Consider the following 63843-nt stretch of genomic DNA (forward strand, 5'->3'; position numbering starts at 1 on the left):
ATTAATCATATGGCGTCCAAGAGGCCACGATTTTCATGAGCTTAGTACAGGCCAGAATTGTAAAAGGAAAGAAACATGGAAACCAGCGAAAAACCATTTATTTACCATTGAATTTATCAACATCAAAGCTGATTATGTGTGTGTGTGTGTATATATATATATATATATATATAGTAGTGCTTTGGACGACATAATAGAAGATATCAGAAAACAGGATGGAACCAGGCCACCTAATTTGGGGCCACAATGTAAAAGGAAAAAAAAATTTAAAAACATAACTACATGTATCTTTTTAATAATATTATATTTCAAAATATGATTTTTTTTTTAAAGAACAAATACTTAAAAAAATAATATAATTAAGGAAAAAATATGACATAACCAAATGTGTAAAAGAAAACAAAATTCAAGATTTTTTTTTTCTATTTGAACTAATATTAATATTTTAACAAAATTTTTTTATGTAATTACTAAAGAAAAACTGCTTATAAATTAATTTAAAATTAATCATTACATGGATGATATTACGAAGAATATATAATAAGTTAATCTTAAAGCTAATCGCTTTAAAAAAAATCTCAACCGTTAAGGGAGTATTTATTTTACATTTAAGCTAAGATCATTTATCCTAGGATTATTTCCACAAGAACAAGTTTAACTTCAAGTTTTTTATGAACTCAGAAACCAACTACTTTAACAAGGTCTTAGTTGTCATAAGAGTATCTAATTTATATTTGAACCATTATCATTTTACAAAGTGAATAGACACCAGGTGGCTTTCATCAGTAGGGTAATCTATCAATGTCTCACACCTGCCAATGGTTAATCTAGCGATATCACACTGATTCACTCTAATTGTCACAATTTGTTCTAATGTATTGTTTACTGATTTTATCTTTTTTACCTTCTTACATTCTTTCAGAATTTACAGGTTTTATAATAAAAGTATATAAAAATGAAACAGAAAAGCAAAGATAAAATCAAAATTCTAGATATGAATTATATAACCAATTAATGGAACTTTTAAGAAACTCTAATGGCCAATATTAATTAAAACTATTTTCACCAAAAGCATTTATTAAAACTAATACTAAAAATTAAGTATTCAATACATTTTATCTTGGTTTATGACAACTTTATTATTAAGAAAACCACATGAAAATTATTGATTGTGTTTATTACATATTTAAGCTATTAATTAAATTCATTCCATTTTTAGAAAAGCAATAGCTATTTATAACTTGAATTAGGAGCCTATATAGTAATAATCGATTAGATGGGATTCTATTTGATATTTAAGCATGGGAGGAAAATTTCTATTTTTATTAAATCTAAGATTGTTAAGAGTAATTTAATATGGAAGAAAATTAAAAATTGAGAAGGGTGGGGGAGCCATGGTCCCCTCCAGCCTAAGCATCAGTCAGTCAATATTAGAATATCGATGTTATAGCTATTAATTTTGAAAAGTTTACTCTTTCCACCATGAATAACCAAATTAGCAGGTTAAAAAACCTTTCATATGGTTTCCTGAACAAAATTGAATGGGATTAAATTGTACTATTCATGATTAGATTATTTATAAAAGTCTAGTCCAATCCAATTTAATCCCTTTCAACAAACAAGTCCTTCATATTCAATAATAGATATTATTATGGTTAGACTTTGGAAGGGAATTAATATTATTGAAAACAATGTCACATCATTTTAATATTTTTATTTTTTAAATAAAACCAAAAAAAGAGAAAAAAACAACTTATAAAATATGTATGTGAGATTATATATTAATTATTATTGGTGGATGTTGATTCAACTTTTTTAAATTGACTGAAATTTTTTATCCTATGTGGCAATTAATATGGCATCTCCTTTTTATATGTCACTGGTAAAATTTTTACCATGTTAAATTTATATAACTTTTCTAAAAATTTGCGGCTATTTGTATAAAGACGAAGGTTTTCAAAAGCTTTGGTTTTTCTTTGCATCAGCAAATTAAAAATATACATATATCCATACCATATTAAAACTCTATAATATATACCTTTCATATGTATATATATGTATATACGTTTTTTTTTTTTTTTTTAAAGATTACATATTTCCTTTAATATTTCTAACACATCAAAATTTTATATATGTACATGACAGACATACAACTTTGCTTTGGTTTATATTATATATAAACATATCATGGTTTTGATGTGATTATAGGCACTTTTTTCTTGATCGTATGTGGCATTTGCCAATATCTTGGTCATCTGACCAAGGAGCATCACGTTGGCTTTGAAGCAGCTGCATCGTACTCTTGTTCGTCTTCTTACTTGCTTCATAAGGAAAGCGAATGAATGACCGAAACTGAAACTCATCTGTTTTCATCGGCTTTGCCTTGCTCATGCCAAACAACTAAAGTAATATCTCCACAACCCTCCTTTGTGAAACTGCGAAAGTCCTACTTTTCCGATCCCTTTGAATCTCCATTCCCAAAAAAAGAAAAACATTCAGGAGTACCATTTCTATTTTAAAAGTACTTGACCATTGAAAATATGTTATTTTGGTTCTTGACTTGGATATAAGATAGTAGTTTTCGCTCCTTATACCTTTTATTTATTTATTTAATTTTTTCTCATCATCCAATATTATTAACTATTGTGAAAACATTTAATATTTTTATCCATTAATTTTCAAAATTTTAATATAAAAAATAATAAAATTAAATATTTTTAATTAAAATTTAACATATAAATCAATAATTATTATAAATAATGACAGATAATAAAATTTTATACAGTTCATATAATAATAAATTTTAAAATTTAATTACTGATTAAATATAAATTTAATAATATATTAAATTTTATTTAAATAAAATAATCATAGAATAACAAAAATAGATGATTATAAATAAAATTTTAAAAGTTGAAAAAGAAAATTCTCATGCTAAAATCAAGTCAAAACCTAATTGTGTATATATATATATATATGTATATATATATGAGCATATATTTTAATTGATAATTTACGCTGTCACATGGTAGCGTGTGTCCGTGCCATCCCACGGACCCACCAGTTCGTTTTCATGAGCTGGGCCGCATAGATGGGAGAAATAGATAGATATGGCCGACAGCTGAACGGGCTAACCAGCTTGCTATTGGTCCAATTTCTCTTAAAAGTCACACATTCACATTAATAATTCTGGTCAACGCAAATCAAGTTTGTTTTTCTTGTTGCATGATACGATTCTTGAAGTCAATTGCTTACGGCTACACACCAAGGAAAACATTATTAGCCACAATTTATTATCATAACATTAATACTTCCACAGTAAATATCAAAATAATATTAAATAGAACAGTTACACTTTCCTCTTTTTCTCAATACATCTGAGGTATAGAGAATATGACCGTTTAGGTATATATCTAATTTATCTGTCTAACTTTTCTTTTTTTTCTTTTTTTTTTTTACTTTTATTTTCAAAAAAAAAAAACTTTCTACTTTTAATACGTCTGAAAACAAAATGAATCACCGTTCAACTTATTTTGCCATTTTTTGCCGTATAAAACAGCCTATTTTGCTCCATTTCTTTCCCGCACCATCTTAAGTCCAACGTACCTGTGCCCAACCCAAAAGTGCACAACAAAGGATTATATATAATTAGAAACCAACAATATCTGCCAAGAAAAACAAAATTAAACATAAAAAGCTCCCAAAAAAAAAAAAAAATTACCTTCCTAACATCATAACCGTAGCCTGAGGGTTAGTCCCCGGTGACCTATTGAAGATGGATCCATCTACAACACGAAGAGCGTCAATCCCAATAACCCGCAAATCACCATCCACAACCTTTCCCACCAAGCATCCTCCATGATAATGCCAAATGGTTTCTAATGTGCTTCTACAAAAAGCTTCCACAGATTTATCATCTCCCGGGTTCTTGGGATATGGAGTTCCCAAGAACACAAAACCTTCTCCATTATTAGCCTTAAACTGTTCCATGGTTTTGGTGTTCAATAAATCACCTATCTTCCTCACTCCTTTAACACAACGAGCAAGGTCTATGGGATTATCAAAGTAGTTGAATCGGACATTTGGGCTGATTGTAGCATTAGATGAGGATTTCAGCCAGAGGGAACCAGAAGAAATTGGCCCTGGGATTTTCTCGCCGACGCCTGCAACACTTATGTTGGTCGAAGAAGATGGTACTTTATATGAGAGGTTTTCTATGTAAAAATCGCTTGTAATTCCTACTACCTGTAGGTTGGATTGGTCCAGTGGAAATGGGGCGATAATGTAGACCCTGTTAGTAGGATTGTCGGCCATAAACTTACCGACGTAAGGATTTGGTAGAACGACCGGTATTTGCAGTGAAGAAAGGTGAGAAACTGGGCCAACTCCACTGAGAAGAAGAAGTTGAGGGCTTCCTATTGCTCCTGCACTCACTATCACCTCTCCTTTATCTCTTAACATTGCCCGGTGATGCAACCCCTTAGAATCCGTATATATGACTCCGGTTGCCCCCAAACCTACATTGTAGTGCAGCTTTAAAATTATTCATCAATGGAAGGAAAAAAACCGAAAAAAACAAAAAAAAAATTCTTTCTAGATCCTGACAATTTTTTTTTTTTCTCTAGAATCATCCTATTACCATAAATAGCACTGACAATAAAAGGTGAACAATTACTAGGAATAGGCAGATCCTAGTCGTACAAAAAAATTTGTCCTCTACTTGTGTGTGTGTATATAGAAGGAAAAGCTACATATAAATTTTAGATATCTCTGCTTACGTACGTGATGCAATATTGGAAGAGATAATGATTCTCTCCACTGTGGCATGAACTGCAATTCTCAGGTTTTTAAGTTCTCCTCTGTTAAGAAGCTCAACTGCTCCATGTCTCCTTCCTTCATCATCGAAGATGGAACCGCTAGCTTTGGTTCCTATCTTGTGATCCAAGCTAAACCCATTATCCGGAACAACTCCAGCTTCCAGGAGAGCTTGTTTGCTAATGGATTGCCAAGTTGACAAATTGGTCTGGAAAACAATTGCATCTTCGACCCAGTTATAAGCGTTCCGAACCAAACTCCTGTCCCAAGGAATCCCTGATTTCAGATAGAATACTTCATCGGCTCTGGTGTACAAACCGGCATTGATCATGCTGGTACCGCCCAAGATCCTGCCTCTTGCATTCGCAACGCCGTCTTCCGAAGTGAATCTCTGAGCAGGTGTGTCTCCGTCGTCTGTCTGCCGGAGAGTAGTGCCGAATCCCTCTGCTTTCAACACTTCAGGGTGTGCAGCAGGGACGCTGCCCCTTTCAAGGACAAGCACTGAGTAGTTTGATGATAGAGTTGATGCCAAAGAGCAGCCTGCTGTGCCTCCTCCTACTATTATGTAGTCGTATTTTTCCTCTGCTGGGAGATCAGTTGCATTGTGTACAGATTTCATGTAACTAAAATCTGCAGAGAAAAGAATGCAAAAAGGTCATGCAATTAAGAATTATAAATTAACATGCATTTAAGTGCTCGTATATTGCAAAAAGGTCACGCAATTAAGAATTATAAATTAACGTGCAATTAAGTGCTCGTATAATGTATATATGGTCTTTTTAATGCAAAAGAACTTAAAGATGAAATTTGGCATTTTTTTTTTTTTGAAAAAAAAAAAACTCGAAATAGATGTTGTATATGTACCATTAGCAGATGAAGTGGGCAATGCAAGAACCACTAGCACTTGAGGATGGAAAAAAGAAAAGAGCAGAAGCAGAGCTAGAGGAGCCATGGATTACTAGTTATTGGCAGGAAGAGTTTATTTGATTCCTTTGAAATTTATAGTGGTTTCAATGCTTTCTTTAGGTTTTTTTTTTTTTTTTTCCGTATTTCTTAATGTTTTTCCTTTTTGTTAATCGTTTTTGTAGCAAGCGACTTGAAATAGAATATTGTAACCTTATAACATACTTACTATCTTTTATGTAACTTATAAGGTGCTTACTACAAATGTACATTGAACACATATATAAATTATATATATAGATACATGTATAGATGACGTAAGAAGGCATGGCTTTAACTTTTTTGTAACCGCCTAAACAGATCGAATAGAATTTCATTTTTCTTTTCTATTATTGAGGGCAATAAAATGATTATGCTCGTGAGAAAAGAATTAATAGTTTTGCATTATTATAATTAAATACATCAATCAATATATATTTATATATATATACACACCTATATATCTGTATATAGTAATGATTTTATGAACTACCTAATTTACTTTATTATTAATAATTTAAGGTATGATTGACAAATAACATATGATAATATTAATTTAAAAGTTTTATTTTTTATTTTTTATTTTTATATTTTTATTATAAAAACCTAATAAAAAAATGAACTTTTAATCATACTCTATTAAATTGTCATTGATATGTAAATAATATTAAGTTTTTCTTTTAAAAAAACTTAAAACTTTTCTACATTTTCTTTTTTATTTCCATTTAGTACCGTGCTACATGTAGAATGGCACCCAACCTTACTGTCAAAAAAAAAAAAAAAAAAAAAAGAAAGTTGTCACCTTAGTGCTGCATAAGAAAAGAGAAAGAAAAAAAGAAGAAGTTAATTTGTGTTACTCAATTGCAAAAGTAATCAATTTAAATGCAAATTGTAGAGAATTCATTCTAATTGTTTTGGGTAAAATAATATCCATGTGAGAGGTTAGGTTCAAGGCCTCAAGTTATTACCCCAAATTAATATCTTTACTTCTAAAATAAATTTGTAGATTTGAAAATTGAATCAAAATCTTAATATTGACCGCAGGTTCAAATGTAAGCCAAAAAGAGTATATGAGATTCGATATCCTTCTTGTGTGCAGAATGTAACAAAGTTGCTAATTATGCCAAATCATGACTTTGACGAAATGATAAAGAATACTCGGCATTCTTTTGAGCCGTACGTGGTCCGCATACTTAATTAAAATTGAATATATTGAATTTGGAAATTTAGGGGGAAAAAAAACCTTGCATTTGTATTTTGCTCACACATACATAGTATTACTTTGGCAGTTTATTCATCCAAACACATACGGAATCGTCATCGTTCAAAAATAGTAAGATATATTTTTGAACTTTTTTTAATTTATTCGCAATGCCTAAACCAAATTAAATAAATATCTAACATAGGCTAGCCAATAATATTATCCATTTTATTGAGAAAAAAAAAAAAAAAACCAACTTTAAGCACTCTGTAAATTAAATGGGAAAGAGGGCGTATAAAGTCAAAATAGTACGAATAAAAATTCATAAAGTTTAAACAATAACTAACGGCCCGGCATCGTGATGGTCGTCTGAGCGTTGGTCCCTCTATTTGTGGCTTTTTCACACACAAAAAAAATAAGCGGCTTGAAATAGAATATTGAATGCTTAACATGTACCTAAAACATTTACTGCAACCACGTCAATTGCAACCACGTCAATGAATTTTTGGGTCACTACCTAATCAAGCTCCTTCTTTTTTGGTAATACCCCAATCAGGTTACTTGTTTAGGCAAGCCACCCAAAAGCCAAGTAGCTAATGGAATAGCCTAATGTAATGCCCATGAGTCTCATACGTAACATTGTTTTAAAATTAATTGCATTTTGATATATATCTTCAATTGTTAAAGTTTTAGATTTTCAGGCTTTTCAATTTGTAGCAATTTATGCCTATTGGATTTCTAATTAATAGGGCTTAATAACTATCTTATACAATTGATATTAAAATATATCAATTATAAAATATTAAAATTTAAAATTTTAAAACTAATTTTACAAATCTATATTTTTAATATTTTCTAATTAAAATTTAATACAGTTAAAAATTCAAACAGTTTTAGATTGATGGTCCGTACTAAATATTTAAAAATATATATATATATATATATACAAAAAGAAAGATATTAAAAATACCTTTAATATTTGTCAGTTTGAATATTAATTAATATATTTTAATTCTAATTATATAAGATGACAACTAAACAAGGTCCAATTGCAATAAATTAACCACTAAAGGTAGTAGTTTAGCTAAAAAAGCTACACAACCATCTTACTTGTAGGTCTTAGAGTTATGGTTGGACTATTATTAAGAATATTATTGCATTGCAAGGTCACATAATGCATGGTGCTTGAAAAAAAAAATACAACAAATTGAAAAATCAATAGTTTAAACTATTGAATTGAAAAATTTTAAAAGTTGAATGTAATTTGCTATAATAAGGATTTGTTATTTGTACTGTTCCATAATATATACGCCTAATTATTTACATATGTATTATTCAAAAGATAGATAGAAAAAAAATAATTTATGCTTATATCCTTTAAAAGATATGTATGTAAATATTTTAGGCACCAATGAATAAGTGCTTTTATAGCAAAATTCCATTATTGAGGTTTTTTTTTTTTTTTTTTGGTACCACTAATGTATTTTATCTATAAAGGAAAATGAAAATCTAACACACAGCTTAGCCAAAGCTATTTGAAACATACACATTGGATGACATAGTTTGACGATTTTGGCCATGTTATTCGATGGTTCCACCTTTACGATGTGCAAAATTTAGTATCCTGCAAATGCCAGTTTGCAACCGTACATGAAGCATACGTTGAATTTAATTGATCAACTCCTTTATTTTCTTCTTTTAATTGGCTGTTGGCATATAAATTGCATATTTAGAATATATAGACGTGTGAACAAGGTCATATTATCAGCCCAATTAATTAAAATAAGAGTTAAATACACTTTGCCTCCTAAATTATTACCCTTTTCTTTACATATATTTTACCTTTTAAATTATGAAAAATAAATTTTAAAAACTCAAGCTATTAATTTTTTGTTACTTTAGTTTAATTATACCATTTTAATAGCTAAATTTTATAAAATTAATCGTGCATAATTAATGTAATTCTATTGGAAAACAATTTTAGTTAAATTTATTTCATTTTTAATTAATATTTATGGCCTAATTTTGTCAAATTAATTTGAAAAATTAAAAGAATTGGATTAAAATGATAAAACTAAAATAGTTCACGATAATGTGACACTTTTTAAAATTTAAGTGGTAAAAGTGCAAAAAAATATAGTAGTTCAGAATCCAAAATGCATTCAACCCTTATATTTATCATGCTGCTCCCACCAAGGATCCTTCCTCTCACATTTTTCACATCATCTTCTGATATGAACCTGTGAGCAGGTATCTTACCATCGTCTTCTTACATGAGATTAGCTTATCACCCGTTTGCATTTAAGGCGGTTGGGTATGCAGCAGTATATAACACTGCCCCTTTCAACCAGGACAGAGTAAGCCAGCCGTATGTTCAAATGTAAGCCAAACAGAGTACAGTGGAATGCAACAGAACAGAAAGTTGCTAACTAAGCCAAGTCATTGCTTTTGACCATATGACATGAACATTGGCCGTAATTTTGAGCAGAGTGCATGTGGTCGCAAACTTAATTATAAAGGAATATTTTAATTTTGAAATGAAGAAAAAAAAAACTTGCATGTGCAATTTTATATTTTGCAAACACATACGTAGTATTACTTTAGTAGTTTATTCATCCAAACACATACTGAATAGTCGTCGTTCAAGAATAGTATGACACATTTTTGAACTTTTATTTAATTTATTTGTGATGCCTAAACCAAATTAAATAAATATCAAACATTGGCTTCTCGATTTTGCTCTTCAACTTCTTTCCTGAAGCATCTTAAGTCCAACGTACCTTCAGCAAATAAAGAAGCAAAACCAAATTAAATTAGATACCAATATTTCATTAAATATATAAATAACAAATATTCTACTCCAGGCACTCGGAAAATTACATGGAAGAAGGGGGTATATAAAGTCAAAATCGCGCGCGAATAAAAATTCACAAAAGTCTGAATAATAACTTACCGGCCCAACATCATGATTGTGGCCTGAGGGTTGGTCCCTGGTGACCTATTAAAGATGGATCCGTCTACAACGCGAAGTCCGTTGATCCCCATCACTCGCAAATCACCATTCACTACCTTCCCCACCAAGCAGCCTCCATGGTAATGCCAAAATGTGGTGACACTCGCTCTACAAAACTTGTCCATTGCCGACTCATCAGACTGGTTCTCTGGCAACCTTGGTCCTAAAAACATGAAACTTTCTCTGCCTTGCAAATCTCTAGTCTTAAATGGTTTCAGGGCTTTGGTCTTCAATACATCACCAACCTTCCTCACCCCCTTAACACAACGAGCAAGGTCAATAGGATTATCAAAGTAATTGAATCTGACAATTGGACTGACTCTCACTTCAGAAGACGAAGCCAATCTGAGTGAACCGCTCGACAGGGGTCCTTGTATTTTGACTACAATGGTTGCCAAACTGGCATTTAACGGAGATATTGCGTTTGGGAAAAGGCCAAAAGGTATAGGAAAAGAAAATGGCAGAGTATAGGACAATGTCTCTATGTAATTGAATTCACTGGTAATTCCTACAACCTGTGCAAGTGATGGGTCTAATGCAAATGGGACTACAATGTTGATGTTATTGCGAGGATTATCAGCCATAAACTTCCCCACATAAGGATTGTGGTGAACAACTGGGATTTGAAGTGAAGACAGGTCAGGAACAGGACCAACTCCACTGAGAAGAAGAAGTTGAGGGCTACCAATTGTCCCTGCACTCAATATCACCTCTCCTTTGTTTCTTACAAATGCATGATGAGTCCTCCCTTTTGAATCACTGTATTTGACTCCTTTGGCAGTCAAGCCTGCATTTGAGTGCAGCATTATTATCAGTTAATTGAAGAAAAACAGGACAAATTTCCATAGAGAAATGTACAACTCACTCGAATCTTTGGAAGGAAACTTATTAGAGATGATGATTCTCTCTACTGTGGCCTCAACTGCAACTTGCAGGTTTTTGAGTTCTCCTCTGTTGAGCAGCTCCACAGCTCCGTGTCTCCTTCCTTTGTCGTCGAAGGTTGAACCGGTAGCTTTGGTTCCTACTATGTGGTTCAAGTTAAATCCATTGTCAGGAACAACACCAGCTTCCAATAAAGCTTGTTTTGCAATGGATTGCCAAGCCGACAAATTGTATTGGAACACAATAGTCTCTTCCACCCACTTGTATGCCTTTAGAACAAGATCCTTGTCCCATGGAATGCCTGATTCTCGATAGAATTCATCTTCGGCTCTGGAGTAGATACCAATATTGATCATGCTGCTCCCACCAAGAATTCTCCCTCTGGCATTTGCAACTCCATCTTCTGATCTGAATCGTTGAGCAGGTGTTTTACCGTTGTCTTCTTGAATGAGGTTATATAATGTCCCATTTGTGCTCAAGACTTGTGGGTATGCGGCAGGAACATTGCCCCTTTCCAGGACTAGCACAGAGTATTTTTCTGATAAAGTTGCAGCCAAAGAACAACCTGCTGTACCCCCTCCAACTACTATGTAGTCATATAATTCTTTAGCTGGTAGATCAATGGCATTGTATACAGATTTCATGTAACTAAAATCTGAAGAGAATGTGAAGAACAAGGATAGAATTCAACAGGAAAAGAGTAAGGCTAAAAGAAAAGAACTATAGAACAGATGGGCATATAATTGCAGGACGGTTTGCATCCTAAGTAATATATCTAGTTTAACTTTCGTTTTGTGTTTGTCATGAAGCAATGTTAATTTCCTTTTTTCATAGTTTGTGTTACCCAATGGAGTAACTAGATTGTGAAAGCAACTAAAAATGTTACAAAATAGCATAATTTTTATTTTTTTAGATAAAAAAACATATATATCTTAACAAATTGATTGCGTATATGTAGAATAGACTGCTCGTATGGTTTCTGCAAAAGAACTAGAAAATGTTCTGTTAATTTGATCTAACATGATATGAGACCTTCGAAACAGGCTACAAACATCCAAATGCATCTCGATTTGGTTTTTCCTTTTTTGTTATTTTTGTTATTATTATTATTTGATAAATTGACCAAATTTGGAAATATATGTAGGAGAAATAGCTAGGAAAAAGGTCCTAAATATTAGAGAGATGTAAATGGGTGTACTTACTATAATCAGACGAAGCGGGCAATGCAAGAACATCCAGTTGAAGATGAAAAAGATAAAACAGCAAAAGCAGGACTAAAGTAGCCATGGTTTATATACCTAGCTAATTGCAGGAAAATTTCGATATTTTCTTCCTTGAAAATTATAGTTTATTGATAGCCTTTTTATACCCAAAAAAATAAGCGGCTTGAAGTAGAACATTGAATTCTTAATATATACTAGAAAATTAACGAAAACTACATCAATGAATTTTTCAGTCTTACAAGCTACGTACCTGATAGAATAGACTATATACCAAAAAAATAAAAATAAAAAATAAAATAAAATAAAACCTAATAGAATGCTCTGTAACTGTAATTAACCCATGAGAATGGAAAAAATCAAAATGTCATGGGTCCTAATTAATATAAGGCGTAAATTAATGAATTTGCTTTTTGATATATGATTTTGATTGATGGTGCATACAACGTTAATAGGTTGGCTGTGTGTAGATTCCTAGTCATTATTTGATAAATAACTTGCAAAAGATAATATATATAATTGAAAAATACTTGCAAAAGATAATATATATATATATACACATATATAAGATAAACATTTGATTAGGGGCCAATTATCTATTTAAAGAGCTTTTTTTTTTTTTTTCTTTTTTGAAAATTACATTACATCTAAAAGAAATTAAAAAGCTTAGGGGGCCATGGCCCCCACCCTATAACGTGGCTCCGCCACTGTGCGGATCTGGTATAGATTACTTGCATGTATTTCATTGCCCCAAATACATGTAACCAGGTATTGCTACCCTGTATAAGCAGGATATAATACCCAATAGGTTAAAATTATATATGTATGTGTATAATACCCACCAGGTTAAAATAATACAAGCAGGGTATAATGCCCGATAGGTTAAAACTATATATGATATACGGGGGTTATAAATATATAAAGTACCATAATTGGATCGAGTGGGCAATGCAAGAATCGGTTGTTGATGAAGGAAAAGATAAAAGAGAAACAGCATGATTAGTACAACCATTATATGTGTTGAATTCAATGTTAATGGAAACGTTTCCTGCTTTGACATTTACATATACGAGATTTTGTAGCCATTTGACCTTTGGTGTAAATGAAAAGCTAACGTACACGCAATGGAGAAAAAGATAAGATTAGCTGCGACAGAGTCAATGAACATGTGGTTAAGTAATTATACATATGATGAGTCGCTCGCAATATAAAACGATATCTACAAATTCTACGCTTTTGATTTGATATATGGATGAGATTGGAGTGCATGACTGAATTTAATGCTTTTGATTTTATATACGCATCAGATTGGAGTGCATGGCTGAATTTATCGGCTTTTAATTGTGTGCTAGTTATTCGTCAAAGAACGAAACCAATCATAAAGATGGAATCAAAAGGCGTAACTCAGAAAGGAAACAAAGAGAAATTAAAGGAAATTAATTAAAGAGATCAAGTGTATAGATATTGCTAAAATAACATAGGGAGAGAAATTATAATTAGTGAGGGAGAGAAAAATTTAACAGACAAAGGAGATCTTTTTTTTTTTTTTTTTAATTTTCATATTCAACCAATTATAAGATCTGATTTTTTTAAAAAGAAGTTATTATTTGTTTTTTTATTTTTTTTATTTGGTTTATTCTATTTGTTTTACTATATCTTTAAATAATGTAGCGTCATATTAATGGTAAATAAAAATAAGGATATAAAAATATTCAAAGACAAAAAAATAGAGATAAAATTTTTACACAATTGAAAAGATACATATAATTAATATTAACTAATGATAGAAATCAGGAATTGAATTAGATTTTTTATTGGAAAGTAATAATATAACAAAAAATATAAGTACTATGGACAGAGATTGTAATTATTAATTTTTTTTAACAAAACATTGTTGTAGTTAAGTTGTTCTGAGTGATAAATACCTTACGCCCATATTTAAAATTGTTAATTCAAAATTCTTAGCCAAAAAGGCAAAAAAAAAATTGTTAATTCAAAAGAAGTCTCATTTCCTAAGAATAGCAAGCTTTTAAAGAAAGTTTTATGATAGCGTGGCTTAATCGCAACAATCCAAGTAGCAAATTATCCATGTAGCGGTCACACTCCAAAATCCAAATGGAAGAAAGAGAAGGTTATGTTGATGTGTTTGTCAAAATAGTATATGTGATTTTACCGAATGTATATATATGTTTATATATACATATATGTCAGGACCCTCCAGAATTCCTTCCCCGGAACCCTAGACAGCCCTGATCCCAGGGAAACACTACCGAACCCTCCAACGGAAAATCCGGCAGAGCCTCCCCTAAGGGATTTACTTACCACAAATTACCTGCACTGAAAACACACTTCTACAAACATCCCCTTATTCCTCCCACAAACTACAAATTGATTCCACAAATTGCAGCACTTCAAAATAAAACAACAGCAGCAACCCAGTGCATAAATAACAACCACACGTTCAATACAGTATACAGAGCATTATACGACAAATGTGGAATTTATAAAAATGACAGATAAAGAAACAATACAAGACAGAGAGGAAAAAAAGGAAGAAAAACTTCTTGAACCTTCGGCAACGAACTGAGACGTTGGGCTCGCCCCGGACAATCAACGTCTCCAACCTGGACTTAGGGGAACGGAATTTAAGAGTGTGAGATGCTAATCATCTCAGTGAGTAACCCGAACTACTGAACACCTTTTGATAATAAAAAATAATAGTAATAGCAATGAAGGAATAGAACAAATACCAGCAATTAATAAATAAATAATAATTACTGTTGGAAAATAATAATTTCCCTCAAAACTCTCACCAATCGCTCCGTTTGAAATGTTCCCTTTTTAAAACCTTTTCGCAAAACCCAATATTCGTACTTCCCGAAAACCAATGAACCAAATAATTTAATAAACAACAAATAAATAAATAAATAAATACCCCAAATATAAATAAATTGTAATAAATTATAATAAATAATTTTTTGAACACCTTTGGGGTTTTAAACTTTAATTGCAATTTACACCGACAATTACACCTGACGCACCACACCATATACCGGTGATGCCCTCCGATACCCAGCGTCCTGAGCACTGACTGGCGGGGGGTTAAAGAGAGAAACCTGCAACGGCCACTTCGGCGTCCCGATAGTACCGCTGCTACAACCATCACCCGGCCAAGAAGGGGGGCGGCTGTGCACAATAATAACTTTGCCTGCCCACGGTCCAATGGCAACTCACGGGTGAAGTAATAACCGCACGCTAAACCACATAATAACCGCGTGCTACCACGTGTCCATACACCATACACCAGAACACCAATACTGTATGAGTGCGTCTAAAAATAACCATTAACAACCAACCGTACCGTTTTTCCAAAAACCACCGTGGGAAGTATACCATAATTCACAAAACACCATCCCACATATTTTTATTCAATAACCCGGTACGAAACATTTATAACCAACAACCACAATTTCTCGACATACGAAATGCAACCATAAAAATACCGCGGGCATAATTTATAAAATTTAACCAAATATTTTCGTAAAATATTAACCCAATTATGCCTGAAAAATCAAATTTAAAACCACGTACAAATACTACCAAAATACACCTTGCTCAAGCATAATAAATAAATTAAACCACAATAAAATAATAATCGGGAATTTCTTAATGACCCCAAAATTTCATTTAGCACCAATGGGTAAATATATATATAAAATAATATTTTTCCCGATTGTATTTAAAATACGCCATATGAGCACAATTTTACAGATACCAAATTAATACCACATAAATACAATTACTTACCTCGAAAATATTTTTAAAGGTGGGTCACTCACCTGGAGCACGCAATTAAACCACGATCCACTACGGGATCAATTCTACGACTCACCGGTGCTCCTAGAACAAAATTCACAGACAGTCAAATAAATTAATATTTTAATCGGGTAAATAATACCCGGTACCTGGGGGGTCAAACACAAACGATATCTAGAATTTATGAGTTATATACCGAATCGAAGCTCGAGTGATGCTGATCACAGATTCGGTCTCAATTTCCAAGGATTGTACCCGACGGGGTTTGAATTTCGCCGGGAAGTTTTTCGGGTTTCGGCTCCGCAATTCTCCCAAACCGTCGCGAATTGGCGGAAACGAAAGTCGGATTCGGGTTCAGGAGGTCGAACACTGCGGATTGGAGCTGGCCGGAAAACTGGGACCGGCAACCGTCGCCGGCGGCGGTGTGTGCATTTGCCGTTGGTCGTGAAATTTTGCAGACTTGTAGATCTTGAGAAGAGCAACCCAACGGGACCGGCGGTGAGCAAAACGGAGGTCGGACGACGGAGAAATCACCATTTGAAGATTTCCGGCCACTCGCCGGAAAACGCTCCGATCCCGGCGCGTCGGTGGTCCGATGGCCGTGATTTTTGGTGGGTAGGCCGGACTTGAGGAGAGGATCAAGGCTAGCTGGTGCGTGTACTGTAGCTCGGCCGGAATAGGGTCAATTCGTGGTGGCCGGCGGTGGAGGGGTAAAAGTCGCCGCCAAACTTCGGAGGTCCGATCCGGGCGCGTCCGGCGGCCGTTCGCCGTGAAACTTGGAGGTTTTGCCGGAAATGAGGAGGGCAATCTGGCTGGCCGGCGCGTGTACAGTAACTCGGCCGGAACAGTGCAAAAATTCTTGTGGCCGGCGGTCCTCTCTCTCTCTTTCTCTCTCTTCCCCGAGAGTTTTACCAAATAAAAACCCTTGTGTGACACTGTTCATACCACGTGGACCAATCAGAAGCTGACACGTGGTGTTTCACTGTTCACCGACCCAAAAACATTAAAATAATACGGTATCCGGTAAACTTCAAACGTCCATAACTTTTTAACCGGATGTCTGTTTTGAGCGTGCCGCTAGTCTGTGAACTTGTATCAACGAGCACTTCACAACCACACATGAGTCAAAGCTCAATTCCCCATAAACAAAAAGTCAACTCTGACACCCCCTGGACGTTTTGGACTGCAACTTGTTTCGTCCATAACTTTCAAACTGTAGGTCCGTTTTCGACGTGCTACTAGTCTACGAACTCGGGGCATCGTGCACTTCGCCACGGTACCCTGGTCAACTTGAAATTCCCACCGAGTCAAAAAGTCAACTTTTAACCCCTTCGGTCAACGGTCAACGGTTAACCTCGGTCAACGTGCACGGATTCCGGTGCGATTCGGGACGGGGTGTTACATATATATTATAAGTTTTGTTATTTATTAACCTTGCTGAATGCCTTTAATTTATATAATAAAATTTAATTAGAAACACTTAATTTTATTATTTTTTATATCAAAATTTTAAATATAAATTATTTAATAATAATTATTTAAATTGTTATTTGAGATATGAAGAATTTTTCGCATATCATATGCCAAGAAAAATAAGTGTCAATTTTCTCGAGGCAAATTTTGTTTGGCTTTTTATAATGATTTTTAATTCTATTACATTGTCATCTAACTACTTATGGAAATACATATCCATATATATATATATATATTTTTTTTTTTTCTTTTCAGTCGATTATTGAAATTTTTTAAAATATTATATAAATAGAATTGACAAAACTAAAATTTATCGATTTATATATATATATATATATGTATCAAATGTAGGACCCCTAAATAGAAGGTTTTATATGTGTATATATATATATATATATCTATTAAATGTAGGACACCGAAATAGAGGGTTTTTATTATTAGATGTTCATACTCAACTTTCCGCGTAAAATGTCAACTTTTAACTTTTTTCCTATACTAATTTATTTGGATGCGGAGTACAATTTTCTGTATTAATTAACGTTCTTTACATTAATTAAGAAGAGCATTCCACATAGAACGGACACAATTAAGGCCGGTTGGCAGAATACTTCATTTTTAACCTACTACCAAGCCACCTATAATTAATCATATGGCGTCCAAGAGGCCACGATTTTCATAAGCTGTAGTTTAGAACAGGCCAGAATTGTAAAAGGAAAGAAACATGGAAACCAGCGAAAAACCATTTATTTACCATTGAATTTATCAACATCAAAGCTGATTACGTGTGTATATATATATATATATATATAGTAGTGCTTTGGACGATATAATAGAAGGTATCAGAAAACAGGATGGAACCAGGACACCTAATCTGGGGCCACAATGTAAAAGGAAAAAAAAAAATTAAAAACATAACTACATGTATATTTTTAATAATATTATATTTCAAAATATGATTTTTTTTTAAGAACAAATACTTAAAAAAATAATATAATTAAGGAAAAAATATGACATAACCAAATGTGTAAAAGAAAAAAAAATTCAAGATTTTTTTTTATTTGAACTAATATTAATATTTTAACAAAATATTTTTATGTAATTACTAAAGAAAAATTGTTTATAAGTTAATTTAAAATTAATCATCACATGGATGATATTACGAAGAATATATAATAAGTTAATTTTAAAGCTAATCGCTCTAAAAAAGTCTCAATCGTTAAAAGAGCATTTACTTTATATTTGAGCTAAAATCACTTATCCTAGGATTATTTCCACAGAAGCAAGTTTAACTTCAAGTTTCTTATGAATTCTGAAACCAACTAGTTTAACAAAATCTTAGTTGTCATAAGAGTATCTAATTTATATTTGAACCATTACCATTTTACAAAGTGAATAGACACCCGGTGGCTTTCATCAGTAGGGTAGTCTATCAATGTCTCACACCTGCCAATGGTTAATCTAGCGATATCACACTGATTCACTCTAATTGTCACAATTTGTTCTAATGTATTGTTTACTGATATTATATTTTTTTACCTTCTTACATTTTTTCAGAATTTATAGGTTTTATAATAAAAGTATATAAAAATGAAATAGAAAAGCAAAGATAAAATCAAAATTCTAGATATGAATTATATAACCAATTAATGGAACTTTTAAGAAACTCTAATGGCCAATATTAAGTAAAAATATTTTCACCAAAAGCATTTATTAAAACTAATACTAAAAATTAAGTATTCAATACATTTTATCTTGGTTTATGACAACTTTATTATTAAGAAAACCACATGAAAATTATTGATTGTGTTTATTATATATTTAAGCTATTAATTAAATTCATTCCATTTTTAGAAAAGGAATAGCTATTTATAACTTGAATTAGGAGCCTATATAGTAATAATCGATTAGATGGGATTCTGTTTGATATTTAAGTATGGAGGCAAATTTCTATTTTTATTAACTCTAAGATTGTTAAGAGTAATTTAATATGGAAGAAAATTAAAAATTAAGAAGGGTGGGGGAGCCATGGTCCCCTCAAGCCTAAGCATCAGTCAGTCAATATTAGAATATCGATGTTATAGCTATTAATTTTGAAAAGTTTCAGGTTAAAAATACCTTACATATGGTTTCCTGAACAAAATTGAATGGGATTAAATTGTACTATTCATGATTAGATTATTTATAAAGGTCTAGTCCAAGCCAATTTAATCCCTTTCAACAAACAAGTCCTTAATATTCAATAATAGATATTATTATGGTAAGACTTTGGAAGGGACTTAATATTATTGAAAACAATGTCACATCATTTAATATTTTTATTTTTTAAATAAAACCAAAAAGAGAAAAAAACAACTTATAAAATATGTATGTGAGATTATATATTAATTATTATTGGTGGATGTTGATTCAACTTTTTTAAATTGACTGCAATTTTTTATCCTATGTGGCAATTAATAAGGCATCTCGTTTTTATATGTGACTAGTAAAATTTTTACCATGTTAAATTTATATAACTTTTCTAAAAACTTGCGGCTATTTGTATAAAGACGAAGGTTTTCAAAAGCTTTGGTTTTTATTTGCATCAGCAAATTAAAAATATACATATATCCATACCATATTAAAACTCTATAATATATACCTTTCATATGTATATATATATATATACTTTTTTTTTTTTTAAAGATTACATATTTCCTTTAATATTTCTAACATATCAAAATTTTATATATGTACATGACAGACATACAACTTTGCTTTGGTTTATATTATATATAAACATATCATGGTTTTGATGTGATTATAGGCACTTTTTTCTTGATCGTATGTGGTATTTGCCTATATCTTGGTCATCTGACCAAGGAGCATCACGTTGGCTTTGAAGCAGCTGCATGGTACTCTTGTTTGTCTTCTTACTTACTTCATAAGGAAACTCATCTGTTTTCATCGGCTTCGCCTTGCTCATGCCAAACAACTAAAGTAATATCTCCACAACCCTCCTTTGTGAAACTGCGAAAGTCCTACTTTTCCTATCCTTTTGAATCTCCATTCCAAAAAAAGAAAAACATTCAGGAGTACCATTTCTATTTTAAAAGTACTTGACCATTGAAAATATGTTATATTGTCATTTTTGGTTCTTGACTTGGCTATAAGATAGTAGTTTTCGCTCCTTATACCTTTTATTTATTTATTTAATTTTTTCTCATCATCCAATATTATTAGCTATTGTGAAAACACTATTATAAATCACTCCATAAATAATATTTTTGTCCATTAATTTTTAAAATTTTAATATAAAAAATAATAAAATTAAATATTTTTAATTAAAATTTAACATATAAACCAATAATTATTATAAATAATGACAGATAATAAAATTTTATACAGTTCATATAATAATAAATTTTAAAATTTAATTACTGATTAAATATAAATTTAATAATATATTAAATTTTATTTGAATAAAATAATCATAGAATAACAAAAATAGATAATTATAAATAAAATTTTTAAAGTTGAAAAAGAAAATTCTCATGCTAAAATCAAGTCAAAACCTAATTGTGTATATATATATATATATGAGCATATATTTTAATTGATAATTTACGCTGTCACATGGTAGCGTGTGTCCGTGCCATACCAAGGAGAAAATCTTCAGTGCATCGGTGGTACTGGCTCAGCTGATACCACTCCAAATAATATGCTGACATGTGGATGATTTCCAAGTTGGATAATCCTCCAACAAAAACTCATTAACGCTATTAAGCACCGTTTCTATTTTGTGCCTGCCTTCTCCGCCTCCTCCATCGAAGCTGCTGCATCCTCTGTGCTAGTGGAACAAGCTGCTGCCCAATTATATATATATATATATATATATATATATTCATTGTTTTATTATAAATTTTTTTGTTTTAAATTTTTGGGCTATGCCTCCCCATTATCAGAAAAAAAAAATAGTAAAAATTAGTGGACAATTGGCTATGGATCCAGTTAGATTTTTTTTTCCCTCTAATTTCTCTGTAAATTCCATTAAAGCTGAAAAAAAAAACATTTTCAAGGTAAGTAATTGTCTCTCATTAACAACTAAGATTTACAATATTCAGAAACTTAAAGAGGTGAAATAGAGTTGAAACCAAGTCCGCCGGAGCTGGAGTAATTTTTTTTGTGGTGCGAAAAATGACTATGCATGGAAATCAATTTTATTTTATTTTTTTTAAAAGGTGTTCCATCGGATCTTATGTATGAAAAGATCGAGGGTATTTCTTTAATTAGTGATATGTTGAAGAGGGAATGGTGGGAAGCGATTGTTCTTGAATCCATGAACATCCACTATTTCAGAGAAAGATCATGAGAAGGTGGGTGTTGAACTAGCTTCGGAGGCAACAGATGTACTCATAAATTTCGTAGTGCCCACCGAATTAATTTTTGATGTACTCTAATTATTTTTTACCACTTTATTTCATTTTATTTCTTTCCTTTCCTTTTATCACAGAGGATGCAGCAGCTTCAATGGAGGAGGCGGAGAAGCCAAGGCACAAAAAAAAACGGTGCTCAACGGCGTTAATGAGTTTTTGGGGGAATGCTGTCGACGTGGAAATCATCCATATGTCATTCAAATGTCATTAAATGAAAGGGAGAAGTACTGAGTTTTGAATACTCCAGGAGTATTGGAAATATTTCCTCTCAGTTGGTTTATGATATGGCTTTTTCTAACATATGTCAGCAAATCATTTGAAGTGGTATCAGCTGAGCTGGTACCACCGATGCACAGAAGATTTTCTCCATCCCAAGGACCCACCAGTTCGTTTTCATGAGCTGGGCCGCATAGATGGGAGAAATAGATAGATATGGCCGACAGCTGAACGGGCTAACCAGCTTGCTATTGGTCCAATTTCTCTTAAAAGTCACACATTCACATTAATAATTCTGGTCAACGCAAATCAAGTTTGTTTTTCTTGTTGCATGATACGACTCTTGAAGTCAATTGCTTACGGCTACACACCAAGGAAAACATTATTAGCCACAATTTATAATCATAACATTAATACTTCCACAGTAAATATCAAAATAATATTAAATAGAACAGTTACACTTTCCTCTTTTTCTCAATACATCTGAGGTATAGAGAATATGACCGTTTAGGTATATATCTAATTTATCTGTCTAACTTTTCTTTTTCCTTTTTTTTCTTTTTTTTTTACTTTTATTTTCACAAAAAAAAAAAAAAAAACATTTTCTTTCTACTTTTAATACGTCTGAAAACAAAATGAATCACCGTTCAACTTATTTTGCCCTTTTTTGCCATATAAAACAGCCTACTTTGCTCCATTTCTTTCCCGCACCATCTTAAGTCCAACGTACCTGTGCCCAACCCAAAAGTTCACAACAAAGGATTATGTATAATTAGAAACCAACAATATCTGCCAAGAAAAACAAAATTAAACATAAAAAGTTCAAAAAAAAAAAAAAAATTACCTTCCTAACATCATAACCGTAGCCTGAGGGTTAGTCCCCGGTGACCTATTGAAGATGGATCCATCTACAACACGAAGAGCGTCAATCCCAATAACCCGCAAATCACCATCCACAACCTTTCCCACCAAGCATCCTCCATGATAATGCCAAATGGTTTCTAGTGTGCTTCTACAAAAAGCTTCTACACATTTATCATCTTCCGGGTTCTTGGGATATGGAGTTCCCAAGAACACAAAACCTTCTCCATTATTAGTCTTAAACTGTTCCATGGTTTTGGTGTTCAATAAATCACCTATCTTCCTCACTCCTTTAACACAACGAGCAAGGTCTATGGGATTATCAAAGTAGTTGAATCGGACATTTGGGCTGATTGTAGCATTAGATGAGGATTTCAGCCAGAGGGAACCAGAAGAAATTGGCCCTGGGATTTTCTCGCCGACGCCTGCAACACTTATGTTGGTCGAAGAAGATGGTACTTTATATGAGAGGTTTTCTATGTAAAAATCGCTTGTAATTCCTACTACCTGTAGATTGGATTGGTCCAGTGGAAATGGGGCGATAATGGAGACCCTGTTAGTAGGATTGTCGGCCATAAACTTACCGACATAAGGATTTGGTAGAACGACCGGTATTTGCAGTGAAGAAAGGTGAGAAACTGGGCCAACTCCACTGAGAAGAAGAAGTTGAGGGCTTCCTATTGCTCCTGCACTCAGTATCACCTCTCCTTTATCTCTTAACATTGCCCGGTGATGCAACCCCTTAGAATCCGTATATATGACTCCGGTTGCCCCCAAACCTACATTGTAGTGCAGCTTTAAAATTATTCATCAATGGAAGGAAAAAAACCGAAAAAAAAAAAAATCTTTCTAGATCCTGACATTTTTTTTTTTTCTCTAGAATCATCCTATTACCATAAATAGCACTGACAATAAAAGGTGAACAATTACTAAGAATAGGCAGATCCTAGTCGTACAAAAACATTTGTCCTCTACTTGTGTGTGTGTATATAGAAGGAAAAGCTACATATAAATTTTAGATATCTCTGCTTACGTACGTGATGCAATATTGGAAGAGATAATGATTCTCTCCACTGTGGCATGAACTGCAATTCTCAGGTTTTTAAGTTCTCCTCTGTTAAGAAGCTCAACTGCTCCATGTCTCCTTCCTTCATCATCGAAGGTGGAACCGCTAGCTTTGGTTCCTATCTTGTGATCCAAGCTAAACCCATTATCCGGAACAACTCCAGCTTCCAGGAGAGCTTGTTTGATAATGGATTGCCAAGTTGACAAATTGGTCTGGAAAACAATTGCATCTTCGACCCAGTTATAAGCGTTCCGAACCAAACTCCTGTCCCAAGGAATCCCTGATTTCAGATAGAATACTTCATCGGCTCTGGTGTACAAACCGGCATTGATCATGCTGGTACCGCCCAAGATCCTGCCTCTTGCATTCGCAACGCCGTCTTCCGAAGTGAATCTCTGAGCAGGTGTGTCTCCGTCGTCTGTCTGCCGGAGAGTAGTGACGAATCCCTCCGCTTTCAACACTTCAGGGTGTGCAGCAGGGACGCTACCCCTTTCAAGGACAAGCACTGAGTAGTTTGATGATAGAGTTGATGCCAAAGAGCAGCCTGCTGTGCCTCCTCCTACTATTATGTAGTCGTATTTTTCCTCTGCTGGGAGATCAGTTGCATTGTGTACGGATTTCATGTAACTAAAATCTGCAGAGAAAAGAATGCAAAAAGGTCATGCAATTAAGAATTATAAATTAACATGAAATTAAGTGCTCGTATATTGCAAAAAGGTCACGCAATTAAGAATTATAAATTAACGTGCAATTAAGTGCTCGTATAATGTATATATGGTCTTTTTAATGCAAAAGAACTTACAGATGAAATTTGGCATTTTTTTTTTAAAAAAAAAAAAACTCGAAATAGATGTTGTATATGTACCATTAGCAGATGAAGTGGGCAATGCAAGAACCACTAGCACTTGAGGATGGAAAAAAGAAAAGAGCAGAAGCAGAGCTAGAGGAGCCATGGAATAGTAGTTATATTGGCAGGAAGAGTTTATTTGATTCCTTTGAAATTTATAGTGGTTTCAATGCTTTCTTTAGTTTTTTTTTTTTTTTCCGTATTTCTTAATGTTTTTCCTTTTTGTTAATCGTTTTTGTAGCAAGCGACTTGAAATAGAATATTGTAACCTCATAACATACTTACTATCTTTTATGTAACTTATAAGGTGCTTACTACAAATGTACATTGAACACATATATAAATTATATATATAGATACATGTATAGATGACGTAAGAAGGCATGGCTTCAACTTTTTTGTAACCGCCTAAACAGATCGAATAGAATTTCATTTTTCTTTTCTATTATTGAGGGCAATAAAATGATTATGCTCGTGAGAAAAGAATTAATAGTTTTGCATTATTATAATTAAATACATCGATCAATATATATTTATATATATATACACACCTATATATCTGTATATAGTAATGATTTTATGAACTACCTAATTTACTTTATTATTAATAATTTAAGGTATGATTGACAAATAACATATGATAATATTAATTTACAAGTTTTATTTTTTATTTTTTATTTTTATATTTTTATTATAAAAACCTAATAAAAAAATGAACTTTTAATCATATTCTATTAAATTGTCATTGATATGTAAATAATATTAAGTTTTTCTTTTAAAAAAACATAAAACTTTTCTACATTTTCTTTTTTATTTCCATTTAGTACCGTGCTACATGTAGAATGGCACCCAACCTTACTGTCCAAAAAAAAAAAAAAAAAGAAAGTTATCACCTTAGTGCTGCATAAGAAAAGAGGAAAAAAAAAAAACAAAAAAATTTTAAAAAAGGAAGAAGTTAATTTGTGTTACTCAATTGCAAAAGTAATCAATTTAAATGCAAATTGTAGAGAATTCATTCTAATTGTTTTGGGTAAAATAATATCCATGTGAGAGGTTAGGTTCAAGGCCTCAAGTTATTACCCCAAATTAATATCTTTACTTCTAAAATAAATTTGTAGATTTGAAAATTGAATCAAAATCTTAATATTGACCGTATGTTCAAATGTAAGCCAAAAAGAGTATATGAGATTCGATATCCTTCTTGTGTGCAGAACGTAACAAAGTTGCTAATTATACCAAATCATGACTTTGACGAAATGATAAAGAATACTCGGCATTCTTTTGAGCCGTACGTGGTCCGCATACTTAATTAAAATTGAATATATTGAATTTGGAAATTTAGGGGGAAAAAAAAAAAAAAAAAGAAAGAAACCTTGCATTTGTATTTTGCTCACACATACATAGTATTACTTTGGCAGTTTATTCATCCAAACACATATGGAATCGTCATTGCTCAAAAATAGTAAGATATACTTTTGAACTTTTATTTAATTTATTCGCAATGCCTAAACCAAATTAAATAAATATCTAACATAGGCTAGCCAATAATATTATCCATTTATTGAGAAAAAAAAAAAAAACCAACTTTTACGTATAAGCTCCATCTTTTTTGGTAATACCCCAATCAGTCTAGGCAAGCCACCCAAAAGCCAAGTAGCTAATAGAATAGCCTAATTTAATGCCCATGAGTCTCATACGTAACATTGTTTTAAAATTAATTGCATTTTGATATATATCTTCAATTGTTAAAGTTTTAGATTTTCAGGCTTTTCAATTTGTAGCAATTTATGCCTATTGGATTTCTAATTAATAGGGCTTAATAACTATCTTATACAATTGATATTAAAATATATCAAGTTTCGAATTATAAAATATTAAAATATAAAATTTTAAAACTAATTTTACAAATCTATATTAAAATTAAATACAGTTAAAAATTCAAACAGTTTTAGATTGATGGTCCGTACTAAATATTTAAAAATATATATATATACAAAAAAAAAAAGATATTAAAAATACCTTTAATATTTTTCAGTTTTAACATTAATTAATATATTTTAATACTAATTATATAAGATGACAACTAAACAAGGTCCAATTGCAATAAACTAACCATTAAAGGTAGTAGTTTAGCTAAACAAAAGCTACACAACCATCTTACTTGTAGGTCTTAGAGTTATGGTTTGACTTTTATTAAGAATATTATTGCATTGGAAGGTTACATAATGCATGGCGCTTGAAAAAAAAATACAACAAATTGAAAAATCAATAGTTTAAACTATTAAATTGAAAAGTTAAAAGGCTAAATTGTAAAATTTTAAAAGTTGAATGTGATTTGCTATAATAAAGATTTGTTATTTGTATTGTTCCATAATATATGCGCCTAATTATTTACATATGTATTATTCAAAAGATAGATAGAAAAAAAATAATTTATGCTTATATCCCTTAAAAGATATGTATGTAAATATTTTAGGCACCAATGAATAAGTGCTTTTATAGCAAAATTCCATTGTTGAGGTTTTTTTTTTTTTTTTTTTTTTTTTTGGTACCACTAATGTATTTTATCTATAAAGGAAAATGAAAATCTAACACTTAGCCAAAGCTATTTGAAAATACACATTGGATGGCATAGTTTGACGATTTTGGCCATGTTATTCGATGGTTCCACCTTTACGATGTGCAAAATTTAGTATCCTGCAAATGCCAATTTGCAACCGTACATGAAGCATACGTTGAATTTAATTGATCAACTCCTTTATTTTCTTCTTTTAATTGGCTGTTGGCATATAAATTGCATATTTAGAATATATAGACGTGTGAACAAGGTCATATTATCAGCCCAATTAATTAAAAATAAGAGTTAAATACACTTTGCCTCCTAAATTATTACCCTTTTCTTTATATATATTTTACCTTTTAAATTATGAAAAATAAATTTTAAAAACACAAGCTATTAATTTTTTTGTTACTTTAGTTTAATTATACCATTTTAATAGATAAATTTTATAAAATTAATCGTGCATAATTAATCTAATTCTATTGGAAAACAATTTTAGTTTAATTTATTTCATTTTTAATTAATATTTATGGCCTAATTTTGTCAAATTAATTTGAAAAATTAAAAGAATTGGATTAAAATGATAAAAGTAAAATAGTTCACGATAATGTGACACTTTTTAAAATTTAAGTGGTAAAAGTGGAAAAAACAATATAGTAGTTCAGAATCCAAAATGCATTCAACCCTTATATTTATCATGCTGCTCCCACCAAGGATCCTTCCTCTCACATTTTTAACATCATCTTCTGATATGAACCTGTGAGCAGGTGTCTTACCATCGTCTTCTTGCATGAGATTAGCTTATCGCCCGTTTGCATTTAAGGCGGTTGGGTATGCAGCAGTATATAACACTGCCCCTTTCAACCAGGACAGAGTATTTTGCTGATGAAGTTGTTGCAAAAGTGCAGCCTGCTGTGCCCCCTCCTGTCACTGTATAGTTAAATTCTTCTTCTTCTTGTAGATCATTGGCATTATACACAGATTTCACGCAAGTAAAATCTACAAAATAGGGGATGTATAGAACCAGAACAAAATTAAAGCATGTATAGATCACTAAAGTGCAAAATAAAAACATTTAGGCTAAATCACTAGCTTGTCCAACCCTCTATTCAACTAAATCAAGCTTATCGATGACTTGAAAGAAAATGCTAGCAAGGAGAATCATTATTCCATAAAACAGAAATACATAAAAAGTAGAATGCAAGCTTTGCATATCAAATATATACGTACATGTATATACTGTGTGCTAGTGAATAAAGAACAATATTTGTGCAAAAATTAAAAGATGTTAATGTGGCTTTCAATGAAAACAAAAATGAAAATGGTTTTGTTGATAAAAGCTTCACTATATGAGTTTTTAACCACTCATTTTTCTCGATTAAGTTCTCATAGTTCATTATTTTCTTTCTGCAGAAAGATCCCTCTGCTTTCAACACGTCCGCGTGCTCAGCAGGGACGCTGCCCCTTTCTAGCACAAGCACTGAGTGGTTTGCTGATGGAGTTGACACCAAAGAGCAAGCTGCTATGCCTCCTACTATTATATAGTCGTATATGTCTTCTAGTGGTACATCATGTTGCATTATATACAGACTTCATGTAACTAAAATCTGCAGAGAGAATGTAATGTGAGATCCACATTGGTTGGAAAGGAGAATGAAGCATGCCTTAAAAGAGGGTGTGGATATCTTTTCTTTGCGATGCATTTTGACAAAACCGTACGGGCTGGGTCCAAAACGGACAATATCGCATGCGGATGGACTTGGCTGTTATATGTAAAATGTCATGGAGAGAATTATATTTATTCATGATAATAATGGAAATGGCATAATAAGTTGAAAATAAAGATAGAAGTCAAAACATATCTAAAACATAGATTGACTGAGAAGAAAATTATAAATCAACGTATGCGATTAGATGAACCATATGCACAAAATAGCAACTATTTCATTATATTTTTTTCAAAACTCTGAATGTATAGTTTATGTACCAGCCGAAGTGGGCAATGCTGGAACCTACAGTACTTGGGATGGAAAAAAAGAATAGTGCAGAAAAAGAGCTAGAGGAGTCATAGATTATTCTTTACTGGCAAGAAGAATTTGTTTGATTCCTTGAAATTTCTAGTGGTTTCAATACTTTTTTTTTTTGGGTTTTGTTTTAATTTGTTTCCCTTCTTTTTGGTAATCGTTTTTGTAGTAAGCGATATTGTAATAGAATATTGAAACCTTATAAGATACTTGCTATTTTTTTATTGTAAATTATAAGATGCTTACTTGAAAATGTACATTATTTAGCAGAGAGAAAAACAAAAATACTTGAAAACATACATTGAAAACGCGGGGCACACACACACACAACGTAAGACGCAATGGCTTGAACTTCTTTGTGACTGCCCAAACAACTATCTAGCCATAACCTTTAAGTCTGTATTCTTGCAAGTAGCTAAAATAGTTTTTCCTTTTTCCTTTTTACTATTGAAGTTAATAGGAATTCATATTTGCAAGAGAAAATAATTGTTTTGCCCTGATTATGCATATATAATAATTAAATATGTCTACAAAAAAAAAGTTTATGCATATATTCTTTATAATTTTAAGCTATTTAAAAATTGCAGATGTAAGGGTTATACTATTCAACTTTATTAGTTAAAAAAAAAATAATAAGGAAGTTATCACCTTTAGTGCAACGATCAAGAAAAAAGTTACTGCCTATAGTATTGCCGAAATGCAAAAGCTATCAATTTAAATGAAAATAGTAGAGATTACACGCAAATAGTAGAGCTGATAAAAAAAAAATGCAAATTGTCAAGAATCCATTATAATTGTTTTCGGTCAAATAATATCCATGTGAGATGTGCGGTTCAAGACTTATGTTATTACCCTAAATTAATATCTTTACTTCTAAAATAAATTTGTAGATTTGAAAATTGTATTAAAATCTTAATATTACTTGATGAACAGGAAGCCAGCCGTATGTTCAAATGTAAGCCAAACAGAGTACAGTGGAATGCAACAGAATAGAAAGTTGCTAACTAAGCCAAATCATTGCTTTTGACCATATGACATGAACACTCGCCGTAATTTTGGGCAGAGTGCATGTGGTCGCAAACTTAATTATAGAGGAATATTTTAATTTTGAAATGAAGAAAAAAAAAAAAAAAAAACTTGCATGTGCAATTTTATATTTTGCAAACACATACATAGTATTACTTTAGTAGTTTATTCATCCAAACACATACGGAATAGTCTTCGTTCAAGAATAGTATGATACATTTTTTTTAACTTTTATTTAATTTATTTGTGATGCCTAAACCAAATTAAATAAATATCAAACATTGGCTTCTCGATTTTGCTCTTCAACTTCTTTCCTGAAGCATCTTAAGTCCAACGTACCTTCGGCAAATAAAGAAGCAAAACCAAATTAAATTAGATAACAATATTTCATTAAATATATAAATAACAAATATTCTACTCCAGGCACTCGGAAAATTACATGGAAGAAGGGGGTATATAAAGTCAAAATCGCGGCGCGAATAAAAATTCACAAATAAGTCTAAATAATAACTTACCGGCCCAACATCATGATTGTGGCCTGAGGGTTGGTCCCTGGTGACCTATTAAAGATGGATCCGTCTACAACGCGAAGTCCGTTGATCCCCATCACTCGCAAATCACCATTCACTACCTTCCCCACCAAGCAACCTCCATGGTAATGCCAAAATGTGGTGACACTCGCTCTACAAAACTTGTCCATTGCCGACTCATCAGACTGGTTCTTTGGCAAACTTGGTCCTAAAAACATGAAACTTTCTCTGCCTTGCAAATCTCTAGTCTTAAATGGTTCCAGGGCTTTGGTCTTCAATACATCACCAACCTTCCTCACCCCCTTAACACAACGAGCAAGGTCAATAGGATTATCAAAGTAATTGAATCTGACAATTGGACTGACTCTCACTTCAGAAGACGAAGCCAATCTGAGTGAACCGCTCGACAGGGGTCCTTGTATTTTGACTGCAATGGTTGCCAAACTGGCATTTAACGGAGATATTGCGTTTGGGAAAAGGCCAAAAGGTATAGGAAAAGAAAATGGCAGAGTATAGGACAATGTCTCTATGTAATTGAATTCACTGGTAATTCCTACAACCTGTGCAAGTGATGGGTCTAATGCAAATGGGACTACAATGTTGATGTTATTGCGAGGATTATCAGCCATAAACTTCCCCACATAAGGATTGTGGTGAACAACTGGGATTTGAAGGGAAGACAGGTCAGGAACAGGACCAACTCCACTGAGAAGAAGAAGTTGAGGGCTACCAATTGTCCCTGCACTCAATATCACCTCTCCTTTGTTTCTTACAAATGCATGATGAGTCCTCCCTTTTGAATCACTGTATTTGACTCCTATGGCAGTCAAGCCTGCATTTGAATGCAGCATTATTATCAGTTAATTGAAGAAAAACAGGACAAATTTCCATAGAGAAATGTACAACTCACTTGAATCTTTGGAAGGAAACTTATTAGAGATGATGATTCTCTCTACTGTGGCCTCAACTGCAACTTGCAGGTTTTTGAGTTCTCCTCTGTTGAGCAGCTCCACAGCTCCGTGTCTCCTTCCTTTGTCGTCGAAGGTTGAACCGGTAGCTTTGGTTCCTACTATGTGGTTCAAGTTAAATCCATTGTCAGGAACAACCCCAGCTTCCAATAAAGCTTGTTTTGCAATGGATTGCCAAGCCGACAAATTGTATTGGAACACAATAGTCTCTTCCACCCACTTGTATGCCTTTAGAACAAGATCCTTGTCCCATGGAATGCCTGATTCTCGATAGAATTCATCTTCGGCTCTGGAGTAGATACCAATATTGATCATGCTGCTCCCACCAAGAATTCTCCCTCTGGCATTTGCAACTCCATCTTCTGATCTGAATCGTTGAGCAGGTGTTTTACCGTTGTCTTCTTGAATGAGGTTAGATAATGTCCCATTTGCGCTCAAGACTTGTGGGTATGCGGCAGGAACATTGCCCCTTTCCAGGACAAGCACAGAGTATTTTTCTGATAAAGTTGCAGCCAAAGAACAACCTGCTGTACCCCCTCCAATTACTATGTAGTCATATAATTCTTTAGCTGGTAGATCAATGGCATTGTATACAGATTTCATGTAACTAAAATCTGAAGAGAATGTGAAGAACAAGGATAGAATTCAACAGGAAAAGAGTAAGGCTAAAAGAAAAGAACTATAGAACAGATAGGCATATAATTGCAGGACCGTTTGCATCCTAAGTAATTTATCTAGTTTAACTTTCGTTTTGTGTTTGTCATGAAGCAATTTTAATTTCCTTTTTTCATAGTTTGTGTTACGTAATGGAGTAACTAGATTGTGAAAACAACTAAAAATGTTACAAAATAGCATAATTTTTTTTTTTTTAGATAAAAAAACATATATATCTTAACAAATTGATTGTGTATATGTAGAATTGACTGCTAGTATGGTTTCTGCAAAAGAACTAGAAAATGTTCTGTTAATTTGATCTAACATGATATGAGACCTTCGAAGCAGGCTACAAACATCCAAATGCATCTCGATTTGGTTTTTCGTTTTTTGTTATTTTTGTTATTATTATTATTATTATTATTATTTGATAAATTGACCAAATTTGGAAATATATGTAGGAGAAATAGCTAGGAAAAAGGTCCTAAATATTAGAGAGATGTAAATGGGTGTACTTACTATAATCAGACGAAGCGGGCAATGCAAGAACATCCAGTTGAAGATGAAAAAGATAAAAGAGCAAAAGCAGGACTAAAGTAGCCATGGTTTATATACCTAGCTAATTGCAGGAAAATTTCGATATTTTCTTCCTTGAAAATTATAGTTTATTTATAGCCTTTTTATACCCAAAAAAATAAGCGGCTTGAAATAGAACATTGAATTCTTAATATATACTAGAAAATTAATGAAAACTACATCAATGAATTTTTCAGTCTTACAAGCTACGTATCTGATAGAATAGACTATATACCAAAAAGATAAAAACAAAAAATAAAATAAAATAAAATAAAACCTAATAGAATGCTCTGTAACTGTAATTAACCCATGAGAATGGAAAAAATCAAAATGTCATGGGTCCTAATTAATGTCCTAATTAATATAAGGCGTAAATTAATGAATTTGCTTTTTGATATATGATTTTGATTGATGGTACATACAACGTTAATAGGTTGGCTGTGTGTAGATTCCTAGTCATTATTTGATAAATAACTTTCTCATAATACAGAAAAGCAATTTACAATGTTGCTCGGCTAGATAGTATGTTTTTGTGTGGTTTGGTAATATAGTTCATTTTTAGTTTTTGTTTATTATTTTTATCAACCTGATTATATGTAATTTATTTATATTAAGTATTAGTTAGTAGTAGTTTAATATCTAAAAGCATCTTCAAATAATTTTTTAGTTGTATTATGCCCAACTTTTTTTAATATAAAAAGTAGTTTGACTCTTTAAATATAGAGAGTTAAATCCATTATTTATTTTAATTTAATGTATTATGAGTTTTCATACATTATTATAATATTTTTAAAAAAATAAATTTAAAAAAGGGCAAATAGAAATAAAAACAATAAATATTTATAGATAAAAAAAATAAAAAAATAAAAAAAAATTATTAGAGAATTTCTAAATTTTCACTTTCTATTTTAAAAAATGCCCTTTATTGTTTAAAATATATTCTTTATTTTAAAAATCATTTAAAAATGCTCTAAATTGGTTATAAAAGTTTAGGAAGAAAGATATATATATATATATAACAAACAAAAAATTTATAAAAATTGATCACAACTTCAAGTTGTATATTTTTTTCTTTCCTTTAGGTTTTTACTTGTTAAAGTTGCTTAACAAATTTTATATACCACTAACTAATACTATACATAAGCAAATTACATACAATTCTGTAAAAATATGTTTTTAAAAAAAATAAAAAATAAAAATCAACTACGTTACCAAATGACATCTTAATTTTTATTTTAGTTTTTATTTTCTATCTAATAATGTATGATATGATTATTTTAAATATATTTTCAAACAACGATAAATTTAAAAGATAAAAAAAAAATACAACATAATTTAAAATGGTGTTCAATTTAATATTTTTTTTTTTAATTTTTCTCTCTTTATTGTATAGTTAACTAAGATGTCTTAAAAACTCTAACCATGACAAATTAACACTGACTAACATTTGAGATATGAAAATTACTTACAACTAAGTATAATAATAATAATAATAACAAAGAACCAGCCAAAAAAAAAAAACTATATTTCCAAACACCATCTCAATTATAAAAAACATTATTAGATAGGACTTGTGGTGCGTATTTCCAAACATCACCTCAATGATAAATAATATTATTAGATAAGATTTGTCATGCGTGTTTTCATAAATTATCATGTTTGAAATGCACCTTCTCAATCATCGAGACTTTGCGATTTTTGAACAGAGTTTTGGTACATAAATACTAAAACTAAAACAGTGTCAGATGCAACTTTGTTAATTATATTTTAATATTCTTAACTATTGTTACAATTTAAGTCTTTAATTTTATATTTTTAATATTTTTAATTTAATAGTTTAAATTTTTAATTTTTTAATTTATTATAATTTAAACATTTTTGACTTTGATTTACAATGTTTAATGGTCATCTCATGCTAAACAGTATTAAATTTCGAATTAAAATTTATTAAAATATAAAATCTGAAAATTAGTTATAAAAATTTATATTTTTAATATGTTTTAATTTAAAATTCAGTATTGTTAAATATCAATTTGATAACTTACGACAACTTTTCTTAAAAATAAAATATACCAAAAAGCAAAATATTAAGAATAATTTTATTATTTTACTCTTCAGTATTTTTTAATTTGAAAATTTATAAATTTATAAAGTTTAACTATCGTGATACGATAGTTAAATTCTATAATCGAAAGTTGAACAATGTCTAACCTGCAACAAATTAAAAAAATTGATATCTAAATTGCTATATCAAAAAATTAGAAGTTTAAATTGTAAAACTTTAAAAAATTTAAACTACAAAATGCGATTAACCCTTCATTTTACAACCAGATTTTGAATACAAGCGATCAACTTGAGAGCTACAGTTAATATTTATTACTATAAATAGGACTTTTGTTTCCAATTCATCTGTTACAAAATTTCTATTGTTCTTATTTAAGTTATTGCTAGATGAATTTGATGTAAACTATTCTTTTGTCATTCATCTTTGACTTTTTTATATTTTTTTTGGTGATATTAATGTATTTTACCTAAAAGAAATTGAAAATCTAACACACAACTTGGGCAAGCTATTTGAGACGTAAATATTGGATGGCAGGTTTAATCATTTTGGCCCTGTGATTGGATGGTTCCACCTTTATGATGCGAAAAATTTGGCATCCTCCTAATACTAGTTTGCACCCATACTTAAAAGGCCACAGTGAATCTAATTGATCAACTCCTTTATTTTCTTCTTCTTTTTGTTTTTTTTGTTTTTTTTTTTCCCTATTTCTGTTGGTAAACTCTTCTTATAATTAGCTCTTAGTATATATATATATATATAACATTTTCTTTTATCATTCTTTATCATATGAAAGTTAAGATTTAAAAATAAAATTTAAAATTTAAAAATGATAAAATATGAATTTATTAATATATTAAAATTTTTATTTAGGTAAATTAATTGTATCTAGACTTAGTAATTAATAAATATAATTTTAAATTTTAATCATTAATATGATTTAAAAGTTAAAAAAGTAAATTTTAATATTTATCCTGACATTAAAAACTTAATTTGAATAATCATATATATATATATATACAAAGAAAGCATGAGAATGAATGAGAATGGATCGAATCTAGCCTCTTCCTATATATATATATATATATATATATGTATAATATTCGCTTAGGATGTATAAATGTGTGAATAAGGTCATAATATTCATCCCATTAATTAAAATAATCACTCTTTTTAACATATCATTGAAACTTAATATTTTCTACCTTTTAGTTTTTTTCTTCCTAATAATAATAATATTATTATTATATTATTATTATCATTATCATTATCATTAATCTTATCTCTTAGTCTCTTTACTCCTCTATTTCTTTTTCTTCTACTCTCCCTTTGCTTTTTCTTTTACTCTTCCTCTACTTCGTCTCCAGTTTGAGCCCGCCAAATTACATCTACTCTCTCTTTGCCTTTGTATTTACTCTTCATAAGGACCTACCAAATTGCTATACTCTTCTTTCATTATTTTTTTATTGTATTTTTATGTAAGGGTCCATTAAGTTGCTTTTAATATTTATTATTTACTTGAGGTCGAATGGTAGTCCTGATGGTTGGAGGATTCTATGAGCTGGATTCGAATTTCATCAGCTAAAAAAAAAAAAAGAAAAAAAATCATTATTTACTTTAGATTTTTGTTTTTTCTTAAATACCATTATTGGCCAAACTGAAAAGCCCAACACCTCCGTGGAGGCAGAAATTAAAATTCTGTCCATCCCCGTATTCAGAAATTGGATGAAATTTCCTTTAATATAGTATCAAATATCAATTTAATTTTATAATTTTTTTAAAGCCGTTCATCCTTCCCCTCTCTGGTCTCTTGCATGATCATTTTCAAACCATTGTTCATTCTCCCTTATCCATTAATTATTTACTTAATTTGGTACTTTATTTTTTTGAAAACCGTTCATCTTCTTCTTCTCTCTCGTCTCTCGCAACATACCTTGACACCAACTCTATGAATTTTTGCACTTTTTCTCTTTATCTTTGTACTATTTTACATATATTAAGCATTTTTTTTTTTGGGTAATATGCATTAAGCATGTTTGTTTGCCTTAAATAGTTTTTTTTTTTTTTTGTTTGTTTTTATTATTATTATAATTGTCCACTGCTAGAAAAAATAAAGAAAGATCATAAAACTAGCATGTCTGAAGGTTAAAAGCGACTCAAATATCCCAACCGTAAAATTTTCCTAACGTTTTAAGTCGGGAAATAAACTTATATATATATATATATATATATAGATATACCCTTCTTTTAACTTTGTATACATTTTAATAATCAACAATCTCATTAAATACAAAATGTGTAAATAAAAAAGAAAAAATTACATGGTTAAATGGATTTCCAACCGAATAGATACACGTGTGCTTGGAACACTAAGGGGAGTAGTGTAACATTAATGATGGACTTCGTCTATGTGCATCTACATGAAAGAGACTCTCGCTGTGGAAATGCATCAATATCAAAACAGTGGCAGTTTATCAGGGTCAGATTCTTCGTATACTGATAATTGAATACCAAGTTTTTTGACGCTGACTTGGCACATTCCAAATTAAATGTTTCAATTGTTTTGGAATTTTAGATAGAAGAAAGAAAATGGTAAGTCACAATTAACTGCTAGTTGAAATTAAAGTGGTTGAGTGGAGTGAAGCCTTTTTATTTTATGGATGAGTGCATAGGTTACTGACTTATCAACCCATCTATCAAAGTCCAGACCATGAAGAGGAGCCATATACAGGAAGCTTACCTTATGTTCAAATGTAATCCAAACAGAGTACAGTGAGGTTTACATCCATTTCTTGCTTATTATTATTATTATTATTATTATTATTATTTTTATGAAAAGAGATTTATATCCTTCTTCTGTGTAACAAAAATTTGCTAATTGTTGCCAAATCATGATTTTGACCAAATGAAGAGAACATTAGGCATTATTTTATGCCGAATATGGTCGGCACACTTATTTTAAGGTGAATATTTTAATTTTTAAAAAGCAAAAAAAAAAACAAAGAAAAAAGAAAAAAAAAAGACACCTTGCATTTGTATTTTGCTCACAATACATAGTATTACTTTAACAGTTTATTCATCCAACCACATATGGAGTTGTCATCGTTCAAAAATACTATGATATATTTTTGAACTTTTATTTAATTTGTTTGTAATATCCAACATTGGTTAGCCAATGTTCTCTATTTTGCTCCTTATCTTCTTTCCTGAAGCATCTTAAGTCCAACGTACCTTCAGCAAATAAAAAAGCAAAACGAAATTACATTAGAAACCAATATTTCATTAATAAAATATAAAATAGACAAAGAAAGAAAAGAAGAGTAAAATGATGATGCAACTCTAAACGCTCTGAAAATTTACGTTGAAGAAGGAGGTGTATAAAGTCCACATAGTACAGTGAATAGAAATTCACAAAGAAGTCTAAATAATAACTTACCGGCCCAACATCATAACAGTGGCCTGAGGGTTGGTCCCTGGTGACCTATTAAAGATGGATCCGTCTACAACACGAAGTCCATTAATCCCCATCACCCGCAGATCAGCATCCACTACCTTCCCCACCAAGCAACCTCCATGGTAATGCCAAAATGTTGTGACACTCTCTCTGCAAAACCTTTCCATTGCTGAGTCATCAGACTGGTTATTTGGCAAACTTGGTCCTAGAAACTTGAAACTTTTTCTGCCTTGCAAATCTGTAGTCTTAAATGGTTCCAAGGCTTTGGTCTTCAATACATCGCCAACCTTCCTCACCCCCTTAACACAACGAGCGAGGTCAATGGGATTATCAAAGTAATTGAATCTGACAATTGGACTGACTCTCACTTCAGAAGACGAAGCCAATCTGAGTGACCCGCTCGACAGGGGTCCTTGTATAGCCACCGCAATGTTTGCCAAACTGAAATTTAAGGGAGATACTGTGTTTGGGAAAAGGCCAAAAGGCATAGGAAAAGAAAATGGCAAACTATATGACAGTGTCTCTATGTAATTGAATTCACTGGTAATTCCTACAACCTGTCCAACTGATGGGTCTAACGTAAATGGGGATACAATGTTGACGTCATTGCGAGGATTATCAGCCATAAACTTCCCCACATAAGGATTCTGGTGAACAACTGGGATTTGCAATGAACTAAGTTGAGGAACAGGACCAACTCCACTGAGAAGAAGGAGTTGAGGGCTACCAATTGCCCCTGCACTCAATATCACCTCTCCTTTGTTTCTTACAAATGCATGATGAGTCCTCCCTTTTGAATCAGTATATATAACTCCAATGGCAGTCAAGCCTGCGGTTTGATTACAGCTTTAATTATTAGTTAATGGAAGAAAAACAGGACAAGTTTTATAGAGAAATGTGCACTCACTTGAATCTTTGGAAGTTAAGTTATTTGAGAAGATGATTCTCTTTACGGTGGCCTCAACTGCAACTTTCAGGTTTTTGAGTTCTCCTCTGTTGAGTAGCTCCACAGCTCCATGTCTTCTTCCCTTTTCATCGAAAATTGAACCGGTAGCTTTGGTTCCTACTATGTGGTTCAAGTTAAATCCATTGTCAGGAACAACCCCAGCTTCCAATAAAGCTTGTTTTGCAATGGATTGCCAAACTGACAAATTGTATTGGAACACAATAGTCTCTTCCACCCACTGGTATGCCTTCAGAACAAGATCTTTGTCCCATGGAATGCCTGAATCTCGATAGAATTCGTCTTCGGCTCTGGAGTAGACACCAATATTGATCATGCTGCTCCCACCAAGAATTCTTCCTCTTGCATTTGCAACTCCATCTTCTGATCTGAATCTTTGAGCAGGTGTTTTACCGTCATCTTCTTGAATGAGATTAGATAGTGCCCCGTTTGCGCTCAATACTTGTGGGTATGCGGTAGGAACATTGCCCCTTTCCAGGACTAGCACAGAGTATTTTGCTGATAAAGTTGCAGCCAACGAACAGCCTGCCGTGCCACCTCCTACTATTATATAGTCATATTCTTCTTTTAATGGTAGATCAATGGCATTGTACACAGATTTCATGTATCTAAAATCTGAAGAGAATGTGTGAAGAGCAAGGACAGAATTCAACATGAAAAGAGTTAGGCTAAAAGAAAAGAATTATATAACACATAGGCTAATAATTACATGACAACATGAGTATATATATATATATAATCTTTTGTTTCTTAACTTTGCTTCTGTGTTTGTCAGGAAGCAATTTTGATTTGCTCTTCTATTTTAAACTTTTCGTTAACCAGCGGAGTGTCTTGATTGGGAAGACAACTAAAAATGTTATAAAATATCACAAACAAAATGTTTGTTTTATGGTAGATAAAATACACACATATTTGAGCGAAATGATCGTACATTTGTAGAACTTGAAAATGCGCTACAAATTTGGTCTAACATGAAATAAGGCCTTCTTGGAAACAGACTACAAACATCCACATGCAAGTCGATATTATTTTTTTATTTTTCGATAAATTGACCAATTTTGGAAATAGATATATAAGAACAGGAAAAGGTCCTAAATATTAGAGATATGTAAATAATTACCATAATCAGATGAAGAGGGCATTGCAAGAACATCCAGTTGAAGTTGAACAAGATAAAAGAGCAAAAGCAGTGCTAAAGTAGACATGATTTTAATACGTATAGCTAATTGCAGGAAAATTTCGATGTTAGCTTCCTTCAAAGTTATACTATTAGTCTTTCTGCATTTGTAGCCTTTTTATACAGAAAGAGTAGGCCGCTTGAAATAGAATGTTGAATTCTTATTGTGTACTGGAAAATTAACTACAATTATACCAATTAATTTTTACTTTTGAACACTGTAATTAGTAATGACCGTCGGTGGTAATCCCAGGTCCTGAATTTAAGACCTCGTGATAAAATTATCCAATTCCAATTTATCTATTAAAAAAAAAAAAAAAGACTACGTCAATGAATTGCCTAATCAAGCAACTATTATGAATTGCCTAACTAAGCAACTATAACTACATCAATGAAATTGTCAACTTGCCTAATCAAGCTACGAATTGCCTAATCAAGCAACTATAACTACATCAATGAAATTGTCAATTTGCCTAATCAAGCTACATATAGAAGAGAGAGAGAGAGAGAGAGGGGGGGGGGGGGAGCATCTTAATTGTTTTTAGATTTTTTCAATAAATAATGAAAATAACTCCATAGTTAATTATTTGGCTCCCCAACTAAAATGTTTATCTTTTCTATCTACATTATTATTTTTTTAAGTATTTCTAAATGATAAACTGATACAAGCATAAGCAATCCAACCTCGATTCATGCAAACTAATCCTCGATTGTTTAATTAATTCAGGTTTTGTGAAATGAATGACGCCACAAAAGGGTTGTGGAAATACCCTATCAATAAGTCAAGGTTTGAACTTTAATTCTCAAATTAAAAAAGCTCAAAAGATAGTTGTTAAATAATCAGAAGGTTTAACTTTCACAAGTATTAAATTTGCTCAAGATCAAAAGTTATTGTATTAATGAAATTGAAGCTTTTTTTTGGCAAAAGTATATGAAAAAAAAAAAGATTAAAAAAAATTCATCCAAAATTATTTCCTAAACAGTAAACCTTAAATTCTAACTTGTTTCCTAATTTTAATTTGACTAGTTCATTCCTTTATAGTTTAAGAAAGTGACTAATTACATGATAGATTAAGATTAGAAAACTAGGTAACAATTAATTTTCCAGCTAAAATTAATTAAAAACATAATAAAAATGAAAGGTTTTCTAAAATAAAAATAAAACTAAAGTCATAAAACTTGGAAGACAAGTAACTTGGTGATTAAGTAAGACACCTAATTTGGTATAAAAAGGAAACAAATTGATTTTTTTTTTAAAGCCACGTTGGACAGCCACTTAGATGCCACATATTATACCATGTGTCCAAGGATACCACATCATCATGCTCTTGAAAAATGATCAAATCTCCCCCAATATTGGCCTCCTTCATGCCTTCATATCCACAGCTTTCAATGTTTAATATTGTTGCCAATTTTGATTCTTCCTTAACAAAACTCTTGCACTCTTGATAAGCACTTCCCAGATAAGGTCATTCAATGGTTCTTTAAACATTTTTACACGAGTTCTTATAATTGGTCCAGTTGGCAACTCTAATGGCTCAGAACTCCATCTTTGAGTGTTCCCATGATGATCCTCATCATTACCCTTCTTTTGAAGATGATTTATCCTCAAATCGTCACTTGCATTAAAAAAGGATAATTAGATACATTAAAAGTAGCACTAACAATATACTCGCCTAGAAGATCTAGCTTATAAGTATTGTTTCCAATCTTCTGCAATACTTGGAATGGTCCATCTCCTTTTAAGATAAGTTTTGATTTCCCTTGCTCAGGAAACCTCTTCTTCGTAAGCTGCAGTCATACCCAATTTTTAGGCTCGAAGATAACCTTTTTTCCTTCGTTTGTTGACTTGTTTTGCATATTGTTATGTCTTCCTTTCTATGTTTACACATGCCTTTTCATGCAGAAGCTTGAACAATTTGCTTTCCTCTTTCTGTCAACACTAACTTGTTCACTTACAGGTAACAGTGATAAATCCAATGAAGTTAAAGGATTAAAACCACAAGCAAGTTCAAAAGAAGAAAAATTAGTAGTAGAATGAATAGTTCTATTCTATGCAACCTGTACATGTGGTAAACATTCTTCTTAAGTTTTAATGTTTTTATTTATTAAAACTCTTAACAAGATAGATAAAGTTCTATTTACTACTTATGTTTAACCATCAGTTTGAGGATGATAAGTACAACAACTTAATACTAAGTTTAACCCATAAAGTTTTCCCAAAAATAACTTAGAAATTTAGGTGCTGTTTGGCCATGTTTTCTGTTTTCAGTTTTCAAAACATTATTTTAAAAATAAAAAAAACAAACTGTTTTTATTTGTTTTTTAAAACAAAAGTGTTTGGCCAATAATGTTTCAAAACAGTTTTTCAAAACTAAAAACCAGAAAACAAAAAACATCATTTTAATGTTTTCTAATTTTTTTTTTTTAATTTGTTTTCTAAAACTGTTTTTGAAAACTAATGGCCAAATAGGTAATCTTTTGTTTTGGAAATAGTTTTTCTATTTTATAGAATAGAAAACTGTTTTAAAATCTAATGGCCAAATAGGCCCTTAGTATCTCTATTAGAAACTATTGTTCTAGGCATACCATGCAATAAACAAGTTAGCAATATGGAATGCATCATCTTTTTTATGACAAGTAATAAAGTTGCCATTTTAGAAAACCTATCAACAACAAGAAAAATAGAATCCCTATCACTCTTTATTCTAGGTGATCTTAATACAAAGTTCATAAAAGTATCAATCCAAGGATGACTAGGAATAGGTAATGGCTTATATAATTCATGAGGATTCAACTTTGATTTAGCTTGTCTACACTTAATATACTTCTCACAAATTTTCTCTACATCTTTTCTCATGCATGGCCAGTAAAAATGCTCATGCAATATACCTAATGTCTTAGCAATACCAAAATGTCCCATTACACAGACATAGTGAGATTCTTTTATCAATAGTTCATGCAAATTACATCGAGGAATGCATAATTTATCTTTCCTAAAGATGAAATCATCAAAAAGATAAAACTGACCTTCAGCATACCTTTCAAATTGCAAATAAATTTCAGCAAAATCTTCATAACTTGCATAAAAAATTTTAATATATTTAAACCCTAACACATAGCATGCAAAATGGAAAGTAAAATATACCTTCTTGATAATGTATCAGTCACTACAATATCTCTACCTAATTTGTACTTGATCACATATGGAAAGGTCTCAATGAATTTCATCCAATGTCCATGATGCCTATTGAGTTTAGTTTGACCCTTCAAATGCTTTAAACATTCATGATTAATCTGTAGTCTAAATTATTTTGGCTAAAGATAATGCTGCCACATCTGTAATGCTCTAACCAACGAATAGAGTTCATTGTCATAAGTCTGGATAATTCAATATGGCTCTATTTAATTTCTCACTAAAATAATCGATGGGTTTACCTTCTATATAAGAATAGTTCTTATACCAATACTTAATGCATCACACTCAACTTCAAATGTTTTAGCAAAATTAGACAAAGAAAGCAAATGTGCATTAGTAAGTTTATTTTTCAGCAAATTAAAAGGCTTATCTTGCTCGTATTTTTATTTAAAGCTTACACTTTTCTTGATCACTTCCGTAAGTGGTATAGCAATGTTATTGAAGTTCTTCATGAATCTTCTGTAAAAACTAGCAAGACTATGAAAACTTTTAACATTTGTTATAAATATAGGGGTCGGCCATTTCCCAATTGGCCTTACCTTTTCATTGTCAATTTTACTACCTTCTGCACTAATAACAAAACTTAAATACAAGTTTATCAGTGCAAAAGTATACTTCTTAAGGTTGGTATATGTTAGAGTTGGTGATTCGAATTCTTGTTTATCCGACCAGAAAAGTTCACGGTGCGACTTGTTTGATGAAATTTATTTTGAAAAAAAAAAAAGGGGGCTCTGTGGTGGTAGCGGAGGTCAAGGGCCGGTAAGCCCAAGACCGTAGTACGGACCTTTCCAATTTTAAGGTTTATTCCGTTCGTACAATATATATATTTTCGGGAGTTTTCGAGTATATAGAATTTTGTTTTTTACCTCTCTGTTTGCTCACTTTATATACCAATCTTTATCAATAAAAGCTTTGCCTCTCTTTGCCTGTGGTTTTTTTCGTTCAAGGGTTTTCCACATAAATCTATTTGTGTGGTTTTTGATTTTATTCTTCTATTGCTATTGTTTTGTTCTAGTTTTCGTAACAAGTGGTATCAGAGCTAGGCTCGATTTCAACAATGGCATCTGTGAAGTATGATATTCTGCTATTGGATCGCGACACCAGATTTGCGTTATGGCAGGTTAAGATGCGGGATGTTCTTGCGCAGATGGATTTGCAAGATGCTCTATTAGGGTTTGATAAGATGCCCTCGTCTTGGACTGCGGATGAGAAACAATGGAAGGATCGAAAAGCCCTAACTCAAATTCAACTTCATCTCTCTAATAAGATTCTACAGGATGTTTTGAAGGAGAAAACTGCCACTACATTATGGCTGAAATTGGAGCAATTGCGCATGATGAAAAGTTTGACTAGCAAATTGCATTTAAAGCAGCGATTGTATTCTCATCATATGTCTAAAGGTACGCCTTTAGCTGATCACTTAATTGTCTTTAAGGAAATTGTTGCTGATTTAGAGGCTATGGAGGTTAAGTGCGATAATGAGGATTTAGGGTTGATTTAGCTATGGTCGCTGCCTTCTTCATATTCAACTTTTAGAGATACAATTTTGTATGGTCGTGGTACTCTTACTTTGGAAAAGGTTTATGATGCTTTATTCTCTAAGGAAAAGATGAAGTAGCTTGTAGTGGGATCTGAGACTCAAGCAGAAGGTCTTGTTATTCGAGGCAGGACGCAAGAGAGGAATTTTGGAGGTGACGGTAGAGGTAGATCAAAATCTAGCAATAAAGAAAAGGTGTGTAGGTACTGCAAGAAAAAAGGACACATTAAATTAGAGTGTTATAAGTTACAGAATAAGAATAAAAGGGCCGCTGCTAATCAAAAGGGAAGACAATCAAATAATTCTGGTCAGGCCAGTGTTGCAGAAGATAATTACAGTGATGGAGAGCTCCTTGTTGTTTTTGATAATGACTCGAAACCTTGTAATGAATGGATTCTAGATTCTGGCTATACGTTTCATATGTGTCCCAATCGAGATTGGTTTTCAACATAAGAAACAGTATCTAAGGGTGCTATGTTGATGGGAAATAATGCATTTTGTAAGATTACAGGTGTTGGAACAGTCAGGATTAAGATGGTTTATGGAGTTGTTAGGAAACTGGGGGATGTGAAACACATCCCAGATTTGAAAAGGAATCTCATCTGGTTGAATACTCTTGATTCGAAAGGGTATAAGTACACTGGTGAAGGTGGAGTTCTAAAGGTTAGCAAAGGTGCTCTCGCTGTGATGAAAGGGCAGAGAAAATCTGCCAAGTTATATGTCTTGCAGGGCTCTACTATTACAGGTGATGCAGTTATTGCTACGTGTTCTTTGTCAGATTCTGATGTCACTAGACTTTGGCATATGAGTCTTGGTCATATGAATGAGAATGGTATGGCTAAGTTGAGTAAGAGAGGACTTCTTAACATCAGAGTATTAGTAAATTAGAATTTTGTGAGCACTGTGTCTTTAGGAAGCAGAAGAGAATCAGATTCACAAAAAGCATTCACAACACAAACGGGATACTTAATTATATACATTCTGACCTATGGGGACCATCTAGAGTGCTTTCTAAAGGAGGTGCTAGTTGTATGTTGACCATTATTAATGATTTCTCTAGGAAACTTTAGGTGTTCTTTTTCAAATAAAAGAGTGAAGTCTTTACTACATTTAAGGATTGGAAGACCATGATAGAAAAGCAAACAGGGAAGCAGATAAAACATCTGCGCACTGACAATGGCTTGGAGTTTTATTCTGACAAGTTTAATGTCTATACAAGTCAGAAGGAATTATGGGACACCATACAGTTCCTAAAACTCCACAACAAAATGGTATAGCAGAGCGGATGAATAGTACTATAATGGAGAAAGTACGATGTATGCTTTCTAATGCTGGTTTACCAAAGTCGTTTTGGACTGAAGCAGCTTCGACAGCTTATTTTCTCATTAATCAGTCTCTTTGAACTGCTATTGACAAAAAGACTCCTCTAGAGGTATGGTCTAGTACTCCTATTGATTACTCTAATTTGAAAATTTTTTAATGTCCTACATATGCTCATGTTGCTAATGGAAAACTAGAACCCAGATCTGTTAAGTGTATCTTTATGGGTTATAAGTCTGGTGTTAAAGGATATAAATTGTGGTGTTCTGAAACTGGTAAGATCATAATTAGCAGAGATATTGTTTTTTATGAAAATGCTATGCTGCAAGATTTGCCTTCTAGTGATTTTTCTTATACAAGTCAGCAGAAATCAAGTACACAGGTTGAGTTTCAGATTGGGTCACGATCTACATCAGAGTTGACACCTCAGCCTAGTTCAGAGACACATGGTGGTGCTATCTCTAACCACCACCTCAAGCACCATAGTATTCGATCACCAAGGATAGGCCTAGAAGAGATGTTAGACCTCCACAAAAGTATGCTGAGTGTAACATCCCATACCAAAAAATATACATGATTAAACAAGTTTGACCAAACTGACTAAGTTTGACCAAGTGAACAATATATGAGTTTGAGTTGACTTTTTTAATAGTCAATATTTTTTGTTTGACTAAGGTACCATTGTGTAGATCTCGTCGATACGAGTTCATAGACTGGCGGCACGCCAAATTCTGAATTACGAATAAAAAGTTATGGCTTTGAGAAGTTTTAAGCATAAGTTTTAAATCAGTGTCCAAGCTAGTCTCCAGTTTTTATCTGTTAGTGACCCAAGCTTTTATATAAGCCTAGTTAAACATGTCAAACAAGAAAAAAAACCCAAAATACCTATTTCTTCCCCAAAACCCAAGAAATTCTCTCCTCAGACCCGTGGGTCCCAACCCGTTTACCGTTGAACCGGATCACCATCGTTTTGCCCATTTCCGGCCAACCACCATTTACACAAGCTAGCCAACTAGAAAGCTCACTTGAACGTGAGTTCAACCGTGAAATTTCACAGCAAGAAGTGGCCGGACGAGCCCAGATCGGGCCGGCGAAGTTCGCGGCAACCGGCGAGGTGGGTCGCCAGATTTTCTCATTTGTTGGCCATTTCAGGGCAACCCATACACCTTTTCCACTATTTTTTACCCCTCTGAGCTCATTTCCATGGTTATTTTGTCCAGATTCCTCACCATTTGAAAGATCCGACAATGGGAATTTCGGCCGACGCTTCAACAGTGTTTTTCGGCCACCGGAGGAAACTTTGGACCAAGGTGAGCATACTGATGAGCTCCTTTTCTCTTGGGCTTTCCGTCAATATAAAGTTTGTGAATTTTGGAGGTCGTTTGATAATTTTTTCATTTTTGGATCAATTAGTTAATTTTCGGATAAGTTGGGGACTGTGTTTGGACAAAATTGGTCAAATTAGTTAAAATTGGAGTTGAATTAGTGAAATTGGATATTATTAGGACCCATTAGGTGGTTCAGTTTTGAAATATTAGGCTTCAAATGAAAATCCCCAATTTTGGGTACTGGGTCCTAAGGACGCGTGATATAATTGGACTGTCCGGTATCCAATTTATGCAATTTTGTAGTACTGTAAATTATTTTAGGACATTGGGTTATACAAGTGTCTCTGGTTTAGTTGTTTGGAGCCTGAAAAATATTTTATTATATTACAGGCACTCGAGTTGAGCCTGGAGGCGATCTTGTAGAGGAGCAGACATGAGCATCTACAGTACTGTGAGTGGTTATATCATTTTTAAATATTTTAGGTATATAGTATAATATATATGTGGTTCAAATATTTTACGTATATACCATTTGATTGAAATGTTGTTTATGCATATATAAATATTTGCCTTCACATATATATGTGATCATTTTATATGATTTTAGATAATATTTTAAGTGATTTTCAATTTTAATGGGTCCATAAATGGACTTGTGGTATTTAAATATCTTGGTAACTAAATTGAGATTTTAAATCATTTTGGAAACTATTTGGTTTGAGAAATCAGATTGAAAATCATATGATTTTAAGCATGATCAAATATTTTATAATTTTATGTGCTTAAAATTGGTTTATGGTGAATATATTTCACTGTGGTATTTCTCGTTTTTATATGAAATAATGTTTTGAGATTTTTAAAATATTTAAATAAGCGGTGGAAGTTTAAATGTTAAATTATGATTTATGATACAGTATCGTTTGGAAAAGTATATATAATCTTACAAAACTATTTCAAGGATACTGTATTGGTTATTTTTAAATTGATGTATCATGTAATGCCAATACCTTGGATCAGTATTATATTATATTATATTACAGCACGTTGGGTTTATCACAGTGCCGTGAGGTTGGTTTCATCCAAAGGTTATCTATTATTACCACGGACTGTGAGGTCGGGTTTATCCGATAGTTTATTATTATTACCACGGTGTCGTGAGGTTGGTATCATCTAACAGTTTATTATTGCCACGGACCGTGAGGTTAGATACATCCCGAGGGTTAATTAATATTTCCACGACACCTTTCGTATATTGAGGGTCGTGAGATAGGTGTCTTCCACGGGTTACAGTTTATTACATCGTTTGGTACATTGTGTTCGTTTGAACATATTGTTGATTTACAAACATTGTGGTAATTTCTGCATTTTCATATTTATTTAGTGGAACTGTATTTATTATATTTTATGCTCAAATATTTATATCTTGATTTGAGACATTTTATAATATTACAATGATCGTTCATTTTATATTTGAGCATCGGTTTTATAATATAGTAAATTGGGATACAAGTTTGGGTTTTGTGAAATGATTTTCAAACGGGAAACTTTTCAAACGAGTGGAACGAGAGGTCTTGAGAGAAAGATTTTTTTTTTAGAAATAAATTATTATTTTTCTGTTATACTATGTCACTCACTGAGAGTTCTTGATCTCACGTTTTATTGTTTAAATTCGTTCCTCTAGGCCCAGGCAGCTAGTAGCAGTCTACCTCGCGAACAACTTATCGTTTGTTTCCTTCCACTACAGCAGCCGTATTTGTCCTTTCTTTACCTATTGTTATCTTCTAGACTTATTTAGTACTTATTTGTACTCAAAGACTTTGTTGACACTCTTAGAATGCTCTAATTTTAAATATGAGACTCAGTAGAGACTATGGTACTCAAGTGTGTAGTTATAACCTGTAGTACAGTAGGCCGATTATGGACTTTATGCTGTTGTGGACTTATTTATATATATATATATATATATATATATATATATTGAGGTATTAATGTTAATGCTGGTGTTTGATTATCTACGTTTTAAGGTGAGGTTCCATTGGATATTTTCTAGGGATTATCCAGTGGAACTTCACTAGGCGGGATCACCCGGGAGGTCCTGGGAGGGTTCTTGGGGCGGGTCCTGTCACTGAGGCTGATTTAGTTGCCTATGCCCTGAATGTAGTAGAGAGTATTGATTTAAGTGAAAAACCTTCTACTTATTCAAAGGAGATTAATTATGATGATTTTGGCAGGTGGATGATTGCTATACAAGAGGAGATAGAGTCTCTACATAAGAATGGCACATGAGAGTTGGTGAGATTGCCCAACGGTAAGAAAGCTGTTCGTTGCAAATGGGTGTTCAAAAGAAAGTAAGGGAACCTGGAGTTGAGGAAGCTAGATATAAGGTAAGACTAGTTACAAAAGGTTACAATCAAGTTCAAGGTGTTGACTTTACAGATGTGTTTTCACCAGTGTAAAGCATAGTTCACTTAGAGCTTTATTGGGTATTGTGGCTTTGTATGATTTTGAGCTTGAGCAGTTAGATGTGAAGACAGCATTTTTACATGGTGAACTTAAGGAGGACATCTACATGCAACAACCAGAGGGCTTTGTAGTTTCAGGTAAAGAGGACTATGTGTGCTTGTTGAAAAAGTCCATTTATGGTCTAAAGTAGTCTCCCAGGCAATGGTACAAGAGGTTTGACTCATTTATGATCTCTAATGGTTTTAAGAGATGCAGTTATGATAGTTGTGTTTATTTTAAGAGAAGTGATGATGGATTGTTTGTTTACTTACTCTTGTATGTGGATCACATACAGATAGCAGCCAAGGATAAAAAAAAGATAAGAAAAATTAAAGTCTAACTTAGTAGAGAGTTTGAGATGAAAGATTTAGGAGCGGCGAAGAAAATTCTTGGAATGAAGATTCTTAGAGATGGACAGGCAGGCAAATTGCATCTAAGTCAGAAAGGGTATATTAAGAAAGTTCTTAGTAGGTCCAATATGCAGATTGCTAAACCTGTTAGTACACCATTAGCAGCTCATTTTAGGCTTTCATCTACTTTATCTCCACAATTAGATGATGATGTTGACTATATGTCTCGAGTTCCATATTCTAGTGCAGTGGGATCTCTCATGTATGCTATGGTTTGTTCACGTCCAGATTTGGGATATGCAGTGAGTGCAGTTGGTAGATACAAGACAAACCCCAATAAAGAACATTGGAAAGCAATTCAGTGGATTTTCATATAGTTATATGGTTCTTCTGATGTTTGTTTGCAGTTTCGGAGCAGTAGAGATGGAGTCATTGGTTATGTAGATTCTGATTTTGCTAGAGACTTAGATAAACGAAGATCTCTCACTGGGTATGTGTTTACTGTTAGTGGCTGTGCTATTAGTTGGAAAGCTACTTTGCAGAATACAGTTACGTTGTCAACTACTGAAGCAAAGTACATGGCTATTACTAAGGCTTGTAAGGAAGCTATTTGGTTGAAAGGATTATTTGGTGAGCTTAGTGATGATTTGCAGATTACCACAGTCTTTTGTGATAGTCAGAATGCAATCTTTCTCACGAAAGATCAGATATTTCACGAGAGGACAAAGCGTATAGATGTTCGGTATCATTTTGTGCGTGATGTTATTGTTTGTGGTGATATTATTGTTAGCAAGGTGAGTACTCATGATAATCCTGCTGACATGATGACAAAGGCACTTCCAGTAACCAAGTTTGAGCATTGCTTGGACTTGTTTGGTGTTCATTGCTAAGCTTTGGCTTTTGTGGAAAAGGATGGCAACTTTTATTGAAGATTGGAGTTTTTTGTGTTTTTTATTCCTTGTATGGAATTTGTGTCAAGGTGGAGATTGTTAGAGTTGGTGATTCAAATTGTTGTTGACCCAATTCGAAAAGTTCGTGGTGCGACCCGTTTGGTGAAATTTATTTTGAGGAAAAAAATGAGGCTCTGTGGTGGTAGTGGAGGTTGAGGGTCGATAGGCCCAAGACTATAGTATGGACCTTTTCAATTGTAAGATTTATTATGTCCTTACAATATATCTATATATATATATATATATTTTCGTGGGTTTTCGGATATATAGAGTTTTTTTTTTTTTTCCTATCAAGGGTTTTCCATAAAAATATATGTGTGTGGTTTTTTATTTTATTCTTCTATTGCTATTGTTTTGTTCTAGTTTTCGTAACAATATACAATATTTCCTTTCTTAGAACACTACATTCTTATAAAATAAAACAAAAAATAAAAAATGCATAGTTAAATGGATTTGCAACCGAATAATTACATGTGCATCATGTGCATGGAAGGCTGAGGTGGGTAGTGTTATGTTGATGGTGGATTCCATCCATACGTATCTACACAAAAGAGAAGCTTAACTGTGGAAATGCTTCAATTATAATGAGGTTGAGACCCCTACAACCTTCCATTAAAATTGATATACATTTAGCATTACTAATCAATGTAACGCTTTCAAAACCGTAACAGTTTATTAGAGTCATATTCTCCATATTAGAACAGTTGAAAACCAAGTTTGTGGATGCTTACTTGGCCCATTCCATATTTAATGTTTCCGATGTTTTGGAATTATAGATAGAAGAACGAAAATGGTAAGTCACAATAATCTGTTCATTGAAATCGAAGTGGTTGAGCGGATGAAATCAAATTTAAGATTAAGCACTTTTATTTTATTGATGAGTGCGTAGATTACCAACTTATCAACCCGTACATCAAAGTATAGAGCCATAGACAAGAAGTTAACCTTATGTTCAAATCTAATCCAAACAGAGTACAGTGAGATCTTTCTTGTGTGTAACAAACATTTGCTAGTTATGCCAAAATCATGATTTTAACACTAGGTAGTACTTTGGGCCGAATACGGTTGGCACGCTTAATTTAAGTTGAATATATTAATTTATGAAATCGAAAAAAAAATGTAATTTAAAAAAGCACCTTGCACATAAGGTTGATTCCGACTCATTAGGCTGGTTCTTTGGCAAACTTGGTCCTAAAAACATGAAACTTTCTCTGCCCTGCAAATCTCTCGTCTTAAATGGTTCCAGGGCTTCGGTTTTCAATACATCCCCATCCTTCCTCACCCCTTTAACACAACGAGCAAGGTCAATGGGATTATTAAAGTTATTGAATCTGACAATTGGACCGGCTCTCACTCCAGAAAACGAAGTCAATCTGAGTGAACCACTCGACAGAGGTCCTTGTATTTTCACTGCAATGGTTGCCAAACTGGTATTTAATGGAGATATTGCGTTAGGGAAAAGGCCAAAATATATGGGAAAAGAAAATGGCAGATTATAGGACAATGTCTCTACGTAATTGAATTCACTGGTAATTCCTACAGCCTGTACAACTGATGGGTCTAATGCAAATGGGACTACAATGTTGATGTTATTGCAAGGATTATCAGCCATAAACTTCCCCACATAAGGATTATGGTGCACAACTGGGATTTGAAGTGAAGACAGGTCAGGAACAGAACCAACTCCACTGAGAAGAAGAAGTTGACGGCTCCCAATTGCCCCTGCACTCAATATCACCTCTCCTTTGTTTCTTACAAATGCCTGATGAGTCCTCCCTTTTGAATCACTGTATATGACTCCTATGGCAGTCAAGGCTGCATTTGGGTGCAGCATTATCATTATTTAAATGGAAGAAAAACAGGACAAATTTCCATAGAGAAATGTGCAACTCACTTGATCTTTAGAAGGTAAGCTATTAGAGAAGATGATTCCCTCTACTGAGGCCTCAACTGCAACTTGCAGATTTTTGAGCTCTCCTCTGTTGAGCAACTCCAAAGCTCCATGTCTCCTTCCTTTCTCATAGAAGGTTGAACCGATAGCTTTGGTTCCAACTATGTGATTCAAGTTAAATCCATTGTCAGGACCAACAGCAGCTTCCAATAGAGCTTGTTTTAAAATGGACAGCCAAATTGACAAATTGTATTGGAACACAATAGTCTCTTCCACCCACTGGTATGCCTTTTGAACAAGATCCTTGTCCCATGGAATGCCTGATTCTCGATAGAATTTGTCTTCAGCTCTGGAGCAGAAACCAATATTGATCATGCTGCTCCCACCAAGGATTCTTCCTCTTGCATTTGCAACTCCATCTTCTGATCTGAATCTTTGAGCAGGTGTTTTACCGTTGTCTTCTTGAACGAGATTAGTTAATGTCCCGTTTGTGCTGAAGACTTCATATAATTCTTTAGCTGGTAGATCAGTGGCATTGTATACAGATTTCATGCAACTAAAATCTGAAGAGAAAGGACAAAATTCAACAGGAAAAAGAGTTAGGCTAAAAGAAAATAATTATAAAACAGATGGCTAATAATTTCATGACAATTTGCATCATAAGTAATATATCTATTGTATCTTAACTTTGGAATTTTGATTTCCTCTTCTATTTCAAAGTTTTTTTAACCAGTGGAGTAACTAGATTGGGAAAACAACTGAAAATGTTAGAAGATGGCGCAAACAAAACCCTTTTTTTTTTTTTTCGGTAGATAAAAAGCCGTATATATTTAAACGAAATGATTGTATATATGTAGAATTGACTGTTTGTATGGTTTCTGGAAAAAGAACTTGAAAATGTACTACTAATTTGGTTTAACATAAAATAAGGCCTTCTTCAAAACAGGCTAAAAATATCCAAAAGCAACTCGATTTGATTGTTCTTTTTTAATTTTTGAACTAATGACTTTTCAGAAACATGTGTAAGTAGCATATCAACTAAGCAAATCTCACTTTAATGTAATAGTATATTCTTTTGTAATTCATCTTTATTTATTTTTTTATTTTTGGCTATTAATGTATTTTAAAAATCTAGCACGCAACTTAGATAAAGTTATTTGAAATATAAATATTGGATGGCAGCGTTTGAAAATTTTGGCCATGTGATTGGATGGTTCCACCTTTATAGTGTCAAAATTGTATCCTCCTAGTACCAGTTTGCACCCGACATACAGATCGACCACATTGAATTTAATTGATCAAACTCCTATAACTTCTTCTTCTTCTTCTTTTAGTTAGCTGTTGGCGTATAATTTATACATGTAGAATATATAGACGTGGGAACGAGCCAAATTAATTAAAATAATTTCTCTTTTTTACATAAATTTGTGTCATGTCTCTATTGGTCAATTAATACAGAACACTTGTATTATGTGCGCACGTAGAGCATGTTACATGCTCAAATCATGTCCATCACATTTGTAAATGAAATGAACTGTTTATTTACAGAACTAAATGTTGTTATATCGTTGGAATGAAATGAAACGAAATAAAAGCGTAAAGAATGGAGGCAGATCAGAGAAAGAACGTAGAGTAGAAGAGATATATTATTTTGTAATTTCCCTTATTATTTTGTATGATTTATACTTTTAATACCAATGAGAAGAAATGTTCAGTGTAAGTGAACATGTCCTGGACTACAGAAATGAGCTAAGCCCAAAATGATACAACTGTTATGTGTGTTCCAAGACAAGAACTCAAGGGTCCTAAAGGAAGAGTGCTACATGCACTAAATTTATTTATAAGGTCATTTTTGTACGATCTCCACTCGATGTTAAATCAACTTTAATTGCTTTGGCTACTTCTTTCCTGCAGCATCTTTAGGCCAACATAACTACCCAAAACATCAAACAAGAAAAATCAAATAATATTAATCATAAGAAAGTTTTCATACATATATACATATGTGTGTGTATGTGCGTGTGTATGTCTAGGATCTGAGGCGTCCAACATAAGTTATCTGAAAGAACGTGTACAAAGGAAAAAAATTATGAACATATATAGTATTATAGTACTTGTGAATAACCCACCGGCCTAACATCATAATGGTAGCTTGAGGGTTGGTCCCTGGAGTAGTAGTGAATGTGGAAGCATCAACAACACGAAGTGAACTGGTCCCCATAACCTTGAAATTACCATCTACCACCTTCCCTACAAGGCATCCCCCATGGTAATGCCAAAAGGTTGTCACTGTCTTTCTACAAAATTCCTCCATTGATGAATCATCGGATTGGTTCATAGGCAAAGGCATCTCCAAAAACTTAAAACCTTTCGAACCCTTCAAATCTCGATACTTAAACCGATGCATGGCTTCGGTCTCAAGTATATCACCTATCTTCCTCATAGCAGCAACACAACGAGAAAGGTCTGCCGGGTTTGCAAAGTAGTTGAAACGGACAATTGGGTTGGTTCTCACATCAGCAGAGGATGCCAACCAGAGGAAACCGTTGGACAGAGGTCCCGGGAACTTCCCGGAAATGATTGCCAGACTCAAATCCAATGGTGACGATGAGTTTGGAAGAAAGCTGAAAGGCGGATTAAAAGGAAATGGATATTTGTGAGAGATGCCTTCAATGTAATACTCCTTTGTAATTCCTACAGCTTGTTGAGTCGTTGAGTTTAATGGAAATGGGATTACAAAGTTGATGTTATTGCGAGGATTGTCAGCCATGAAGCTTCCCACGTGAGACTGAGGGTGTATAACAGGGATGTTCAATGATGAAAGATGGGGAACTGGACCAACTCCACTGAGAAGAAGAAGTTGAGGGCTCCCAATTGCCCCTGCACTCAATATCACCTCTCCTCTGTTGCGTATGAAAGCAGTATGAGATTCCCCATTGGAATCAGAGTATAAGACTCCAGTTGCGGATAAACCTGTACTATGTCAGATTGCAGCATTCATTAAGATCAAAATCAATAGTAAGTAAAAAATGAAAATAAAAAATAAAAACAGGAGCATAAACATTCATATATATATATATAATACTTTACTTGATGCATTGGAAGAGAATATGATTTTTTCTACTGTGGCATGAACTGCAACTCGCAAGTTTTTGAAGTCTGCTTTGTTTAGCAGCTCAACAGCTCCATGTCTCCTTCCTTTATCATCAAAAATAGAACCACCAATTTTGGTTCCTACCATGTGATTCAGAGCAAATCCATTGTATGGCCTAATTCCAGCTTCCAACAAAGCATCTCTAAAAAAGGACTGCCAAGCTACCAATTCAGAGTGGAATACAATGCTGTCTTCCACCCACTGATATGACTTCTCTACCATATCCATATTCCATTGGATTCCTGAGTTTCTATAGAATTCCGGATTTGCTCTGGAATAGAAACCTATATTGATCATGCTGCTCCCACCAAGTATCCTTCCTCTCACATTTTCAACGCCATCTTCCGATATGAACCTCTGAGCAGGTGTCTTTCCATCGTCTTCTTGAATAAAATTAGCCAATAGCCCGTTTGCATTTAAGACGGATGGGTATGCAGCAGGAACACTGCCCCTTTCGAGAACAAGGACAGAGTATTTTGCGGATAAAGTTGCTGCCAAAGAGCAGCCTGCTGTGCCCCCTCCTATCACTATATAGTCATATTCTTCTTGTGCTGGTAGATCATTGGCACTATGTACAGACTTCATGTAACTAAAATCTGCATAAACAGAGGATGTGTAGCATAAGAATAAAAATTAAAGTAGATTATTTGTTCCTACGGGCCTTATTCAACTTATTCTAGCTTCTTGACATCAAAAAAATCTAATGGAAAGCGAATTATTAATTCACATAACAGAAATGCTGATGTCCAGTATGTTCGTATAATAATGTATATTGTGCTAGTGTATGAATAAGTGTATATGTGTGTAAAAACACAAAGATGTTGATGTGGTTTCTGAAAAAACAAAAAAAAAAAGAAATTGATTTTGATTCATATAATAAAACCTTTACTATATATTATTTTCTTAATCACATTTTCCTGAATAAAAATTTACATAGTCCGTTAACTTCTTTTTTAATTTACAGAAAATGGGCAGAAAAAATGTGTAGGCTCTTTTTTTTTTTTTTTTTTTTTTTTTTGGTTTTTCTCCCAGAACCCATACATAGTTTGTTAAAACATAATAACATATACAATTGAAGAATTAATCAAACTATCAGACATTGTACCATGATCAGAGGAAGTGGCAAATGCATGGACATTAGATTGAGGATGAAAAATATGCAACAACAAAAGCAACAACAATGAAGCCATATACGTTTTTCTCTATATCATCCAAGCAACAAAAGCCATGCAGCAATTTATACTAGTTTTCCTTGTCCCCATGAAGAAACACAACTGCTTTAGGAGTTAGATACAAACGGTGGAAAATGTACAAATATGGCAGCGTCGTGCGGATCAAAACCATTCCTTTTCTAGGAAATTACTAGTTACAAGTAAGCCAGTGATGAAGTGCGACTAGCAAAAAAAACAATGTGATGAAGAAAGATAATATATATAAATATATATATATATATATATATATATACATGTTTCTTCCGTGAAGAGCAAGCCACCACATGAACAATAACCTAACTATGATATTGGCTTCAACCTTGCTACAACGACTTTTATAATTATTTGGAGAAAAAATGGGAGTATTTAAACAAACTTTCCAACCGCTCCATGTCATCTCCTTTTTGCAACATAAACATGTGATTTCCTCTCATGGTCTAAGCCATTTGGTGATCCAGAAAAAGTTCTTGAAAACAACGTTGAGCCAAACTCGGGTTAGGCCAACACCTAATCTTGGACTCCAATGTCCCAAAACTTGCTCTTCAACCCGATCCAGTCTAACTTATCTTGGATTCTGTCTTCAAGGCAAAAGTTAGATTTAGGCCTGATGTATACCTATTGGGCTTTACTTATCTTTTACTTTCCTTATTAAGTTTGTTTGGTAATTCCTTGTGACCATCGTTTTAAGCTTGGATTTGAGTTCTTGGTTTATCATTGTTGGAGAAAAACAAATGTTCCCGCAGGGACAAATGTAGTGCTTCTTAGAGTAAAGTTATTTTCTCACATCTCAATCTAATCCAAAAGAAAAAAACCAAATAACAAAAAAGGGGGAAAAAAAAAATCCCCAAGACCGTGTCAAAGTGTCACACATCAACAGTTAACATCCAGCTATTCCAACGACTTGTTCACTGATTCGCTAGTTTCCACGGAGAACCAAAACAAAAAGAAAGAAAGAAAGAAAGAAAGAAAGAAGAGAAAGAACAATTTAAGAAGAAAACATATATAGAAAAGCTCAATTGATTGGTATAATGTTATATGGCAGTTTGTGATGAATGTAATAGCATCGTAAACATTGCCAATGTTATGTTGTATTTTGTTTTCTATCGTGTTAACAATATTCCATGGGCCCCACCACATCAAATAACCATATAAAATTTTTCTGAAAAAAAAAATAATAATAATAATAAAACTGTTACTATAATTTATTTATGGGGTCCAGCTTTGGCAGCAGCTAGCGTTGACATAAAGTAAACGGTTTTGGCTTGTAATGTAAAGCTTGTCCTGAAGTTGATAGTGACTGGCTCCAACTTCACACGCTTATTAATTAGTTTATTTATTTATTTATTTATTTTGGCAAAACTATTAATTAGTTTATTTTCATATCATATTCATGGGTCTCTTATTTCTATCAATTTATGCTCAGCTAATAATGCATTTCCGATATGCTATCTTCTGTAGGACATTGATTTCGATATGCTTCAAGTATCCGTCTCAAATTTAAATTTATTAAAATAATATTATATATATATATATATATATATATATATTATATCGTTACATTTTCTTATTCTTCTTCTTTATTTAAAGAAAAATGCCGTTAATCTTAAATAGTTGACTTGGATTACTACAGCCACGTGCTAAGTAGTGGTGATATTGATGGCAAATAATTGGTGGGTGGGTTCCATTAATTTCATAATATTTAATAGAAAAAAAATTCCAGATAATATCACATTATTTATTTATATACAAAATATATATATAAATATATATGCATCATTAGCTATAATTATATTATTAATTTGATCATACTTTTTTTCTTATCCTACTTAATTAGTTTTTATTAGTTATATCCTATGTATACAATCACCATAACATATAATATCAGAAAAAAAAAAAAAAAAATCACTAGTTCCCTTAGATGTGAGCGTGAAGAAGATATATAACTTGCTAATTTCCACCTTTGCGAAATCTCTTACATATACAAATAATTACAACAACAGTTAAGAACTCATTTTCTACTTTTCTTCTTGTTCCTTTCTTCCTTTTATTTGTATAAAAGAACAATTTTTGCTTCTGGACATTTGAAACCCCCGGCCATTTTAATTTATTATGATAAAACTCTAATAAAGAATATAAAGAAATACATCAAAGAGTTGGCTACAGCTAGTGACTCAATAGTTAATGTTTATCTCTTATCCTCTTACTGGTAAAGGTTTGCGGCCTTTTTAGTTGATTATATATATATATATATATATATATATATATATATATATATTTGATCATTCAATTGATTATTTTAAAAATGTTTTTTTTTTTTTTTTCTCTTAAGGAAAAAAAAAAAACAATAAAAGTGAAAGAGCCTTATTGAGTAGTTGTCCTTTCAATTTGCATGGTAAGGGCCAGAATGCAACACATATACTCTTGTGAATGTTAGTTTTTTGTTTTTTGGGTAAATGACCTTAAATGTTAGGTTTTGCACAGCAAATACGGACCAGCAATAGTCCACATGGGGCCCTGTTGATCTGCAAGGAGAAACAGCTCTACTCTGATAAACCATATAACACCCCAAATCTTACTCCATGAAAATATATGGTCTAAATTTATTTACTATACAAACATATCTCTCTCTCTCTCTCTCTCTCTCTCTCTCAATAATTGTAAAGAGCAATGAGAAAAAAATAATAATTTGATAAAAGTTATGAGACATTATTATAAGAGAAAACTAAATGTAACAGTTAGACCATATAACGGTTAATAATTACTTATCAATTTAAATTTATACACATGTGTATCCGACAAAATAATTAAAATATTTAATTATGAATACTTTGTTTTATACCACGTCACCCATGGTTATTAATAAAGTTTGTCTTTGGCTTAAAGGTCTCTGAAGAGGGAAAAAAATAAAATAAATAAGTCGGCAATGTTTGATTTAGTCCTCCCGCTTGAAATATATAACTTCTCTCTCTCTCTCTCTCTCTCTCTCTCTCTCTCTCTCTCTCTCTCTGAATAGAGCTGTTTCTATGAAGGAGCAGACCAACATATGACACTATTTGGAACTCCGTCATATACAAGGTTTTTTGAAGCACCCCAAAAGTTCATTGTTATCGTTGCCGTTATTGACTCTTTCCCAGTTACCGATTCCCCATCTTTCTGTGTCTTTTCGTCAACTTAACTAAACTCTCAGAGACAAACGAACACAATTAAAATCTCTGGCTTCAGAGTCATCGATCCCACCACATGTCAATGTTCCCTGGGAAGCTCTTTGACTTTGTTTATATGTGTTTGGTATCTCCAAGGCTTGGGATTCCATTGCATAGGCTTTGAATTTGTACAAAACCAAAACCCAAGCTAGTTAGTTTTATCTTCTTCTACCTTTTTAACATAAACACGACCATGTCGTCCGTGGAAGCAAGAACAGGGAGGGAAAAGCAACGTTATGAGGATAAATTGAGGCTTGTTGCTGGGTAAGTCACTTCCCTCTATTTTTCTGAGTCAACACAAACCCACCCTTCTTCTCTATGATTTCCTTCCTATATACCTTGTTTACAATTTGTTTTTTTCCTGTCTTTTTTTTCCTCCTTTTTTAATCTCCTAAAAAGGCAAGTGAACCGTGTTCATACTAAGCTTTTCTCTTCTTTTTTTTTTTTTTTTTTTTGGGGGGGGTAAAATGTTCATACTAAGTTGCAAGTACTAGATTATGAAAAAAGCATGCAATATGCATGTATCACACCTTTTGATCTTTTTTTTTACCTTGTCTTTCTTAAATTTAATTTCTTGCCTCTTAACTCTGCAAGATGCATGTTTCACCTTTTGATTTTACTTTTCACCTTTAACTTCTTCCCTCTTAACTCAAATTATGTGAGAGAAATTTGAGGTTAAATATATGAAAGCATTAAACGATTTGTGGCCATATATATATCGGGGAAAAAAGTATATATATGCAGGCGTTATATGTAGCATTCACATTGAAACGATTACAAAAAGTAAGTTGAACTAAAGGACACCAGTTAATGTGATTCGTATGCAAAAAGAAATTATTGCATCTTAATATATATATATATATGTATATATATGTCAATAATTAAATAAAATCCCATTAGTTGGTTTTTCTGAAAATTGAATAACAAATTTGTTCGATGCTAGCAATTTGTTGCAAGACTCGTCGGGTTTCCACTGTTATTACTACTTTTCTCGAATCCATTATTCTTCAGATCTATTAATGGGGGATCGGCCTAATCATTGACTTTATCTTATAGCCTTTAACTTTCCACCCACTTTTTTTTGCTCAAAAAAAAATAAATTTCCATTAACTTTTTTTCTTCACAGGGTGAGAGTTTTTGTCTTAACTAACCCCACTTTCAAATGATCATGAGTCAGTATACCCCACCCAAGATCATAAAGAACAAAAAAGAAAATGCCTATTTCCACAAAACACTGTTAATGTTGGCTTTCTTTGAGATATTCCTCTATAAATTATGTTGATGCTCAACTTTCTTACCCCGCTACTTTATGTAGTCTTTATCTATTAATTTCTTCCATTGTTTTCTAATGAGAGGAGATTCAATCATACAAATACTACATGACTTGTACTAGTGTAATGGCAAAATTGTTATCAAATTTTGAAGAAACACCTAAAAAAAAAAAATTAAAACAATTATATAACTGAAATAACATGCAATAATGAAGCTCAATTCAGTATCAGATCGAAACTCTTAAAATCTTTAAGATGTTTTCCATATAAGAAATCCTTATTTTTAACCTTTTTTTTTTTTTTTTTTTTTTTTGGTTCTTTCTTTTTGGGGGCAAAAACAAAACAGATGTATTCCTTACAAGTTTGAGAAGAGCATGGAACGTAGCAATTGCAATTTTGAGAATAATTTGCTTGTTCTCATGATTTCTTCACCGAACCGGGATGATCTTGTGTTTCCAAAGGTACTTATCTCTCTGCTTTAAAATTTTCTTCTTATTATTATTATTATTTTTTTTTTTCAAAAGTATGAGAGATTAACATAAAGTTTATCTTCTCCTAATTAACGACAAAATTGACTGTACATGAATATATTCTCAGGGTGGCTGGGAGGATGATGAAACCATTACTGAAGCCGCCTGCCGTGAGGCCTTGGAGGAAGCAGGGGTCAGAGGAATACTCAGTGTAAGTTTATCTTTCCAGCTTAATTAATGTTTTCTACAAATGATTAATTACCACTAATACAAAGCTGTCTCCTATCATTTTTGTTACAATTCCATATTATAACCTCTTTCAAATATTACTTAATAGATTGTCTTTCTACATTGCTTAATTAGTTAGCTTCTTCAAATAAAGGCGGTTCTGTTAATCATGTGTTACATTATGATTCAATCCAATTTCAAATATGTTTCAGAAAACCCATCTTGGATACTGGGTATTTAGAAGCAAAAGTAGACAGAATAGTTGTAGCTTAGAAGGAGGATGTAAAGGTTACATGTATTCACTACAAGTGACTGAAGAACTTGATTCATGGCCAGAGCAAACTAACCATGACAGGAAGTGGGTAAGTACTAAATTAGTACTTATGAATTTGCTTGAAAAACCATTTACACACATCAAGAAGAAATACAAATTGAAGTTTCTTACTAAATATGAGGGAGTCTAACTAAAA

The 63843-nt window shown here is 32.5% G+C and overlaps 8 protein-coding genes across 14 annotated transcripts in view; 1 reads left to right on the forward strand and 7 right to left on the reverse strand.

Moving 5' to 3' along the window:
• Window positions 1-3276: 3276 nt before the first annotated feature.
• Window positions 3277-5785, reverse strand: LOC132800219 ((R)-mandelonitrile lyase 1-like). The gene is made up of 4 exons (XM_060813426.1): window positions 5680-5785; window positions 4783-5445; window positions 3722-4517; window positions 3277-3606 (listed from the first exon to the last, which is right to left on the reverse strand). The coding sequence occupies exons 1-4, from the start codon at window positions 5765-5767 to the stop codon at window positions 3561-3563; spliced, it is 1593 nt and encodes a 530-aa protein (XP_060669409.1). The 5' UTR covers window positions 5768-5785; the 3' UTR covers window positions 3277-3560.
• A 3316-nt stretch (window positions 5786-9101) lies between these two features.
• Window positions 9102-12242, reverse strand: LOC132800821 ((R)-mandelonitrile lyase 2-like). 3 transcript variants are annotated; one of them, XM_060815132.1, is made up of 4 exons: window positions 12056-12242; window positions 10837-11439; window positions 9912-10758; window positions 9102-9738 (listed from the first exon to the last, which is right to left on the reverse strand). In XM_060815132.1, the coding sequence occupies exons 1-4, from the start codon at window positions 12138-12140 to the stop codon at window positions 9702-9704; spliced, it is 1572 nt and encodes a 523-aa protein (XP_060671115.1). In that variant the 5' UTR covers window positions 12141-12242; the 3' UTR covers window positions 9102-9701. The 3 variants fall into 3 exon arrangements, with proteins under 3 accessions (XP_060671115.1, XP_060671113.1, XP_060671111.1); XM_060815130.1 differs by having other exon boundaries at window positions 10837-11463; XM_060815128.1 differs by having other exon boundaries at window positions 10837-11508; window positions 12056-12241.
• A 10330-nt stretch (window positions 12243-22572) lies between these two features.
• LOC132800283 ((R)-mandelonitrile lyase 1-like) lies at window positions 22573-24871 on the reverse strand. Its single transcript, XM_060813635.1, has 4 exons — window positions 24783-24871; window positions 23889-24551; window positions 22835-23630; window positions 22573-22720 (listed from the first exon to the last, which is right to left on the reverse strand). The coding sequence occupies exons 1-4, from the start codon at window positions 24868-24870 to the stop codon at window positions 22675-22677; spliced, it is 1593 nt and encodes a 530-aa protein (XP_060669618.1). The 5' UTR covers window position 24871; the 3' UTR covers window positions 22573-22674.
• Window positions 24872-30476: 5605 nt separating this feature from the next.
• Window positions 30477-33219, reverse strand: LOC107405927 ((R)-mandelonitrile lyase 2). 4 transcript variants are annotated; one of them, XM_048469061.2, is made up of 4 exons: window positions 33046-33219; window positions 31815-32417; window positions 30890-31736; window positions 30477-30713 (listed from the first exon to the last, which is right to left on the reverse strand). In XM_048469061.2, the coding sequence occupies exons 1-4, from the start codon at window positions 33128-33130 to the stop codon at window positions 30677-30679; spliced, it is 1572 nt and encodes a 523-aa protein (XP_048325018.2). In that variant the 5' UTR covers window positions 33131-33219; the 3' UTR covers window positions 30477-30676. The 4 variants fall into 4 exon arrangements, with proteins under 4 accessions (XP_048325018.2, XP_060671428.1, XP_048325012.2 ...); XM_060815445.1 differs by having other exon boundaries at window positions 31815-32396; window positions 33046-33218; XM_048469055.2 differs by having other exon boundaries at window positions 31815-32441; window positions 33046-33218.
• A 5377-nt stretch (window positions 33220-38596) lies between these two features.
• On the reverse strand, window positions 38597-40832 carry LOC107405924 ((R)-mandelonitrile lyase 1). The gene is made up of 3 exons (XM_060813848.1): window positions 40703-40832; window positions 39526-40197; window positions 38597-39447 (listed from the first exon to the last, which is right to left on the reverse strand). Exons 1-3 carry the CDS (start codon window positions 40785-40787, stop codon window positions 38597-38599), a joined length of 1608 nt encoding a protein of 535 aa, XP_060669831.1. The 5' UTR covers window positions 40788-40832.
• An 11654-nt stretch (window positions 40833-52486) lies between these two features.
• On the reverse strand, window positions 52487-54388 carry LOC107405923 ((R)-mandelonitrile lyase 1). The gene is made up of 3 exons (XM_048470905.2): window positions 53806-54388; window positions 53082-53760; window positions 52487-52544 (listed from the first exon to the last, which is right to left on the reverse strand). The coding sequence occupies exons 1-3, from the start codon at window positions 54386-54388 to the stop codon at window positions 52487-52489; spliced, it is 1320 nt and encodes a 439-aa protein (XP_048326862.2).
• A 1092-nt stretch (window positions 54389-55480) lies between these two features.
• On the reverse strand, window positions 55481-58250 carry LOC107415173 ((R)-mandelonitrile lyase 1). Of its 2 annotated transcripts, none has more exons than XM_025072507.3 (4): window positions 58096-58250; window positions 56927-57586; window positions 55975-56809; window positions 55481-55769 (listed from the first exon to the last, which is right to left on the reverse strand). In XM_025072507.3, the coding sequence occupies exons 1-4, from the start codon at window positions 58178-58180 to the stop codon at window positions 55721-55723; spliced, it is 1629 nt and encodes a 542-aa protein (XP_024928275.3). In that variant the 5' UTR covers window positions 58181-58250; the 3' UTR covers window positions 55481-55720. The 2 variants fall into 2 exon arrangements, with proteins under 2 accessions (XP_024928275.3, XP_015878943.3); XM_016023457.4 differs by having other exon boundaries at window positions 55966-56809.
• A 2899-nt stretch (window positions 58251-61149) lies between these two features.
• LOC107415179 (nudix hydrolase 13, mitochondrial) overlaps window positions 61150-63843 on the forward strand; it is a 3208-nt gene continuing 514 nt past the window's right edge. The window contains exons 1-4 of the mRNA XM_048467643.2: window positions 61150-61668; window positions 63022-63136; window positions 63273-63356; window positions 63586-63735. Coding sequence (XP_048323600.2) covers window positions 61598-61668; window positions 63022-63136; window positions 63273-63356; window positions 63586-63735 — 420 coding nt within the window. The 5' untranslated portion in view covers window positions 61150-61597. The remainder of the gene's footprint in view (window positions 61669-63021; window positions 63137-63272; window positions 63357-63585; window positions 63736-63843) is intronic.

Source organism: Ziziphus jujuba, chromosome 1, assembly GCF_031755915.1.
Source record: "Ziziphus jujuba cultivar Dongzao chromosome 1, ASM3175591v1".
NCBI classification, from domain to species: Eukaryota; Viridiplantae; Streptophyta; class Magnoliopsida; order Rosales; family Rhamnaceae; genus Ziziphus; species Ziziphus jujuba.

Bases quoted from the DNA above. Each gene is read 5' to 3' on its own strand.
- LOC132800219 (XM_060813426.1), bottom strand. From the start codon at position 5,767: ATGGCTCCTCTAGCTCTGCTTCTGCTCTTTTCTTTTTTCCATCCTCAA. The intron at 5,446-5,679 runs GTACATATACAA...TTTTCTCTGCAG, and splicing joins GCCCACTTCATCTGCTAATG to ATTTTAGTTACATGAAATCT. The intron at 3,607-3,721 runs GTAATTTTTTTT...GGTTGGGCACAG, and splicing joins ACGGTTATGATGTTAGGAAG to GTACGTTGGACTTAAGATGG.
- LOC132800821 (XM_060815128.1), bottom strand. From the start codon at position 12,140: ATGGCTACTTTAGTCCTGCTTTTGCTGTTTTATCTTTTTCATCTTCAA. The intron at 11,509-12,055 runs GTAAGTACACCC...CATTCTCTTCAG, and splicing joins GCCCGCTTCGTCTGATTATA to ATTTTAGTTACATGAAATCT. The intron at 10,759-10,836 runs GTGAGTTGTACA...ACTCAAATGCAG, and splicing joins GTTTCCTTCCAAAGATTCGA to GCTTGACTGCCAAAGGAGTC.
- LOC132800283 (XM_060813635.1), bottom strand. From the start codon at position 24,870: ATGGCTCCTCTAGCTCTGCTTCTGCTCTTTTCTTTTTTCCATCCTCAA. The intron at 24,552-24,782 runs GTACATATACAA...TTTTCTCTGCAG, and splicing joins GCCCACTTCATCTGCTAATG to ATTTTAGTTACATGAAATCC. The intron at 22,721-22,834 runs GTAATTTTTTTT...GGTTGGGCACAG, and splicing joins ACGGTTATGATGTTAGGAAG to GTACGTTGGACTTAAGATGG.
- LOC107405927 (XM_048469054.2), bottom strand. From the start codon at position 33,130: ATGGCTACTTTAGTCCTGCTTTTGCTCTTTTATCTTTTTCATCTTCAA. The intron at 32,487-33,045 runs GTAAGTACACCC...CATTCTCTTCAG, and splicing joins GCCCGCTTCGTCTGATTATA to ATTTTAGTTACATGAAATCT. The intron at 31,737-31,814 runs GTGAGTTGTACA...ATTCAAATGCAG, and splicing joins GTTTCCTTCCAAAGATTCAA to GCTTGACTGCCATAGGAGTC.
- LOC107405924 (XM_060813848.1), bottom strand. From the start codon at position 40,787: ATGTCTACTTTAGCACTGCTTTTGCTCTTTTATCTTGTTCAACTTCAA. The intron at 40,198-40,702 runs GTAATTATTTAC...CATTCTCTTCAG, and splicing joins GCCCTCTTCATCTGATTATG to ATTTTAGATACATGAAATCT. The intron at 39,448-39,525 runs GTGAGTGCACAT...ATCAAACCGCAG, and splicing joins CTTAACTTCCAAAGATTCAA to GCTTGACTGCCATTGGAGTT.
- LOC107405923 (XM_048470905.2), bottom strand. From the start codon at position 54,388: ATGAAATCTGTATACAATGCCACTGATCTACCAGCTAAAGAATTATAT. The intron at 53,761-53,805 runs GTTTTTCTTCCA...ACCCAAATGCAG, and splicing joins TCTCTATGGAAATTTGTCCT to CCTTGACTGCCATAGGAGTC. The intron at 52,545-53,081 runs GTGCTTTTTTAA...GGAAGGTTGTAG, and splicing joins GAATCAACCTTATGTGCAAG to GGGTCTCAACCTCATTATAA.
- LOC107415173 (XM_016023457.4), bottom strand. From the start codon at position 58,180: ATGGCTTCATTGTTGTTGCTTTTGTTGTTGCATATTTTTCATCCTCAA. The intron at 57,587-58,095 runs GTACAATGTCTG...CTGTTTATGCAG, and splicing joins TGCCACTTCCTCTGATCATG to ATTTTAGTTACATGAAGTCT. The intron at 55,770-55,965 runs GTGGGTTATTCA...TGTTTTGGGTAG, and splicing joins ACCATTATGATGTTAGGCCG to TTATGTTGGCCTAAAGATGC.